Genomic DNA, 72,089 nt, shown 5'->3' on the forward strand with positions numbered 1-72,089 from the left:
AGTAACACAATGACCAGCAAGTTCCAGTAATAGATACTTGATTGCTCAAGACTTAAATGAGTTTCCTTTTCCAATTTTGCTCTTGTGGAGCAGAAACAAGTATCTCTGTTTTTTGTATGCAGAGAAACTAATGTTCTGAAATGCAGCTACTGTAATCTTCTAACTCACAAAAAGGGGGATGAATTATTATCAGGAATGTCTTTAAAATACTTCCAGTTTTTAAAATAATACGGCTTCTAAATAATGTCTTAAACCATTTCTATTTGATAAACATATTTGACCTATAGTGTAGTAATTTCTTCTATCAATAACATTTTGCCTTCAATAAGCATTAGAGTTATAATTTCAAACACTTCTACATATAAAGCATCTTTAAGTAAGTTTCTTCACTTATTTACTCCTTCCTTACTGAACTGAGATTTTTTTTTTCCCTTATGTGCCTGTGAAGGGTAATCTGAACATACACATACATATGTGTGCATATATTGTTTTTACGTAAGTAACTTTCACTATTAGAGTAAAACTAGAGGGACAGCGCTGTGAGGACAACTCAATCTTCTTCAGAAGTCCTCCTCTAGGTTGAGGAAGGCAGGTACAGTTCACTGAAGGATGTGATGAGGCTGTAATAAGTCTTCTCATCATCTGTTAATCCTGCATTGCCCGGTCTCACCACCACAGCTACATGCACATCTGCTTCCTCAGCAGCACTGGCCTCTGTGAACATCAAAATATATTGTGAGAAATATCAAAATATGATGTCTGAGGATTTACTGCAAAGCATGGGGGAGGGGTGTTATGGGAATGTAAGAAACAAGCTTTTCTCTCTGATTTGGTAATTGTTCAAGCTAAAATGTACTGATTTTTCATATCTAAAAATTCTTCCCTACTAACAGGAACAAAGCCATGTTTGTACACTTTTCATCTTACAGAGAACTAAACTATTTCCCAAAGGGCAGGTTGTCTATAATAATCTCAATGAAGCAGCTATGGGACAAAAAGCATCCTAAGATCTAATCAGGCCAAAATACCTGCTCCTCACATCCAGAGTCCAAACTTATCACACTCCATATATAATAAATATGGGTTAGACTGCATATCTTTATTGCCTGTCAGCTCAAATAGCTTATCTTCTAGAACCACAATTATCTGCATCAGAGAATCCCATGTCCTCCTTTAACATTCTATATTTAGGACTATCACAACAATATGATTTGACATGTTATTACCTGTTGCCTCTCTCTTCTTTGGACTGTAAGTGCATAAAGATCAGTGACTATGTGGTGGGTAGAATAAAAATAGTACTCATCAGATGAAACGACATAGCTAGGTTTTACAAGGGGTATCTCCTCCAATATGCCTCAGATTATACTGCTCTCTCCAATTTCTTTCATTTCAGCACCTACTATGTTGTGCTAGATGCTACTCTAAGACCACAGATAGGTAAACGAAACCAAGCTCCTGCTTTCATGGAGCTGTGATTCTCACTTAAATATTCACAATAACTCTGAGACAGTGTTTCTATTCCCATTCTAAAGGTGTGGAAACTGAGATCTAGCAAGTGGTAGAGCTAAAATTTGAAGTGTCAGTCTGACTTTATGGTCTGTGCTCAAGAAAAAAGGTCAGCAAACTACAACCCACTGCTTCTTCAAACTAACGTTTTAACTGAACCCAGCCATGCCCATTCATTTGTGTACTTTCCGTGGCTGCTCTCGCACTATAAGGACAGAGTTGAATAGTTGTGACAGACTATTGGGTATGCAAAGTCTAAAATATTTATTATCTGGCCCGTTTCAGAACACATTTGCCAACTCCTGCTCTAAGACATTACTATTGGACCATGGACCAGTACTGTGGGGATCACCTGGAAACATGCTAAAAATGCAGAAATCTCAGGTCCCTGATGTGGAACTACTAAATTATTATCCAGGGCCTCCCCGGTGGCGCAGCGGTTGAGCGCTGGGTTGCGAAGCTGCCCGCAGCGTCTGCAGCACCGGTTCGATCCCCAGCTGCTCCCCGGCCACCGAGGAGGGTCCCACATGGCGCGCAGACCTCTTCTGCCGCCCGCTGCTCCCCTCAGCAGTGTACTTCGGTCCTTCTGCCTGCTCTGCTCCCTGCTCTGGCTCTGGTGAATTCTCTCACCCTCCCGCGCTTCTGACTGTACCCAGTGCTTGTATAAATAAATAAATAAATCTTTAAAAAAAAATAAAAATGACTTAAAAAAAATAAATAAATTATTATACACAATTAAACAAATGATTCTTCTGCACCAAGGGTGATCAGAAGTTTCAACTTCTGGCCATTTCCTTTTCTGGTTCGTAAGCATGATGACTGGGTGTTCATGCCGTTGTAAGATATGCCTCCCTCATACCTTGTTACGATGCCAGCACATTACCCTTCTGACATGAAAAGGAAAAAAAAAGAAACTTCTTGCCAGAAAACTGGCAAGAGATAATAAGTATGTATATACTGGAAGAATGTAGGAAGTCTTTGTAGGAGACTTGACACAGGTCTGTAGTCAGAGAGATGGTCTGTACTTGGACAGACAGAACAGGAAGAATTTGAAGTAAATGCTATGGAATTTAGATTTAGTGTAATAAGAAACCTCAGTAGTTTATCAGCCTTTGGAAAACAGTTGCAGTATCTGAATGGATTAATTACAGGACAGTAGTACTGAGAGACATAAGAAGCTCCCAGAGAGAATAAAAGCAACAGAGATATCTTTTCACCTACCTACCTCAAGTGTCTGTCTTCTGCTGTCCTGTGAAGGGCTGTTGCCTTCTCAGAGTAAAGTACTAAGGGATCCCCTCAGGTATTCTGCTTAATGGCCCTCACTGCAGCAGAAGAGGCAAACTATCTTGAACTTACCCCTAGTTCCCAGTCTGACTCCTCAAGCGAAGCTTTCCTCCTGATTAGGAACCCAACACTCTTGACCAAGTTGAGCCATCACACCCACTTGAGACTGGACACTAGCAAGTGGCTATTCCACATTCAGCCTCCTGGGGCAAGTTTTGTCCCGAATCATCCATCAACTTGCTCTGTTGGCATAGATTTAGTCTACTAGCAAAAGTCTTTTAGGTCTCTCTTTCATACCTAGTTATTATTTGGGTTATCAACTTAGTCCTCCACTCTGCCTTAGATGGCAGTCTGGGCAAGGGGTACCAAAACACAGTTTCAGAGAGAACAGAAAAGAGCAAGGCAGGCAGCCAGTTGTCTGGATCCACCCCAGCTACAGTCCTGCTGCCTAAGTGGGCATGGGGTTGGCAAAAGACAAAAGACAGGAACAAAACCCCCTTGTGGAAGACGTGGAATGAGCCAATTTCATCTTGAGGTCAATCTGGGGGTTATCTCTAAATTTAGGAATAATTTCTCTAGGGATTGCAACTTAAGGAAGTGGTTTAAGTGAAAAGCAAAATATCTGAAATACAGATATACTATAATGAGAACTAGAAAAAAGGTGTGGCTAAAAATGTGACTAAAGAGTATGAAGAAACTATAAGTGGTCTTAGGGCAAGGGTTATAATTATTAACAGAGAATTAAAAGCAGGAGACAGGACAAGGGTCTGGGAATCCCAAGTTAGAACATACATTAAACCCCAGAATGCTTAGGACAGGCTGAATTTGTGAAGAGCTTCAACTACAGATCAGGTCTCAATTCTCAGCCTGCAGAAATTCACCATCAGAGTGCTAGGGAAATTAGAGGCAAACCATGGGATTTGTTTCCAGTCACCCTTTGATGTGAATGATTTAAAAAAAAAACAAAACACAACAATTTGGAATATCAAATTTGTAGAAGCCCTTGCACTTTGAAAATGAGCCAAGCCCACAGGACAGGAACTGATTGCCACCAAACCTGCTGAGCTTTCAAAACTAAGATAACAAAGGCTGTGATTTGGTGCCATCTACTGAGATCAAAAAATACAGTCTAGATTTACCAAGGACTCAGATTTCTAACTAAGATATTAACAGTTATTGAAGGGTCTAGTCTGTATGAAGCCTATTCTACCTCTTTTTCTGGAAAACATACCTTCTTGACAGCATCAGATTATCTTTGATGGTTAAGATTTTTTTTAAGCCACTCAGCAAATGAAAGCTATTATATTAGCTTATATACCTATAACTCTTGCCTAACACAATAGACCAACACCTCAAGGGTCGGCGGCAGAGAAAGAATAAAGCGCATACACACTACCACAGATAAGATACATTTGCCAGCAGCCCAGATTTGCCTTTGGGCCCCATCTTGGCAAGCCCTAGTGACTGGGTGTGGGGGGATTACTCTAGTCCTGTGACAACAGACAGAATGGCAAGAGAGAGGAATATCAACAGACTGCTGAAGCTGCCTCCAAGGGGCCTGGCATCATGTGGAACCAAACAGCAGAAGAGCACCCCTGCCTCCCCTCTTCCCTAAAGCCCTTCCAAGGTTGCTGGCACAGAGACAGAGTGGTAAGGGCAGCTGCACAGTACAAAAGTCCTATTCTGTGGGTAAATGGAAGGTGTGATCTCAGCCCCAGAGAAATGTACATTCCTAGGTGAGTGGAAGAAACACAAATATGTCAAACTGCCATCAAATACAAGTGCAATTATAAACACACCGAAAGCTGGTCCTTTGGGAGATGCACAAACTCTAAGGAAAATGACCACACAGTCACGAGCTGGAGGCCAGGTGGGGGAATTTGGAATGGTCTCATGAAGCAGGAGCTTCCAGGAAAGAACTGCAGACACTGCCTTCTCCCAGGCACCCTCTGTTCTCCACTTGCTGCCACGTTTCCTCATTCACTGCCATTTGTTCTATAATTCACAACACAACTCATATTCTTACACAGATGCTGGAATGTATATTTTACATTTAGTCAAAACTACTCCTGAAATCACTTTGATTGACATTCAAGCACAGCTGTTTTGTGCATTTTAATTTTTTTTGCATTTAATTCTTAGAGTAATAGCTTATATGTTAAATTGCCACATCTAATAAAGAAAGCCATGTTGGGTAAAGGATGTCTATCTTTTAACAAGTGAATAATGTGTTCATCGCACAGGGTACATGGGGGACTGAGACCATCTGAGAGAGGTGGAGATAAGCTTCCTACTCACCCTGGAGCAGTGCTTGTGAACTGAAATGATAATGAAGCAAAATCAGTCACACTCTTTACAGAATGTTCTCTGTTTTTTTCCCTACTGTGGAGAGCTGATCTCAGTGCTGTTATTTTGATGCAGGTTCAATATGACTTTATTGTTCTTAACTAGCCAAGCACCTATCCTCATACTCTTATTTGTACGCTCCTTCCCACCTTTAAGTTTTCTTTTGTTATTTTACCATTACATCAGTGTGCGTATGTGTGTATGCACACACAAGAGTGTGCAGATGAATGGGTTTGAAACCATGGATAGAGTTAAAATGAGAAGAATCTTTCTAATGTTATTTCCCCACACACAACCCTGAAGGATGGGTAAATGGAGAGGGAGGTGGGTCAACTGGTAAACATTTCAAGAGTTCCCACCTAAACTGTGTTTAGACAGGCAACATGTTTGTAGTGTCAGGCTCAGCTCCCATCCTGGAACACACAATATAGAGGTCAGATTACTCACCAAGAGTAACGTCTGTCAAAAATAAGATGTTGTTGGTTGAGCATCCAATGCTGTGTGCAATCTTTCGATAACTTTCACTCTCCACTTTATGTCCGATTTTGGTGTCAAAGTGACCGTCAACAAGCTGGACAAAGAAAAGAGAACTGACTGACTAGAGATATATTTGTCCAGCCTGGCAATTAGGAACATTTGTTCCTAATCTCTTTATCTCTGAAATACACGGCAATCAGGTGAGTTCACCCATTTAATAAATATTTACTAAAAATCTACTTAACAGAGAACTTTAAGGAGGTAACAAAAGGTGAAGAAAAATTTTTTAACAAACGTTTGGAAGAAGAAAAATACCAGTGCAATGTATCTAAGATCATTTTATAACCTGTTTGGTTTGTTTTCATTAGCATTAATTTTATACCTATAATTTTTTTTTGCCTGCTTCTCCTTTTATTTCTTTAACATTGTTTTTTTATATTCCCTATACAATTGCACCCCCCTTATTTTGTACCCAATCCCTCCTCTCCCCCCGCCCACCATAGTGTGTCTCTGGTTTATAGTTGCTTGTTGATTTTTATTTTTTCTTATAGTTATTCTTTTTCCTGGGTATACCTATAATTTTATAAGATATGCTTGCCCTATATCCTTAAAAAACATTATTTGCACTCAAACTATTTATTGGACTGGGCTTTACTCCTGATGAAGGGTTTTGAACACTAGCCTTTGATGCCAGAATAAATAGATTTTTCCATCTGCCTTGTTAATAAGCAACCTGCCTTGTTAATAAGCCTTTGATGCCAGAATAAACAGATTTTTCCAACCTGCCTTGTTAATAAGCTATTAATTTACTTTCTAAAAACTTTCATTTTCTAATTAAAATATTTAGAAATTCTACCCAAGAACTAGTAATATCCTTGCCATCTTAGGAATAACTGAGGTCAAACACATAACTTGCTAATTTAACCCATAGTAATTAAAATAAGTTCACTACTAGGATCAGTTATTATGTTTTTTTAAAAAAAGATTTACTGATTTACGCATACAAGAGCTGGAGTATAGGCCAGAGGTGCAGGGGATAAGAGGATTCACCAGAGACAAAGTGGGGAACAGAACAGGCAGATTGATTGAAATACACTGCTGAGGGGAGCAGCAGGCGAGTCAGGAGAGGTCTGCTGTGCCATGAGGTTTGCTCCCTGGCCTGCCAGGGATCAAACTCCTGCTGCAGAGGCTGCGGACTACTTCTTAGTGCTATGCTTAACCCCTTTTGCCATCAGGGAGGCCCCTATAATACGTTATTTTGAATGTTTTTAGAACTTTTCACAAACTAAAAACAAATTTTTTTTTTACTTTTAAGAATATTGGTTTTATGGGCCTCCCCTGGTGGCGCAGCGGTTGAGCGCTGGGCTGCGAGGCTGCCTGCAGCCTCTGTAGCACCAGTTTGTTCCCCGGCCGCCGGCGAGGGTCCCACAAAAAAAAAAAAAAAAAAAAAAAAAAAAAAAGAACATTGGCTTTATGGATTTTCTTTTTCCCTCCAGTCTGCCTTACTTTATGCTGGAGAATCAAGTTTTTATTGTAGAAAATGAGTGAGTAATTATCTTATCCTGTCTATTGCCATCCTATTGTCTGTTCCACACTGAAAGAAGTTTACATCTGTATTCGGAGAATGGTTACCAATAATCAGACTTAATATTTGAATTAGAACTAAGATGAAAATGAGAATCTCCAAAGCCAATGTGTTCTCTGCACATAACAGAGATTCAATAAATACTTCTTTTAAAAAACAGCTGAGTGACCTATTATTGTATGTTGCCACAGTCAGCCTACAATCAGTCAGCATTCTTTTTAAAGTCCTAAAGGTATTCTTTCCCTTCATCCAATGACCACCCTGTCCTCCAGGGGGTGAGGGAGGGGAGGATGGAGGAGCGAGGAGGAATCTTTTTGCATATAAGAAATGTAAATGTAACTATATTAATGTTCAATAATAACATGCCCTGTTCTTTTACATAATAATGTTTCTGCTAAAATAAAATCTGTATTTCTCCAAAGTGCCAGAAACAAATGAATCTACCTTGTAGTTTCCTGCATTCAAGAAGTCTGCCATTAGTTTTCTTTGGATTGATGATATTTCTAATATTGGCAAGTCATCTGGTATATAACTGGCTAATAGCTTAAATGTACATAAAGTGATGGGTTCTAATAGAACCCATCATCATGATGGGTTCTAATAGAACCATCATCAGAATCACTTAGGCTAGATGTTTAAAGAAGTGGATTCCTAACCCCCACCCCAGACCTGCCAATTCAGATTTGTTAGTAAGTATGGTCCAGGAGTCTGCATTAACAAACTCCTCAGGTGATCCTTTCATACAATAAAATTTAAGAACCTCTGGGGGCCTCCCAGGTGACGCAAGGGATTACGTCTCAGCACTATAAGCTATCGTCAGCTACTGCAGCAAGAGTTTGATCCCTGGCCAGGGAGCTACCCATATGGTACAGCAGACCTCTCCTGCCTCACCTGATGCTCTCCTCAGCTGTATATTTCAGTAGATGTGCCTGTTCTGCTCTGTCTCTGGTGAATCCTCTCACCCCCTGTACCTCTGACCTACATCCCACTTCTTGTATGCATAAATAAATAAATCTTTTTAAAAAATTAAAAATTTAAGAACCTCTGATACAAAGATGAATACCACAGAAACATCACCCTTCCCAATAATGGATTCTCATTTTCCCACTTCTCTTTACAACCTGCTTAGCATATATAAAAGCAATAATCTGAATGCTAACTTAGCTTACACCTGTAGCATATTCCTTTCACATTCATTATTTCATGCTTTGATAGCATCAGAAAACAAAGTAACCAGGTAACATACCTCAAGAATATCTCCCTCTGTAGAATGCCCAAATAACAGTTTCTGTGCCTCTACACTCCCTGAGGAATAGATATACACTTTCATTCCAGCCTCTCTCCATTTCCTGACTGCTGGAACTACATCTTCAAAGAACCTAGAAAGAAGACCACCAAGTTAAAATACAAGAACATGTTTATCTAGTCAGATAAAATATAGTCAAATAGTGGCAACAAGTTTATTTGTACATAAATGTTTACCATGAAAAGCAAGGCCATAAGACTGTCAACTCTTATAGCTCTAACAGAGTTTTGAGATCACAGATTACAATCAACAATTCAGATGTAAATGAAGTTTCTGACAGAGAGCTATATTAATGACAATTCCTTTACTATAACACAGTATTACCATACAGTAAAGGAATAAAATAAGAAAGTGATTTTGTTAATTCCCAAGGAATTCATAAAGGCAAACAATAAAACTGTATTATTGTGTAATCTTTGACATAAGTATATCCAATGAGCTTTCAGAAAGCAAGGAAATGCTTTCAGAAACACTGTACCTAATTAAAAAGAGAAAACTATAGGCCAATATCTCTAATGAACTTCGATGCAAAAACCCTCAATAAAATCTTAGCCAACAAAATCCAAAAATGCATCAAAGAGATACTTCACCATGACCAAGTAGGATTTATTCCAGGGGCACAAGGACGGTTCAACATCCGAAAATCAATTAATGTACTCCAACACATCAACAAAAAGAAAAATAAAAACCATATGATCATATCAATAGATGCTAAGAAAGCATTCAACAAAGTTCAACATCTGTTTATAATGAAGGCCCTCGAAATTCTTGAGATAAAAGAAACATACCTGAACATAATAAAGGCCATATATGACAAACCCATAGCCAATATCGTTTTCAATGGCGAAAAGCTAAAAGCCTTTCCTTTAAGATATGGAACAAGACAAGGATGTCCACTCTCACCACTGCTTATCAATAATACTGGAAGTCCTAGCCAGAGCAGTAAGACAACAGAAAGATATATAAGGAATCCAAATAGAGAAAGAAGTAAAAGTATTTGCAGACAATATGATAATACACATAGATAACCGTAAAAGTCCCACAGAAAAATCAATCAAAATGATCAACCAGTTTAATAAAGTAGCAGGCTACAAAATCAACACACAAAAATCAGTAGCTTTCCTAGATACAATCAATCTGGAGAAGAAATCAAGAAAACCATCCTTTTTATAATTGAAACCAAAAAATCAAATACTTAGGAATAAACCTAACAAAAGAGATGAAGGACCTATATAAAGAAAATTACAAACTTTGTTAAAAGAAATAGAAGGCACAAAGAAATAGAAAGACATCCCCTGCTCATGGATTGGAAGAATTAACATTATCAAAATGGCCATCCTACCAAAAGCAATTTACAGATTCAACACTATTCCAATAAAAATTTCAATGACATTCCTCAAAGAACTAGACTACTGATGAAATTCATATGGAACCACAAAAAAACCTCAAATAGCCAAAACTCTCCTGACTAAAAAGGAGGATAACAGAGGTATCACACTCCCAGACTTCAAACGATACTACAAAGCCATAATAATTAAAACTGTATGGGGAACAAAAACAGACACACAGTCCAATTGAATCGAATAGAAAACCCAGAAATAAACCCACATATTTATGGACAACTACTCTTTGACAAAGGAGCAAAGAATATGCAATGGAACAAAGATCGTCTGTTCAATAAATGGTACTGGGGAAACTGGGCTGCTATATGCAAAAGAATGAAGCTAGACTACTGCTTCATACCATGCACAAAAACCACACCATGGATAAAAGAATTGGACATAAGACATGAAACCATAAAATGAATAGAAGAAAATATAGGCAAAACACTACAAAATGGGGCCTCCCTAGTGGCACAAGGGGTTAAGATGCAGCACTATGAAGCTATCTGCAGCCACTACAACACAAGTTCAATCCCCAGCCAGGGAGGTGACCCACATGGCACAGCATGCCTCTCCTGACTCGCCCTCTGCTCCCCTCAGCAGTGTATTTCAATCTGCCTGTCTGTTCCCCACTCTGTCTCTAGTGAATCCTCTCACTCCCCCCACACCACTGACCTATACCCCAGTTCTTGTAGGCACTAATAAATAAATCTTTAAATGATATACAACTCAGTAACATCACTAAAAACACATCCCCCTAAGTAAAGAAAGTGAAGGAAAAGATAAACAGCTGCGACTACAGGAAACTAAAAAGCTTCTATAGAGCAAAAGAGACATTAACCAAAACAAAGAGACACCCCACTGATTAGGAGAAAAAATTTGCACCCAAAATTACCATTAAGGGACTGATCACAAAGATCTACAAAGAGCTGATGCAATTCAATAAAGACAAAGTAAACAATGCTGTCAAAAAATGTGTGGAAGAGCTAAAAAGACACTTCTCCAAAGAGGAAATGCAAATGGCCAACAGGCACATGAAAAGATGTTCAACATCACTAGTAATCAGGGAAATGCAAATCAAAACCGCAATGAGATACCATCTTACACCAGTGAGAATGGCAAATACTAAAAAACAGGAAAACAAGTGTTGGCGAGGATGTGGAGAAAATGGAACCCTCCTACACAGCTGGTGGGATGCAAACTGGTCCATTCACTATGGAAAGCTGTCTGGAGGTCCCTCAAACTAGTAAAAATGGAGCTTCCATAGGACCCAGCAATTCCATTCCTAGGAATCTACCCAAAGGACACAAAAACATTTATTCCAAAGAATAACTGCACCCCTGTGTTTACTGCAGCACTCTTTATAATAGGTAAGATATGGAAACAAACCAAATGCCCAAAAATGAATGATTGGATCAAGAAGATGTGGTACATATACACAATGGAATATTACTCAGCAATACAAAAAAAAAAAAAAAAAAAAGATAAACTCATGCAATTCGCAGCAATATGGGTGACTCTGGAAGAGACTATGCTCAGTGAAACAAGCCAGAAAGCAAAAGAAAAATATTGGATGATTTCACTTATAGGAGTTAGGAGGAATGTAGGGGAAACAAGGGATCAGGGAAAAAAAAATAATTACAGTAAATTAACAGGCAACTATAAATCAGAGCCATTCTGCAGGGGAGGGAGAGGGATTGAAAATGGGGGAGGGAATAGCACAAGGGACTATGGTGATGATACACGGGTGAACTGGTGGTGGGAACTCTACAGAGACTACACCTGAGAGCAGAAAGTATATATTGTACAAAAAGGAAAAATTATGTAAAATATATATAAATTAAAAAATAAATAAAAAATAAAGTAGGATCAAGTCTTTCACCACTCCACAAAGCCAAGCATGCAGGTCTGGGGAATTTACTGGGAGAAATGTTTGGAAAAAAACAAAACAAAACGTAACAAAAACTTGTTAAAGTAAAAAGAATGTCGATTTTCTCTGTCTCACTAATCATGCAACTAATACTGGAGAGAGAAGACTAATGAAAAACACATTCATTTTAAGATTGTGAAGCAATCATTTGAGTAGTTACATACTCTGCTTTCATTCGCCCAGCTGCAAAGGCCGCCCTCCACATGTGGCCCTGCAGCTGTTTCAGTGCTGTGGTCTTTCGGTCCAGAGACATCTGCCAGCAAACATTATCCACCACGGCCTGGATCATCTGATGCAAGTCACCATCCGCTCCATTCCCATACCCTGCTGGGATCGGAACAGCCCCATCCAGGTGGGAGTCCTCTTCAGCCTTCAAGTTATAAATAACATCAAGTTTGTGTCCAACTTTCTTTTAAAAGATCACTTCAAATAGGACTGGGAAATTAAGTAGACCAACATTCTCCAACTACCATTAACACCCAAAAGAATTCAAATTAAATTCTACAGTTGGGGGCCTTCCCCAGTGGTACAAGTGGTTAAGTCTCAGCATGATGAAGCTAGCGGTAGCCACTGCAGCATGAGTTCAATCCCTGGCCAGGGAACTAACCCACTTGGCACAGCAGACCTCCTTGTCTCACCCGCTGGTCCCCTCAGCAGTGTATTTCATTAGCTCTGTCTGTTCTGCTCCCCACTCTGTCTCTGGTGATTCTTCTTACCCCCTGACACCTCTGGCCTACACCCCAGCTCCTGTATGCATAAATAAATAAATCTTTAAAGAAAAAATAAAGTATTCTACACTTGGAATGATACAAAAGATTCCTAAAAGAAACTACAAATGAACAACTTCAAGGGATGGGTTAGAGTGCTGACCCCTGATCCACATATAAGTTTCACTCTCCCAAAACTTAATAATAGTCTGCTGCTGATGACAAGCCTGACATAGTCAATTAACACATATTTTGTATATGTATTATATACTGAATTATTACAATTAAAAGTTATAGAAAAATGTTAAGAAAATCATAAGGAGGTCAAAATACTGTACTATCATGTACTATCAATAACTATAGATGCCATAAGTTTATCTAGTCAGTTTATAAGAAAATCTGCCTAGAAGTGGACGCACACAGTTCAACCTGTGTTATAAAAGGGTCAACTGTAGATTATAATTAATAAATTTACATTACTTTCCCAATGTTGCCAAAGCTGAAATTTAAACAAAAAGGCATGTTGTATATGAGGAGAGCACACGTGATATAATGATAAAATAAGACTCTGGTTTGTTGATTCACTTACTAGGACCAACAAACCAGGAGTACAGTTAAATCTGATCATCTTCTCTACACTATAACTAAGGAAAGAAACAAAGAAAATCTCAATAAAATTAAATTTTTTATGCCTGGGATTCAAAGAAATGAAACTAGTAATATCTATGACTGGTTCACATTCAGTCCTCTATAATCTCTCATATTTTGCAAAATCTTAATAGCTATTTAGAACAAGAATTCTGTGACAATGCATATATCTAATAACCAAAGACTTAGTGATTTAGATATACTAAAGTGAGGGAATAAGTAACGTAAGGGATAACTCAGACTAATCCTGAGTTATCTAGAAAATTCTGCAAATATAAATACTCCATGCCCCAAAGAGTCTGACTATATTTCTAAATCTAACTTCTAACATTAAATTCGTAGAGCATTCCACAAAATCCAATGAAATAAACTAAGTAGAAAGTACTACCAGAAATAAATGTGAAAACTAGCTCCGCACAGCATGCAAGATCTTTGCCACTGAAGCAATTAAAATAAGAAAAACAACAGAACAAGAGTTCTGTAGCACACATTGTGGAAGGAGGAAATAGACTGAAAACCAGGAGAGAACAGAGGCACAGAGCACCTGAGACTAAGGTGGGTAGGAAGGCCAACCATGTGAGCTGGGTAAGGGCTGGAAGGAGGAAGAGTGGGCATGAAGGCCCAGGAGCATGTTGGGAGGGTCAGCAGGGCCTCATGCCAGGTAGTAGAGTTGATAAGGTGGTATCACTGGAGACATTAATGAAAAATGTGATGATACAGTACAGAACCTTTTACATTCCGCCCAGAAAGGATTTAGTTTTATAAATATATGACATCTCTAAGCAGCTAAAACAGCTCCAAAAGGAGGCAATTCTAGCAATAATAAACTGCCCCAATCTGTCTGTTTAATTACAGGCTGTGAATTCCTAAGCAGGCAAGTCATGGCAACTTCCAGAGCACTTGTTTTACAATATGTTCAGAATTTATTCTAAGATTTCAGGCATCCTCAATTCTAAGACACTAGGGAATGTGGAAGCAATGAAATAGAAATGCCCAACCTGTTTCCTCAAAAGATTGACATCCTGCTGGCACTCCTCTTCTTCCCAATGTGTCTGCAGATACTCCTTAACATTTTCTTTGATGTAAGGAAATAAAATGTCCTGGGTAAAAGAGTAAAAGAAAATGTAAGCATTAGCTTGAGTTATTTGCATGAGATCAGGTTCTTCAACAATCTCACCTTAGCTAATTTGAGCAAATAAGCCACTAAAAGTTCCTTTGAAAATATGAAAACTGTTGCTTGGGACAAATAAGTGAGACAAAGACCAAGCAAGAAATAAATTAACTAGTTCACTAGTCAATTTATAATGATTTAGATCTGGTCTACTTCCTACATTTGTAAATAAAATTTTGTTGAAACACAGCCACACTCACTTATGTCTACTTTTGGACCACAATGGCAGAATTGGGTTTATAGTCTTATATTTAAGATTATATAAACACAAAGAGTGAATTTACTGGGCCTCCCCGGTGGCGCAGCGGTTGAGCGCTGGGTTGCGAAGCTGCCTGCAGCCTCTGCAGCCGGTTCGATCCCCGGCTGCTCCCCGGCCACCGGAGGAGGGTCCCACATGGCGAGCAGACCTCTCCTGCCTCCCGCTGCTCCCCTCAGCAGTGTACTTCGGTCCTTCTGCCTGCTCTGCTCCCCGCTCTGGCTCTGGTGAATTCTCTCACCCTCCCACGCTTCTGACTGTACCCAGTGCATGTATAAACCAAACAAACAAACAAACAAATAATAAATAAATAAATAAATAAATAAGACATGCCTCTAGAAAAAAATTAAAAAAAAAAAAAGAGTGAATTTACTATTCAATGCTTTACCTAAAAAATCTGCCCTCCTTGATGGCAGGAGCAGAATATATGTTACAGCTTTGTCCCCAGTACACTTCACAGTAAGTGAAAGATATACATAACTCAAATAAATATCTGCTGCAAGTATAATACCCACATGTGGCAAATGTTTAAAATAAAACAAACTGATCACCATGATTCTTGGCAATCAGAATGCCAACAGAATACCCTATAAGAAATTGATGTATAAAGGCAATTCAAAAATAAAATAACCTGTCAGTAGTCCATGTCTTGGGAATTTTTACATCCAAGGTCATTTTTACATTTACTTGAGATTATAACATATTTATATTTACTTGAAACTGTAGCATATGTATCAAATGTGGCACATTCAATAATGTTTTTAGTGTCTTCTATATGCCAAGATATGCTAGTCCTAAATGGGGTATGGAGAAAGGAACTGAAAAGTGACATCACAGTTCCTATTCTCAATTAGTTTAAGAACCGCCACCAAAACACAAACACCACTTTTCAAGGTTGTACAGAAAATATTGAAATGTACATGGAACCACATAAGGCTTGAATTGTCAAAGCCACTAAGAAAAAAAGGAAAAAATGCAGGTATCACATTACCTAATTTCCAATTGCACTATAAAGCAACAGAATTAAAAACAATACAGTATAAACACAAAAATAGATACACAGACCAGAATTGAAAGCCCAGAAATAAAGTCACATACGTATCAGTACCTAGTCTATGACAGAGCGGTGATGACTATATTATGGGGAAAGGACAGTCTAAGAACAAAAAGTCTCAGAACCACCAATGGTAAATAGGATTAACCTGCTGTTCCCCCAGAATGGCATCAAGCATGAAAGGCTATCAAATAGAGAATCTGATCTATTGAACATGAGAGTTGAGAGACAGAGGAAGTTTTCATATGTTTCCATACCAACTCAGGGTGTGCAAAAGGCTCTGAAGATAAGCAATCCTATTCCCTGCAAAGGCAGCTCACTAAAGAAGAATATATGCCAATTCATGAGGCACCAGCATGTGCTGGCACAGCAATAGAATACCCACCTCTTCAGAGCAGCACTAACCAGAACCAGCTCACTACCCAACTTTGTGGAATGCAGGGAAGAGAGGAAAACAACTGATGCATGCCTTCTTGCTCTTCCCTTTCAGCCTCTTCCTTATTACAAGCTTATGGACATTCAATTTTTCTCACATACTATATTACTAGAAAGCGAACAGTTCCCCTTTTTCAGGGGAACTGAAAAAGGAAAGAAAGAAACCAGAAAAGGAGCCTCCCTGGTGGCGCAAGGGGTTAAGTCTCAGCATTATGAAGCTATCACCAGCCACTGCAGCACAAATTCGATCCCTGGCCAGGGAGCTGACCCACATGGCTCAGTAGACCTCCCCTGTCTCACCTGCTGCTCCCCTCAGCAGTGTATTTCAGTGAATCCGCCTGTTCTACTCCCCACTCTGTCTCTGGTGAATCCTCTCACAGCCCCAAACCCTGCACCTCTGGCCTGTACCCCAGCTCTTATCTGCATAAATAAATTAAATCTTTTTTTTTTTTTAAAAGAAAGAAACCAGAAGAATTTTTATCTTATTTCTCACTAACAGTCTAGCGGGATGGCATGATTAGGACATAACAGATCAACAAGAATAAAAGGATTTTTGTTTAGTGTACACAGCATTTCCCTGACTAGAACAAGGGCTTGGCAACATAGAATTCTTCCATATTTCAGAAGTCCCAAGGCTTAAGTTCAACTCCCAAATTGAAGTACGTAATACAAGAAGGTTATTGTTTTCTTTAAAGTGTTTACCTCTCTTCAAGATACCTTATTCAAATTTCACCTGCCTTAGTAAAGATAAAATCACTCAATTATTCTTGTCCTCAGGTGGAATTCCAGTAAGTAATAGATGATCCAGCAGATTCAGAAACAGCCAAAACAGTGTGATCAGGCAAATTTTTCAGCATACTTGACCAAAAAAAGCCTTGTGGAACTCAATAAAAACTCACTTTTTATCCAAAAGAAGGAAAATGAAGCACTAAGACTGACAGCTTTCTCCTTCTGCAAAAGGTTCTATTTACTCTCCTGATATATTTCTGATTTTTTTCAAATGCTAAGTTTTTTATCATGCCCTATATACATCATGCACATTCTTATTCCTTCCTTCCCCCTACTTAGTATCTTTTTCCTGCTTGTACACTGCGGTAGCACTGTAAACTGGTCCATTTGAGCATGCCATCAGAGATGTTTTAAGACATACATGCACTCCTCTCCTAGACATACACAGAGGAACTCCAACATACTGCCCAAAGAAGAACGTTTTTTAAGATGTTTATTGCAGGAGATCTCCTGGTGGCGCAGCCGTTAAGTCTCAACACTATGAAGGAATCCGCAGCCACTACAGTTTGATCCCTAGCTAGGGAGCTTACCCATATGGGGCAGCAGACCTCTCCTATCTTACCCTCTGCTCCCCTCAGTGGTGTTTTTCAATAGATCTGCCTGTTGTGCTCTACACTTTGTCTCTCACCATTTCCTCCCACCCCCCACCCTCTGGCCTACACCCCAGCTCTTGAATGCATAAATAGATAAATCTTTAAAAAAAAAGTTTAGGGGTCTCCCTTGTGGCGCAAGGGGTTAAGCACAGCACAATGAAGATATCGCAGCCTTTGCAGCATGAGTTCAATCCCCAGCCAGCCAGGGAAGTACCCACATGGCACAGCAGACCTCTCCTGGCTTACCTGCTGCTCCCCTCAGCAGTATTTTCAGCCAATATGTCTGTTCTGCTCCCCACTCTGTCTCTGGTGAGTCCTCTCACCCTCCACACCTCTGGCTTGTACCCTGGTTCTTGTAAGCATAAATAAATAAATCTTTAAAAAAAAAAAAAAGTTTACTGCAGCACTGAGTCAAATAGAAAATAATCAGAAATCTAAATCTTTATCAGGTAGAGAACTGCAGTATAGCAGATTCTAAAGCATTATATAGCAGTTAAAGATGAATTTACTAAAATTATAATTACCAATATAAACATAAAACACTAATCCAAAATGGGATTCCCCTCAGAGTTTCAGTTATAACTGCAATGTTTTAAAATCTGAAACAATGTCAAGATTTAGTTAGGGGGCCTCCCTGATGGCCAAGGGGTTAAGCACTGCACTATGAAGCAATCCGAAGCCTCTGCAGCATGAGTTCAATGCGGGAGCAACCCACATGGCACAGCAGATCTCTCCTGTCTCGCCCACTGCTCCCCTCAGCAGTGTATTTTGGTCAGTCTGCCTGTTCTGTTCCCCGCTCCATCCGTCTCGAAAAAAAAAAAAGATTTAGTTAGCTTGTGGTGGGTGCAAGCTCACTGCATTAATGTTTATGCTCACTTATTTAAAATGCCTCACAATTAAAAAAAAAAAAAAACAGGCCCAACTTTGATACCTTATCCTTCGCCTTACCCATCTTCACTTGGTCATCCTTCTCCAATGTCCTACCTTTTATTATTTCTCAACTCCCAAGCAAATGAAAAAATTCTCGAGGGAATGCTGTTGGTTAGATCCAGGGCCTCCCACTCTTTAACTAAGAGTTGAAGAACCAAAAGTTATAAAAATTCATATGGTATACTGTACTATTTTGGCCCTACAAAGTCTAACTTTCCATATCCAGCTTTACGGGTACCAAGAACAATTCAAGAAGAGCCTATGAATTCTGAGGGCCAGTTACTTAACTTCCCAGGAAGAGGAGATAAAATGTACCACCTACAAGCGGCAAGCCAAGCCAGGTCCTTTTACAGCTATGCTCAAGTAACAACCAATCTGAGTGCCCATTTTCTCATCTGCTATATGGAATAACAATGGACACAGTCACTGCACAAGAGAGAGTCAGACAGACAGAAGAGCCCGAAATCTCATCACTTACTGTATTTCCCAGTGCAGACCAACATTTAAACTAGATAAGGATAAGTTCCGAGCAGATAAATCGCAAGCACAACCAACTACCTCATTCACCATGTACTGTTCCCCAGGACTCACTGAGTATCAGATACTTCTGATAGTATGTTATGAACCACAGCCCCTTCCTCACAGAAAGGAATAAGAGGTGCAAGAACTCAAATAATTTTCAACTTTTACGAAAAGCTTTAACGTCAATAATTTCTTTAGAATTCCTGATCAATTTACCCCTTTTCTGTATACATAAAATGTCCCTCTGTACTAAGTAAACACACAAAGCTGGACAATGAAGCTAGAACTTTGAACAACATTATTACCTGGGTTTGGCATATTATCAGAAGGCAAAAGTATTATTGTATAACATTGAAATTCATGAGGAAAATAACTGTGAAGATTTTATTCATTCTTTCAACATACTTATTGGGCATCTACTACGTAATATAGTCCTCAAATTACCTTTATTTAAAGTTAGTAATTATATCATAGCTCGACATGTGCTACCATATATAAGAATGCACTAGGGCCTCCCCGGTGGCGCAGCAGTTGAGCGCTGGGTTGTGAAGCTGCCCGCAGCCTCTGCAGCGCCCATTCGATCCCAGGCTGCTCCCCGGCCACCGGAGGAGGATCCCGCATGGCGCGCAGACCTCTCCTGCCGCCCGCTGCTCCCCTCAGCAGTGTACTTCGGTCCTTCTGCCTGCTCTGCTCCCCGCTCTGGCTCTGGTGAATTCTCTCACCCTCCCGCGCTTCTGACTGTACCCAGTGCATGTATAAATAAATAAGCAAATGAATAAATCTTTAAAAAAAAAAAAAAGTAATTTCAGAAATAACTATGATGATAAATGTTTTGACTTCAGTTATATAATTCATTTATAGAAATTTTCAGAATACTACAGCAAGGGTCCTACAATATTTAAGTATTTTTAGTGCACCAGGCATCTAAGGGGTTGTGACAGTTTAGTGGTACATATAACAAAGGCTAAAGAAGTAAATGAGGGCCTCGCCGGTGGCGCAGCGGTTGAGTGCTGTGTTGCAAAGCTGTCCGCAGCTTCTGCAACGCCAGTTCGATCCCAGGCCCCCGGCCCCCGGGTGAGGGTCCCACATGAGCGCAGACCTCTCCTGTCCCACCCGCTGCTCCCCTCAGCAGTGTACTTCGTCAGTCTGCCTGTTCTGCTCTGCTCTCCGCTCTGACTCTGGTGAACTCTCTCAACCTCCCGCTCTTCTGACTGTACCCAGTGCTTGTATAAATAAATAAGTAAATCTTTAAAAAAAAAAAAAAAAAAAGAAGTAAATGAGAGCATTTGTCTTTCAAGGGACTATGATTAAATTCCGCTAAATATTGAAAGGGATACTATGCAAGCAGCAATTTATTATTCCACACAACTCAATAGTAGGAACTCCATTAAGGGTCACAAAATTTCTAAGATTTAATTAAAGAAGTTGCCTCATAAATGTCCCAATATGGATTTGTATTATGGTGAAATGGTTGTTTTAATGAAAAGGTCAAAGAATCAATAAAAATAAAATTGTTGCTGTAATATTTACTCGTTTCCTTAGAAGAAAATGGGTAATAAAAAGGTAATGGTTAATACTTAGAGTACAGCTATTTAAAGAAACTATTTTAAAAGCCTTTTAAGGGAACCACACACAGTGCCAATGATTTATAACATTTTTTTCAGTCAGAAAATGAACACAAAGACACAATAGAAGGGGTACTATTTTTCTATTTTAATCTTAGAGGACAAAAAGCAAAGGAAAATTATGTTACTTGATGGGCCTTAAAAACAAATCACATTCTTTAAATAAAAATTAAAACAGGCTACAAACAGTATGTAGAGAAAAATGCACAGAACAAAATCTAGAACATGGACCTAAATGTTTACAGGGGGTTCTCTTTGGGGCTGAAATTGCAATGGAAATAATTTACTCTATGTATGTAAAATACATGTAGATTTTCTATGGTATATGTATACAATCTTAATAAAGCCAAAAAAGCCAAACTTAATTTTAGTAAGGAATCATATTTTTGCTTATAATGTTTTAGTCACCCCCTACAAAAACCAGTAAATAAGAAGTTGCTACTCTCGAGAATAAAAATTAGGAGAAATTAAAATCAAGGGACAAGAATAGTTGAGGGTCTCCCTGGTGGCACAGGCAGTTGAGCACTGCACTGTGAAGCTGTCCGCACCCTTTGCAGTGCGAGTTTGATCCCGGCTGACCGGCGAGAATCCCAAATGGTGCAGCAGACCTCTCCTGTCTCTCCCACTGCTCCCCTCAGCAGTGTATTTCATCAGTCTGCCTGTTCTGTTCCCCACTTTGTCTCTGGTGAATCCTCTCACCCTCCCAAGCATCTGGCCTGTACCCCGGTTTTTGTATGAATAAATAAATCTTAAAAAAAAAAGAATAGTTGAGTTATCTATGGCAGTATGGCTGAAGAGTTTGGTAAATCCCAAATTCCAATAGGAATGACCCCACTGTGGCCTCAAGAATGGAGAGCTGTTCAGGCAGTGAATCAGCAGTACAAAAGCTATCTGAAGAAAAACAGTGATCGTACTGAGCCAGCATGGTGGATAGCAAATTGTAGTAAGAAAGATAGCATTGTTTCTCCACTGAGTGTAAATGACTTTCTCTGATTAAGGAAGCTTTCCCATTGGGAGTTTATGGAGTCAGATGACCATGCAATATTAGAGGAAATTAATAAACCATATTATTTATTTACCTATATCAATGAATGGCTAATGTTAAAACAGTCTTCTGCAGCCAACAAGCCAACCTGTTTCTACAAGTCCTGCCCTGCCCCGGTGAGCCTCCCTACCAGGAAAAGCAGGGCAGCTGAGTAGCCCTATCTCTACTGTGCTCTGTGACCTGAACAGTCTCACATACCTGAACTCACTGGAAACTATTAAGAGACACTGACTACTTTTAAGTGAGGACAGAATCTTTCTTTGCAGGAGTGAAAAAGTAGTATTTCCTTGTTTAGGGACAAATCATTCCGAATCAATAAGTTCAAAAAAAAAAAGTAGGAGGGCTTATCTGACTTATTTCTACTCTGTTGATCAACAGAAAGGGAAAGATTAAGTTAGTAGTAAAACCTATGATTTTAAATCATCCTACTAAAACAGTATATTTATTTTCTCAATAAAAGGTTTCCTAATATTACTGTTACTTGAAAAAACATCATTCACTTTACTCAAGGAAAGCATACTTAATAAGATATAAAAGCTACTTATCTGAATATAAAGCAATTTAAATGTTTTGAATAAGGTTATCTTAATAAAGCTGAGTAAGAATAGTCATATATGACAACTACATATGTAAGATGCTCCCTACACCAAAAATACAAAAACCAATTTTTTCATATAGTAATTCTTGCATTGCCTTTTCAAAAACAGTAATTCAAGTGGGTCTCTGAACTTCAGTTTTCTTACTTGCAATATTCACTTTGCAGAGAGCTTACAGGGTTATCACTTTGCAGATAACTTACATCATTGTAAACATGCAGCTTCTTCAGAGCTGTCAGATCTGCAAAGTTTGACCTCTTCCTCAGAAATATGACCACCTACTACTAAAAAACACAGGCTTCAGGCATGGTCCAATCAAGGCAGAGGAGCAGACCTATCACCTGGTTATACAGGTATTTTCCAAATGGAGTCTGGCTTAAAGGCCAGCAGCTACTTCTGTTATTAATCTTTACTTCTATTAGTATTACATTTATGATTAGAGCCTCTCTTAAAATGGCTGGGACCTCCCTGGTAGCGCAGGGGTTAAGGTCTCAGCACTATCACGCTATTGCCAGCCACTGCAGCACAAGCTTTGATCCCTGGCCAGGCAGCTAACTCACATGGCGCAGCAGACCTCTCCTGTCTTGCCCACTGCTCCCCTCAGCAGTGTATTTCAGTAGATCTGCCTGTTTGCTCCTCACTGTCTCTGGTGAATCCTCTCCCCGCCACCGCCCTACACCCCAGTTCTTGTATGCATAAATAAATAAATGTTTTTTAAAAAATTGTTTTCCAAGCTTTTTTGAACATTTTTTAATGCAGCTAATTGGCACATAACATTAGTTTCAGGTGTATAACATAATGACTTGACATTTGTATATTTTGCAAAATGATCACCTTGTTAACATCCATCTCCACACAGTTACAATTTTTTTCTTGTGATGAAAACTTTTAAGATCTATTCTCTTAGCAACTTTCAAATATACTTGATATTCTTCACTATAAGTACCATTCTGTACATTACATCCTTAGGGCTTTTTTTCTTATGAATGGAAGGAAGTTTGCATGTGCTCAACCACTTCTTTTTTTTTTTAAGATTTGTTTATTTTTATACAAGAATTGGGGTATAGGCCAGAGGCACAGAAGGGTGAGAGGATTCACCAGAAACAGAGTGGGGAGCAGAACAGGCAGATGGACAAAATACATTGCTGAGGGGAACAGCGGGCGAGACAGGAGAGGTCTGCTGCACCATGTGGGTTCTGCCCTGGCCAGCCAGGAATCAAACTCATACTGCAGAGGCTGTGGACAGCTTCACAGTGCTGCGCTCAACCCCCTGCACCACCAGAGAGGCCCCTCAACCACTTCTAATGATGAGTACTGACTACTTCTTGCAGTGATTCATGCCATCTGTCAGATAGCTTCGGCAGTTGTGCTATTATACTCATCCTTCCTGAAGACCATATTAGGAACTACCAAGAGGTTTCAGTACTCTGGCTGCTACTTGGGGCCACAGAGGCTCAGAAAATTAAATTTTGCTGTCCCTATCTTAATGGAGTAAGCAGAGATGTACCCATGCCCCTTTGAAAACTGAATCCTGAGCCTCCCTGGTGGCGCAAGGGGTTAAGACACAACCTATGGGGCCTCCCCGGTGGCGCAGCGGTTGAGCGCTGGGTTGCGAAACTGCGCGCGGCCTCTGCGGTGCCGGTTCGATCCCCGGCTGCTCCCCAGCCACCGGAGGAGGGTCCCACATGGCGCGCAGACTTCTCCTGCCGCCCGCTGCTCCCCTCAGCAGTGTACTTCTGTCCTTCTGCCTGCTCTGCTCCCCACTCTGGCTCTGGTGAATTCTCTCACCCTCCCTCCCGCACTTCTGACTGTACCCAGTGCATGTATAAACAAAACAAACAAACAAACCAGCAAACAAATAAATAAAGCATGCCTCTATTAAAAAAAAAAAAAAGACACAACCTATGAAGCTATCCACAGCCACTGCAGCACAAGCTCAATATCCAGCCAGGGAGCTACCCACATGACGCAACAGACCTTTCCTTACTTGCCTGCTGCTCCCCTCAGCAGTGTACTTCAGTCAATCCGCCTGTTCTGGTCCCCTCTCTCTCTCTGGTGAATCTTCTCACTCCCCACACCTCTGGCCTGTACCTCAGTTCTTGTATGCATAAATAAAAAAATAATTTAAAAAAAAAGAAGAAAACTGAATCCTTTAGGAATGAAGCCTTTAGATTTCATTATCTGCATTCAAAATGAATTAATGTGTTGCAGATAAAAGTATCTTTTATATCCCATTAAGGAAATTAAACTATAGTTATAAAGATAAACCATCAGCTAACTGCAATGAATCATAATGCACAAAGGAAGTTTATTATTATAAGAGGCTAGAGGTTAGGATAAGGTCTTTAAAAGAAGCACAAGAGAGACATAGCATCAGTATCTCCTGAGTTTCAGTGAGGGAAATCTGACTGGTCCACACTCCTAGTTCCTAACAGTGGAGGAGAAGTAAAAGGAATTCATATTTATATCCTTGAATCCATCTACCATCCCTCCAAAGGGATACTTTGAACAGATAAAGCTGAGGTTCCAAACATTTCACTGCTGATATAAGATAAAGTCAAGACTTAGACCCAGGATATGGTATGGGACATTCCTCATTCCTTTGGCCCAGACAGCTTTGGTGAGCCTGGTATCAAGGCACACATCTAGAGTGCCCATTTCCTGCATTACAAGCTTCTGATCTCTCTTAGTGGTTGAGGGGCACACTTCCTGAAGCCCACACCAGGAATGCACTTGTGAATGTTGATGGTGTGTTCTCCACCAACCTTGTTGATAGCAGAATGGCACTTCTCCCCGCCCTTTCTTGCAGAAGGGGAGGGGGGGTTCTCCCTGGCACTTCTTTTTCTACAGTCAATCCTTAGTAATCTCATCTAACCCCATGAATTTAATTACCACCTATTGCTGATGATCCTTTAGCTTTATCCTGGGCCTCTTCCGTGAACTTGAATGATTTTTTTTTCTAACTTCCTACCCCAAATGTCCACTTGGATATATAACATATATCTCAATTAAAGATATCTGAACCAAACTCTTGAATCTAGTCCTAACTGGACATCCTCCCAATCCTCCCCATCTCAGCGACAGCTCCATCCTTCCAGATGCTTGGGCCAAAAAACTTCCAGTTATCTTGACTCTCCTCTCATCTGTACATCCAATTAACCCATCAGCAACTCTGGTCAGCCCTACCTTCAAAATTAATCCAGACTCTAATCACTTCTCACCACTGCCACCAGGCACTTAACATTTACTCAGTGAACTGGTTAATAAATGGCCTGCATGATTCATTTCAACCCTCATAACAACCCTGTGAAATAGGTGCTATTATTTTCTTCATTTTACAGGGGCACATAAAGGATAAGTAGAAAGTAATAAACTGGGATTATAGTTTATTGATCAGGTTTTGTTTTTTCAGTTTTAAGAATCAGGCCCCAGGCCTCCCCGGTGGCGCAGCGGTTAAGCGCTGGGTTGCGGTGCTGCCCGTGGCCTCTGCAGCGCCAGTTCGAATCCCAGCTGCTCCCCGGCCACCTGAGGAGGGTCCCACATGGCGTGCAGACCTCTCCTGCCGCCCGCTGCTCCCCTCAGCAGTGTACTTCGGTCCTTCTGCCTGCTCTGCTCCCCGCTCTGGCTCTGGTGAGTTCTCTCGCTCTCCTGCGCTTCTGACTGTACCCAGTGCTTGTATAAATAAATAAATAAATAAATATTTAAAAAAAAAAATACAAACAGCCAATTATAAAAAAAAAAAAAAAAAAAAAGAATCAGGCCCCCAGAACCTAGTCATCCCCATTGAAGAGATCCAATTAGCTTGCTGAATTGATAATGATTTGGATGCAAACAAGGCCCAGGCTCGGAGTCAAGCAGTCTCGCAGCGTATACCAACTTAACTGCCCAACACTGCTGCTCAGAGCTCCCCTCTGAAGTCCTACCAAGTTCCCACAGCTGGGATTACCACTAACTTCTAAGCCACATGCCTTATTCTCTCTATTCAGTAAAAGATGTCAGCTTCCCACTGTTTAGACTTAAGACAAAGAACTTGTGAGGTCACATAATGAATCACTGAAAAGAAAATCAAGTTAAGAAATGAACTCCTCATGTACATACTGCGGAGACAAAGAATCCCTGTCTTAAAGACCTGTCTTTGAAAAGAAATCCACATTTCTGAAAAGGAATGCCCTGGGAAGGGTCCAGAGAGGCTCCAGGAGGGCCTCTGGGGACAAAGCTACAGACTTTCTACAAAATTCTTTGGAGAGGTGATGGGAGAAGCAGGTGTAATAGGATCAGGGTAGATTGGGTCCAACCTTTTGTCTGACTCCTACCACCACCAAAATCAGTTTTAAAATAAAATGAGTTAATAAATGTAAAGAGCAAATACTTTACCCAATAAATAGGTTTTTACTGAAAGAAGGACACTTGGTTTTCTTTAGTGAAGGGGTGACATGGGGTGAACTGTAAGGATGGAAATTTTTAAGAAACATCAGACAAGTAAGGACTTTAGAGCTAAACACATGATAAAAAGTTTACCTGAGGGCCTCGCTGGTGGCGCAAGGGGTTAAGACGCAGCACTGTGAAGCAATCAGCAGCCACTGCAGCAGGAGAGTCAGGGGGGTGACCCACATGGCGCAACAGACCTCTCCTTACTTGCCCACTGCTCCCCTCAGCAGTGTATTTCTGTCAATCTGCCTGTTCTGTTCCCCACTCTGTCTCTGGTGACTCTTCTCACCCATCAAACCTCTGGCCTGTACCCCAGTTCTTGTATGCATAAATTAATAAATCTTTAAAAAAAAAAAAGTTTACCTGAGATAAACCTTTAAATACATAAAGGCCAGACCATATACTTTAAAAGAAGGGTTACATCTTAAAACTGGTACCTTTTGCTGGGGAGGGGAGGGTTCAATCTGACTACTTTTAAGGATCTAAATGACTGTGCATAGGGGGAAAAAATCAGAATATTTATCACTCTCAACAGTCACCTCTACAATAGCCTTATATAATATCTTCAACTTATCTTTGAAAGGGGAGAAAGTGTGAATTAATCGTTTAAGTAAATTTGGGGAAAAAACACTTTCATTTATATTTACAAGCTTGAATCAGTTTTTAACTTAGTTTTGTCAATAAAATTCCTGTCTTTTGTGGTTAATTCCATAGTTTGCTGATTTCTTCCTACAAACCTGTAGGCTTTAGAAATGTTGGGTCAATGAAAATTTTATTGCCAATCTGGAAACACTTCAGTTAAATTTCAGGCTATTCAAGTAAGAAAGGACCACCTTGAGGAAATTTGAAATAGCAAGACTAGCAGAGGCTGGGAGAAACCTAATCCCAGTCCCTGCCATGCCCATTCTGGAAAGTACCACACCACTAGCATCAACCATGTACTGAATGCCTTCCTGCAAGCACATGAGTTATGGTCTCTGCCCTTGAAAAACTCTCAAGGTTGCTGGACAGAATACGTATACAACACCCCAAGGCAGCAACTGCAAGAGAGAGAAATATACCGTCCTGCAGAGGATGGGGAGAGAGGACTTTGGAATTCCTGCTTAAAAAAAAGTCCTTTGAGAACAGAAGCAGGTCTTCTGTCTGCATTCCAACAGCCTAGCACAGTAAATAGTTTTAAGTTAATGTTTGTATGGTACCACACTGCACTTGGAGTGGAAAAGGACTGACATGAAAAGGCTGACATGAAAAGCCATGCATGACCCTAATGGCTATGGTTAGCTATAAAAATTACAAGGAACAGAGGGACATAAAGTTGGAAAATCCAATTCATTGATGATCCAAAGATGAAATTTCATGTCTCAGACAACAGGAAAACACAGAGGATTCTGATATTACAAAGATACCCTATTTATGTACCTGTCTCCTTACTAGGTTCTTTAAGGGTGGAGGCTGGGTCTTAAGGATTTTGGAACCCTAGCCAAGTTTGGCACCTGGTAATATTACAACAAATGTCAAACAAAAAAAAAAAAAGGACTGATTAAGTTGGAAATAGTAAGCTACTGGCAGGATACTGAAGGTTGTAGATGAGGAAGAGACCATAAATTCAGGCCAGATGTGCTTTCTAGCCACCTCTTGATATACTCAGACACAAGACAGTGATTCTCCAAAGGTTCCTCCCATTTCAAGACAGGTCAACAAAAATCTCACATAATACCATGGATATAGCTCCTTTTGGGGCACACTACCTTAAGGTTTGTGGAATTATTTTTTTTTTAAAGATTTATTTATTTAGGGGCCTCCCCGGTGGCGCAGTGGTTGAGCGCTGGGTTGCGAAGCTGCCGCCGACCACTGCGGCGCCGGTTCGATCCCCGGCTGCTCCCCGGCCACCTGAGGAGGGTCCCACATGGCGCGCAGACCTCTCCTGCCGCCCGCTGCTCCCCTCAGCAGTGTACTTCAGTCCTTCTGCCTGCTCTGCTCCCCGCTCTGGCTCTGGTGAATTCTCTCACCCTCCCGCACTTCTGACTGTACCCAGTGCTTGTATAAACAAAACAAACAAACAAATAAATAAAACATGCCTCTATTTTAAAAAAATTAAAAAAAAAGATTTATTTATTTATACAAGCACTGGGTACAGTCAGAAGCACAGGAGGGTGAGAGAATTCACCATAGCCAGAGCGAGGAACAGAACAGGCAGATTGACGAAATACACTGCTGAGGGGAGCAGCGGGCGTGGCAGGAGAGGTCTGTGGCGCCCTGTGGGACCCTCGCCAGCGACCGGGGATAGAACCGGTACTGCAGAGACAGCGGGCAGCTTCACAGCCCAGCGCTCAACTGCTGGGTTTGTGGAATTATTAACCAACCCACCATCAACTACTTATCACTACAAAAGACCCTGAATAGCCAAAGCAATCCTAACAAAAAGAACAGAGGTATCACACTCCCAGACTTAATATTATACCACAAAGTTATAGTAATCAATTCAGTATAGTATCAGAATAAAAACAGACACAATGACTGATACAAAAGAATTGAGAACCTAGAAATAAATCCACACTTGTATGGGCAGCTAATTTATGACAAAGGTATCAAGAGCATAAAACAGAGAAAGGAAAGGTCTCTTCAACAAGTGGTGCTGGGAAAACTGGACAGTCATATGTAAAAGAATAAAACTAGACCTCTATCTAACTACATAATTAACTCAAGGGGGGCCTCCCCGGTGGCGCAGCGGTTGAGCGCTGGGTTGCGAAGCTGCCCGCAGCCTCTGCAGCACCGGTTCGATCCCCGGCTGCTCCCCGGCCACCAGAGGAGGGGGGTCCCACATGGCGCGCAGACCTCTCCTGCCACCCGCTGCTCCCCTTCGGTCCTTCTGCCTGCTGTGCTCCCCGCTCTGGCTCTGGTGAATTCTCTCACCCTCCTGCGCTTCTGACTGTACCCAGTGCTTGCATAAATAAATAAAAATAAATCTTTAAAAAAAAAAAAGAATTAACTCAAAATAGATCAAAGACCATAAAATACAGAGAAGGAAACACTCTGCTTGGGGATGGCTTTAGGGATGTGACTCCAACAGCAGAGGAAAAAAGCAAAATTAAACAGGGACTGTTGTCAAATAAAAGAAACTCGTAAGAATGAAAACACACTGAATGGGAGAAAATATCTGTACATCTTACATCCAGAAAGTTGCTCAGGGCCTTGCTGGTAGCGCAAGGAGTTAAGTGTCAGCACTATAAAGGTAGCTACAGCCACTACAGCACAAGTTCAATCCCTGGCCAGGGAGGTGACCCACATGGCACAGCAGACCTCTCCTGGCTCGCCCGCTGCTCCACTCGGCAGTGTATTTCAGTCAATCTGCCTGTTCTGTTCCCCACTCTGGTGAATCCTTCCACCCCTGCACCTCTGGCCTACACCCCAGCTCTTGTACGGGGCGGGAGCGCATATCCAAGCTCTGTAAAGCTTTGTAAACAACAAGAAAACAAATAACCCAATTAAAAAATGGACAGAAGAGCTAATCGACACTTTTCTACAGAAGACATAGAGATGGCGAACAGGCACATGAAAAAATACTCATCACCTGTCATGAAGAAAGTACAAATGCAAACCACTATGAGGTACTATCACACTCCTGTGAGGATGCCCATATCAAAAAGACCACAAAGGGCCTCCCCCGTGGTGCAGCAGTTGAGCGCTGGGTTGCGAAGCTGCCCACAGCCTCTGCAGCACCGGTTCGATCCCCGGCTGCTCCCCGGCCACTGGAGGGGGGTCCCACATGGCGCACAGACCTCTCCTGCCGCCCGCTGCTCCCCTCAGCAGTGTACTTCGGTCCTTCTGCCTGCTCTGCTCCCCGCTCTGGCTCTGGTGAATTCTCTCACCCTCCCGCGCTTCTGACTGTACCCAGTGCATGTATAAACAAAATAAACAAACAAACAAATAAATAAATAAAACATGCTTCTATTTAAAAAAAAAAAACAAAAAGACCACAAATAAGAAGCTTTGGAAAGGGTGTGGAGAAAAGAAACCCTTGCACGCTGTTATTTAGTGGCTCCCCAAATTATAAATGGCAAGTTAGTAAATGATTCAGTATTTGCTAACTCAGTGTTCACAGGGACTTTACAGAACCTCATTACAACATATTTCATGTACTGAGTAGACGAGTAACAGGAAAGTCACCAAATTTGAGAACATTTTCAGGGACAACAGAGCATTTTCCCTCAAACTCAGAAATAATAGTTGAAGATTCCTGACAGAATAACTACAGCGAATGGTGGTGTTATTTCAAAAGCTTCAGACCAGATGCATTAGGATAATACAATTTACAAAGTAAGGAAATGAGTCTGACATCACCATGATCAAAGATCAAGTAGTGGATCCATGAGGTGCACATACCCCAGGGGCATGCAAGATGATTCAATGGGGTAAAGGAAAGAAATATAACAACCTTCATTTGTATTTATTATTTTAACCTCATCTTTAAATTCTGATTTATTTTATAACTTAATAATGACACAAAATGTGCATCAATTTATAAATTATATTGGTATAGTTTTTACTCCAATTCCACTGATGGTGGACATGACCAAGGTGGAGATCACCACTATAGAAGGTCAGAGCCAATGGCTCCAGTCATGTGTCCTGTGTCAAGGGACAGGGCAAAGTATCTGAAGATTCAGATACACTGGGAATATCTCAGGAAAACTGGATTCTACTGCTGCTCTGCCTCTAACAAGTAGTGATGACCTTCACATAGGCTCTTCTTCCAGGCATCAATTGACTCTTATTTTTTTTTTTTAAGATTTATTTATCTATACAAGCACCGGGTACAGAGGCAAGGGAGGGTGAGAGAATTCACCAGAGCCGGAGCGGGGAGCAGAACAGGCAGACTGACGAAATACACTGCTAAGGGGAGCAGAGGGCAGCAGGAGAGGTCTGCGTGCCATGTGGGACCCTCACCCGGTGGCCGGGGATGAACCAGTGCTGCAGAGGCTGCGGGCAGCTTCGCAACCCAGCACTCAACCGCTGCATCACCGGGAAGGCCCTCAATTGACTCTTAAGAGAAATTAATAAGCTGGCTGCAATTCACTAGATGATCCTGGCTAGGAGCCCTTCCTGACAACTCTATGACTCAGAGAAAATAAGACATAATAAATAGCTGGTAAGTAAGATCACACCTTGTTGTTGCCTGAAGGCGATGGGGACATGCCCTGATAGAAAGCAACCCATATGCATGTCCATAGAAGTGAACACCCAGACTGAAAAGATTCAATGGAGTCCTGTAAGATATATATGGGACTCGGTGTCATGAAATATAGTCAGTTGCTTCATATGCATATTCCACGAGTTAAGTAGCAGAGAGAGAGAAGAGAGGAAACAACCAAGTTAGTGCTGGCAATGTCTGCTTTTCCCCTCTAGTGAGGGTGTTCTGTTTCATGCGACAGTCTCAGTTCCTAGTGTCTCTAGCAGTATGAGTGGCTAAATGAGGCTAATGTTTGACATAATATATTTTTCATTTACATCGCCTAATCCCAAACCAACTACTTCCTCGGCGCTCAAGGGAAAATACCAGATATATTTCAACACTAAAGGAAAAATGGCTGCATATGACTAACTGAGAAAAGAAACTCAGTCTCTTGAGAGAACTGACTTCTCATGGGTGTTCAAGGGCAATGTTTGACAACAGTCAGTTTTCACAATATACACATACAGTACAGCCAAACTCCCAAAGAAAGACTCAACTGTAGTTATTTTGGTCCAATGGATTCACTACTAATTCTATCACCAAGAGATAGTGTAAACTGAAATTCATTACCGTGTACTTTCATTAACTTCATCAAATGATTCAAGGTGCTCTCATATCAACTTTGTTATTTTGTCATTTAACATGCAGAGCAGCCAAGCAAAGATGATGATCAAGTACTATGGTTTCCATTTCAGAAGAATCCAGTTTTGAGTCAAACAATAGGGGTTCAAAACTTAGACACATTCAATTTTTCAGAGCTTTAGTTTTCTTTAGTGAAATGCAGATAAATCACACACATCACAGTTTTGAGGATGAGTCGAGTAAACAAGTTGCACGTATACTGTATTCAAGGTTTGTATTCTCTCATCACTCCACAAGAAGCAAGGCTGTAAGTTCACATATGTAATGTTATTATTAAAGCCCAAAGTAGAATAAACACCTACCAATTCCCAACTCTGTGCTCAGGGGTTCAAGAAGGATATAATTTAGCATATCTTTAAAAGGTGTCCTAAAGATTAGTCCCTGGTATATACATTTTTAAGGTTTTATTTATTTCTGAGTAGAACTGGGGAACAGGGGTAGAGGATTCACCAGAGACAGAGAGGAGAGCAGAATAGGCAGATCTAATGAAATACACTACTAAGGTGGGGCAGTGGGCAAAACAGGACAGGTGAGCTGTGCCATATGGGTTGTTCCCTGGCTGGCCGGTTGCAGATTGCTTCATAGTGCAGTGCTTAACCCCTTGCACCACCAGGGAGGCCCAAAACATTCTTGATAAAAGCATTTTGGTAAGTAAACCAGTGAAATACCAAGCAGAGATATATGCAAGCGTATAATTTATATATAGGCCCTGAAAAGTTGTGCAATAAAGACACCTGGTTGAACAGAGAGAACCCAGTACTTCCCAAAAGTGCAGTTGATAGGGCCTCCCCTGCTGGCACAGGCTGTGAAGCTGTCCGCAGCCTCTACAGCACTGGTTCGATCCCGGCTGGCCAGCGAGAATCCCACATGGCGCGGCAGACCTCTCCTGATGCACCCGCTACTCTCCTCAGCAGTGTATTTTGTCAGTCTGCCTGTTCTGTTCCCTGCTCTGAGTCTGGTGAATCCTCTCACCCTCCTGCGCATCTCACCTGTACAGTTGATAATGGACATTGAATAATTACAATAATGTACAGAGACCTAAAATTCTTCAGAACATACTTTTAGAAACTTTGGCCTTGGTAAATTAATGTGTAACAAATTAATAACAGATTAGATTGTAATAGATTAACCATGACTATGAATGAAAAATAATAGATATAGCAGGGAATAAGAAACTATCTTTTAAACAAGATTCCCAGGTTATTTTTTTGCAGTCTGTCTTGAATTTCCCTAATGACTCTCAGAAAGACGTATAAATTAATATGCTATAAACAAAGATTCCAAGAAGTAGCTTGTGATGTTCTCTGACAGAAAATACATGAGGTGGGAGAGCAGTGGTTTCTTTTGTTTCATTTTTTATCAAAACTGATATGCAGGAAATACTTTATTCCCTAAAATAACTTTCCAAGAATGGCAAATAGTTTATACCACATCAATATCCCTTCTGTCATTCCTGGTCTCTTGAAGACAAATACAGAAGCCAGAATGGGGGCCTCCCTGGTTGATGCAGGGTTTAAAGTCTCAGCACTATTAAGCTATTGCCAGCCACTGCTGCATGAGTTCAAGCCCAGGGAGCTGACCCACATAGCACAGCAGACCCCACCACACACACACCCCTGTGCATTTCAGTAGATCTGCCTGTTCTGCTCCCACTGTCCCAGGTGAATCCTCTCATCCCCCCCCACTTCTGTCCTACACCCCAGTTCTTGTATGCATAAACAAAAAGAATTTTTAAAATGCTACAATGGAAATAACTATAATCTAAACCACAAAAAAGAATTTTTTCTCTGAAGTAGTTACTCTGTCATAATCAACAAGGAAAAAAGTCCATTCAATCAGTATTTGTGCAATCCTGAATACTTCTTCTGAGCCCTCTGCTGTGATTAGAAACTTGGAAAAAATGCCAAACAAGATCGCTTAAGAACCTTTGCTACCGGGACCCCCTTGGTGGCGCAGAGGTGGAGCGCCGGGCAGCCTCTAAAGCGCGGGTTGTTCGATCCACAGCTGCGGGGCGAGGGTCCCACGACGCGACATACCTCGCATGTCTTGCCCGCTGCTCCCCTCAGCAGTGTATTTCATCAGTCTGACTGTTCTGTTCCCTGCTCTAGCTCTGGTGAATTCTCTCACCCTCCCGGACTTCTGACTGTAACCAGTGCTTGCATAAATAAATAAATAAAGCTTAAAAAAAAAAAAAAAAAACCTTTGCTACCATATCAAGATATTTGAGGTACTTCCAAAAAAAAACTGTAAGTGGTTGTTACACTGTAGTCCTACAAAATATATTATAACCTACACCAAGAAAATCTACATTCTTCACAGGTAATTTTTAAAGACATTTCAATTCAGATTCCTTAGCTTGTGGAAGAATGAAGTTCCCTTTCTTTGTGAACGTATCTTAACTACTGCTGCATGCAAGTCCTTTTATTTTTTTTAAAGATTTATTTATTCATACATACAAGAACTGGGGTACAAGCCAGAGGTGTAGGGGGTGAGAGGATTCACCAGAGATGGAGCGGGGAGTAGAACAGGCAGATTGAAATACACTGCTGAGGGGAGCAGCGGGCGAGACAGGAGAGGTCTGTTGTGCCATGTGGGTAGCTCCCAGGCCGGGGATTGAACCCGCACCACAATGGCTGCGGCGAGCTTCATAGGTTGCATCTTAACCAGGGAGGCCTGCAAATCCTTTTAATTAGGTGTTTCATCTTAAACCTCTAGACGTCGAAAACTAGGCCTGAGAAATTCTCTTAAAAATTATACTATTTTACCATAATGCAAACTTTGTAAATTTGGGAATTAGGTGTGGGAAAGCATTGCTTAACAATGACATCCTAGGAGCAAGGCTTTGGGTAAAAGCGTCACCCTTCCATAATTTCCGCAAGAAAATGATCGGTATCTAGACCTATTTGTTCTATAGTTGAATAAACCAGCGCTGGGTTCCACCGCTGCCAGCCCAGTAACACTCCCAGCCCAGTAACAAACGTTGTGCAGGCCGGCCACCAACAGCACAAGTGGGAAGGGGCGAAGAGCAACCTTTACCAAGACAAGACATCAGAGCTACCTCCGAGGTCATCTTGACTCCTCAGCCTTTCCATTTTGCAGGACTAAGCCTCAAGGACCATTAAATCGCGGCCGCCCTCCAGCCAGACTCGATCCTGCACGAACCCGGCGCTCCCATGCCGGGCGACGAGGTGCACACATGTCCGGTTGGGGGCGCCCACATCGCCTCACCCGGTCAGGGCAAACCTGGCCCTCCCGGCCTATTCTCCCCACCACCTTCCATCCCTTCCCACCCAACAGCATCTAACCAAGAGCAAGGGATGGGAAGGGCGCAGCTGGAGCAGTGGGGAGAAAGCACCCCCGCCACACACCGCACGCGTCTACTTCCTCCCATCCCACAGCGGGTGCAAAGCCACACCAAAGCCTCTCCAGAGCCTCGTGTCTCCAGTGCAAGGTCTGCAACACTAAAAAAAATAAAATAAAATAAAAATTTCCCAGTGTATTTAAGTAGAAGCAACTTCCCCGCTCCCTTCCGCCCCTCACCTTCACGAAAGCAATCGGGGTTGTGGTACCTTCGATATCTAACAGGATCACAGTGACTTCGGCGGGCACGGAGAGCACGACCATTTCCCTACCGGATGCTACCACGGGCCTCGGCCTACTGGTGGGGAGGGCGGCGGGCGGCGCCGGCTGCGCGCCCAGCACTGTCCTGACTGCCCACAGCCCCGCGGTAATCTCGGGGCGGACACCGCGCGCAGCCGGGGCGCGAGAGGGGGAGCTACCGCGGCCCTGCCCGCGGAGAAGTTGCCGCCCAGGGACCCTACAGCCGCGAACTGCCCGGGGCGGGAGGCCGAGACCACGTGGGCCGAGCAAGGGGGCGGCCCCAGCCGGGTTCCGAGGGGGCGGGGCGGAAGGGCCGGGCGCCGCCGCCGATTGGTCGCCAGCGGGTCTCGAGCCCGATCCGTCAAAATGGGCCTCGCGTGGGCGGGAACAAAGAAGCGAACGCGGGAGCCGGGTGCGCGGGCGCGCGCTCTCCGCAGACTGGTTGAGCGAGCGGGAGAGGCCCGGGGCACGTGCAGACGGGAGCCCCGCGAGTGGCGCGCCGGGGATGTGAGTGCCCCTTGCCCTCTACGGCACCTACCCTCCCCCTCCCCGCCCACTGCCTCCGCTTTTGCATATTGACAGTAATCCGACCCGGCCCGCGCCCCTCCTCCCGCCCTCCTCCCGCTGAAGAGGCCGAGCCGGGGCCGGGCGTGCCTGCCTGCTTTGGCCCGGGTTCCGGCCGATCGGCCCGGGAGGCCCACCGCGCCCCCGGCCGTCGCGCAAGAGGCGCCCGCGCCGCGCCGCGCCGCGCCGCCACCCGGAGGGGCCGCCGCGCGCCCGCTTCCTGTTCGGCTGGTTCCAGCCAGCTCGAGGACAAAACACGCGTGCGCGCGGCGGGCGGGCGGGCGCGCTCCCCGCCTCAGCCGCCGGCGCCCGGCGCAGTCCGCCTTTTTCCGGAGCAGCCTGGCCGCGGTGCTAATCGCTCCCGGCAGCCGCCGTAGCAGCTCCGCTCGGGGGAACCGAGGGCGGAAAAAGGCGGGGTGGACGGCTCTTTGCTGGGAGTGGGCTGGACCGGACGCCAGAGACGCGGGCTCGCAAGGCAAGAGGGACTGTGGCCCTGCGACGACGCCGCTCGGGATTTTTGAGCCCAGGACTCTCCTCCCCTTCGTCTTTCTCTGCTGACGCTGCGCTCCTCCCGAGCCCGCGTCCCCGAGCCCGCGACGCGCTCCTCGCCGGGAGGGCCGAGATGGAGGTCCCGCCCCGGCTTTCCCATGTGCCGCCGCCATTGTTTCCCTCCGCTCCCGCTACTTTAGCCTCCCGCAGCCTCTCCCATTGGCGGCCGCGGGCGCCGCGGCAGCTGGCCCCGCTCCTCCCTTCGCTCGCTCCCAGCTCCGCCCGGCAGGGGGCGCGCCGTGCCCAGCGCCACGTCACCGCCCAGCAGCCCTCCCGATTGGCGGGCGGGGCGGCTATAAAGGGAGGGCGCAGGCGGCGCCCGGATCTCTTCCGCCGCCATTTTAAATCCAGCTCCATACAACGCTCCGCCGCCGCTGCTGCCGCGACACGGACTGCGCGCCAGCACCCCCCGGCCGACAACTCCGCCACCATGGAGGACATGAACGAGTACAGCAACATAGAGGAATTCGCAGAGGGATCCAAGATCAACGCGAGCAAGAATCAGCAGGATGACGGGTACCGCACGCTTCTCCCTTCTCCCCCAGCGCGCCGCACGCGCCTTTCGTCTCTCGGGAGCCGCGCGCTGCCCCCATTCTTGGCTCCGACTATCCCGCGTGCCCGCTGGGCCCCACTGCTTAGAAGAGAGGAGGAAAGTAGGAGACGGAGGGGTGACTCGTGAGGCCCGCGGAAGGTGGGGGAAGGGCGGAGGAGTTGGAGGAGGAGGGCGGCGGCGTCCGTCCGATTGCGCAGGCGCCGCGTGGGGCCCGAGGGGGAGGGGCCGGCCTCGCTGCGCCACATGCTGCAGCTGCCGCCGCCTCTTCATTGTGTCTCTGTTGGTGTTCCGCGCCGTTTTCCTTGGGAGTTTAGGCCACTCTTGCTTTGGGAAACTGTAGAACACTGGTACCCCGTCCCCAGAACGCGTTCTGATGCGCTCTCTTGGTGGAACGTTGGCTTGACAAGTGAGGGAGAGTGGTGGGGAAGGACTTCAATGGCCGGGCATGAGTTAGGTTGGCTTTTCTACCTAAAGCGACCTTAGACACTTCGTTAATCTCTCTTAAACTTTGCGCTATGCAACGTGCAGGGCAAACTGTCCACTGTCAGATTTAGTGAGTCCGATGGAAATTGGGGGATTTTGTGTCTATTGTTCGTTCCTTTGCATATATAAACATGGATTAAATTACTTGCACATGGAGGCTAGTTACCCCATACTTGATTCACAGCTAAATCTAATTAACCCCAGAACTGAAGTAATTGTTTGCGCTGCTGCTAACATTTAAAAAGAAATAACTTTTATTTCTAGTAAAATGTTTATTGGAGGCTTGAGCTGGGACACAAGCAAGAAAGATCTGACTGAATATTTGTCTCGATTTGGGGAAGTTGTAGACTGCACAATTAAAACAGATCCAGTCACTGGAAGATCAAGAGGATTTGGATTTGTGCTTTTCAAAGATGCTGCTAGTGTTGATAAGGTAGGGTCGTGTTTTGTGCTGCCTCTCTGGGCTTTCATTTTTTGGCAAGTTCTGAGATTTGGTTTTACATTGCTGTCAGATTAAATAAATCTGTCTTCTAGGTTTTGGAACTGAAAGAACACAAACTGGATGGCAAATTGATAGACCCTAAAAGGGCCAAAGCTTTGAAAGGGAAGGAGCCCCCCAAGAAGGTTTTTGTGGGTGGATTAAGCCCAGATACTTCTGAAGAACAAATTAAAGAATACTTTGGAGCCTTTGGAGAGGTGCGCTGTGTGATTGTTATATTTATATGTTCATCCTAGGTCTGTTTCTTTGTAGTAAGTAGTTCAGATGACTGGCGAGAGGGGGATTAATAAACTTCAAAGGTCTCTTCCAGTGACTGTACCTTAATCACTTTTTTTTAATTGGTACTTTAATTAAACAGCAATATCTAGTTCCTATATTTTGGCCAAAACCTGGATCTTTGGTGTGATCAGTGTTTGGATTTATTAACCAGTGCATGTGCTGGGCACAAAAATCATACTAAAGTTTTTGCATTCTTTTCTAATAAGTGCTTTATACATAACACAAATCATTCTATCAATAGCTTGACATTGATAATAAAGCAGAACTTACCTGATGAGAATAACATGTTTATTTGGTAGCGTGTAAAGGACCTGTAGCAATATGAAACTCTGAATGTTCATCTTGTTTTCAGATTGAAAATATTGAACTTCCCATGGATACTAAAACAAATGAAAGAAGAGGATTTTGTTTTATCACATACACAGACGAAGAGCCAGTGAAGAAATTACTAGAAAGCAGATATCATCAAATTGGTTCTGGGAAGGTAAAGCTGATTCTATAATTAAAGGATTTGAGACTTTCACTGTTTAGTGGGATAATTTCTCAATCTGGTTTGAGAGGAGTTTGTCAGAACTTTAGTAACAATTTTATTTGTTTGCTTTATAGTGTGAAATCAAAGTTGCACAACCCAAAGAGGTATATAGGCAGCAACAGCAACAACAGAAAGGAGGAAGAGGTGCTGCAGCTGGTGGACGAGGTGGTACTAGGGGTCGTGGCCGAGGTAAGACTTTAATTCATGGGAAATGACTTGATGATTATAGCTATAAATTAAATATGGGTAAGCCCATGAGAGAGTAAATCCAGATTTCAAATTCTTCCAGTGTGAAAAGTTGATTACCTTGGTGGGTGGATTTTGTTCTTGGTGAGTTTACTGATTTCTCCTCTTGAGGAATGGCTACTCCTGACATTGTTGCCACTCAGTCATGGGAAAATACAATGTTGTTATATGTAGTTAGGATTATATGACACACCATGCATGATAAGTTTCTTTTTGCAGTAGTCCTTGTATTAAAGCCAAACATTCTACCCATCTTAACCTTTGTCCTGATTTTGCATTATCTGTGGGAAGCATGGTATTGGCACAATTGAACTTTCTGCCCCCCTAATGACAACTGGAAAAATACTCTTTCAAGCACATGTCAATATAGATGTTTATTTTGCCTTTTTAAGATCTGCAGAGTGACAGGAGCACATCGTTTTATGTTAGGGACTGGGGGTCAGAAGTTGTTTCCTAACAATAATTGTGCATTGTTTCAGGTCAGGGCCAAAACTGGAACCAAGGATTTAATAACTATTATGATCAAGGATATGGAAATTACAATAGTGCCTATGGTGGTGATCAAAACTATAGTGGCTATGGCGGATATGATTATACTGGGTATAACTATGGGAACTATGGATATGGACAGGGATATGCAGACTACAGTGGTAAGAATATTTAACTTAACTTTATATGCCAATGGTATTATAATTTAGTGTTAAAAGTAGAATCCCGTTTTGAAATTGTGTGTATTTGTGTTTTACCATTAATAAAAATGTTTGCAGTTACATTTTTGAGGGTTTAAAGTCCTAGGGAGGTTTTTGGTGTCAATCGTTCTGGAATATGTGATAAACGTATGGCTGTATTATCATAACTTAAAATGTATGAAATTTTAATATTTACTTGGCATGTTAAGTTTTGTGTGATTGTTTTTAAGATAGCAAAGTCCTTTTACAGACACCTGTCTTAATGTAATGTCTTTGTCTTTTCAAAATAGGCCAACAGAGCACTTACGGCAAGGCATCTCGAGGGGGTGGCAATCATCAAAACAATTACCAGCCGTACTAAAGGAGGACATTGGAAAAAACAGGTGTGTACAAGAGTCCAAGAAACCAATGGAAGTGTCTAATTTAATTTAAAGATCAATAGACAAATGAAAAATAAGTAAAAACAAAATATTATGTAGCCTGTTTTTACTAAATTGTTAATTTTTTAATTGCTTTATAAGCCTGTTTTGCCTAAAGTGTCTATAGATCTTTAACTTTAAAGTCTTATCTCACTTTCTTTAGTATTACAGAAAAACTTAAGAGTTTTTCTGTTTGCTTTGTGTACCAGGTGGTCTAGAGGAATAATTAAACTTTTTTAGAACTATTAACAGGTAAAGTACTGAAATGGGTACAACTTAAGGAAAACAAGAATGTTGTCTTCTAACTCTGACATTATACCTTGTTTGTACCCGCCAGCGGGAACTTCATTGCAGGCCGTGTGTCACCCTGACCACGTCTATCTCTGGGGGTCGCACGTTGCGGGCAGAGCGCAAGGCATACACCAGAAAACGCTGTCCTGTGGTATGGTCTCTTCCAACTTCATGTACCAGCGTAAAGATTAAAGTGGAAAACTTCAGACTTTGGCTTCTTTTTTAATCTTTTTGAAGATTAAGTGTCTAAACTTAACTTAAATGGTTTTTTACAGGAGTTAAAGTACATAAAATGCCTTTTTACAGCTTAATCATTTTTGGTCTTCTGTTTAGTGTTGTATTTCAATTGTGGAGCCTCATTTTAAGTGTTCATTCTTTAAGATTTAATGCTTGCTTTTTCTTTTTATAGCTAATAGTGAAATCTACAAACCAAAACAAGAACTTTTAAATCTGGGATATAAATTAAAGATCATATGCACAGAGCAATTTGTTTCCTTGCAATACAAAAAGCCTATTAGAAATTTGTGATTGTACTTTGTTTGGCTTACTAGAGATTCTTCTAGTAGACCTTGATCTACCACAGTTCAGCCTGTGACTGGTGGGAAGATTGCATTCCCAATTTCTTTTCTGAATAGATTTAAATTTAATACCATTTGGGAAAATCTGGGTGAATTTATGAATTACCCAAACTGCATTTTGCCAGTAAACATGCATGTGATCTTTAATTGTTGACGAAAAGAATAAAGTGAGGACTTAAAACAATTCATGAAAGTGGACCTTTGAAAGCTTGTCAGAATTGCACATATCTAATTGTTGTTTTGTTTTTGTTCGTAGGAGGAGATGCTAAGGTATACCCATCTTGCAGGACGACATCGAAGATCGATCTTCTGTTGATCTAAGATGATAATTTTGTAAAAGACTTTCTAGTGTACAAGACACAACTGTGTCCAACTGTATATAGCCGCCAATTAGTTTTCTTTGTTTTTACTTTGTCATTTGCTATCTGTGTAATGACTCAATGTGGATTTGTGTTTATACAAATTTTATTTGTATGATTTCCTGTTAAACCTCAAATAAATGCTTCCTTATGTGATTGTTTTTCTGCGTCAGGTACTAACTAGCTCTGTAAAAGTGTAATTTTAAATAAGCAATAATTAAGGCACAGTTTATTTTGTAGGAAGTATTGATCCATAGGGAGAAACTGTGGACCTTTATGAATAGCCAGCTACAGTGTTGACCTGTTACCCATTTTTGTTAGATGTATTTTACACTCTGAGGGTTCATTTCCCTGTTAAGCTGGGGACTTTGTCATTTTAAGTCTCCATGACATAGTCTGTAGTGTTAAAAATAAGCAGAAGCTTTTTAGTAGACAATGAGTCTTAAGGATTATATTTTAAAGGAAAAGTTTTAACTGCGTAAAGCATGTTAGCTCCTTTTATGAATAGAAAAGATTTTGTTTCTGTTTGGAAAGCCATTTGTTAATGATTTGGTAAATACTTCCAACTTAATGGTCTGCTACAGGAAATGAGCTGATCTTGTACCGCAACCTAATTGTTCTCAGTAAATACAAGGAAAAGGCAACTTTTAAGCTGATAGGAGCTGTGGTTTGAGTGTCAAGTAGTTATAACAATGATTTTGGCGGCTAGGTATGAGGTTAAGGCTTCAAAAAAAGTTGAAGATATTTGAAGTAGTGGTACAGTAAATTTACTTGTTTTGGTATTACACCACAATAAGCACCAAACTGAACAAAATATTTTCTATTGGGGGATCCTTAGGAAGCTGTATTGGGTGTTAACTTCTGTGGTGTGAGTTCTTAAAGTCAGTAAGTTTCATCATTGATGCAGTTAGTGCATGAGCTAGTTAAGCGTATACATATTTAGACATAGGAATGGTGAGAAAAAGTATACATAAAATCTTAAGTGAATGCAGACGTATGACCAAGTTAATAGATACTCTCTGATGCATTGAAAGTTAGGCAGCTACAGCTCTAGGTTTTGGGTTTTTACTGGGTAAATCCAGGCTTTGAATTCAGTGTAGTAATCATTTAAGGTTGTTTTCTTTGGTTCCATGTTTGCCACTAGGATTAGCATACATGTTCACATTTAGAGTAGTTGGCCTCACTTTCAACCAAATGTAAGTTTTTTATGCTGATGAACCTTTATTTGGTGCCTGCAACTAACTTTGTTCCAATGATGTTTGTACTTGCTAGGCTATCAAATTACAGTGCTCTTGGCCTTGTTTTGTTTTTAATATTTTACTACACATAGGCCAAGTACCAGTGTTGGCTATTACAAGGGGTTCTGTTTCTTAACATGCAATTTAGGGACCAGAAGGGAGATTTTCAATTTCAAATTGTCAAAGTGAGTAGGTGAGTGTCTTTAGGACAATGAATCCTGTAAATTAAAATTTATGATTAGGTGACAACATTGTCCTTTCCCTGATCAAAAATGAATAAAAGCTTTTTAAACAAAATTCAAACTTCAATCAAGTCTTGATATATATGACTAAAGAAATAAACTACATCTAGACATTGTCGTCTGAGATCTTTTACAAAGAACTGAATGGGGAGTGAGAATGCACTTTTTCTCTAAGGGGCTTTGGATAAGAGTTTTAATTCAGATTAAACCCTATTAATTCCCCTTGATGTAAATTTGACAATGCCAAGGCTAAGTGCTCTGATCACTTGATTGAGTAGTAAAGTTAGTATCAAAATGTCATTCTGAACTAATCAGAAGTAAGCTAAAGAATATGGAGGTGTGAGGGTAGAAATCGGCTCACTAGCAATTTCATTGATAAATGTTATTTGGTAATCATGGCTATGTTGGAGTGCTAATATTGATGATTAGCTTTTATTCCATTATCTGATGCATCTTTATTTTCAAATTGTAACAGGCACAGACCCTTTGCTAATTTTCATAAATTTTAATACAAAACATCTGGAAAAAGGCATTACTGGTTACCAAGATTTGATTGGATGTCAAAACAGGATGCTAAGTTTCACTGATTAAAAAGGTAACTTGGACACCACAGGTATAGAACCCAATTTTTATTTGTATTTATACCATTTGAATTGTTCTAGAATTAAACAGAATTGGGAATGTCTATAAACTTGCCAGCCTAATAGAATGGTCATCTACCATGGGGTTGACTTTAAGCAAAAAGCAAGGCAACTTAGATCTTTCATATAAAGACATGTTAAAATGTTGCCATAAAAAACAGACTTTTTAAGATTGGGCTTTTTTAATAATTGTTCTGAGATAGTCAAATTGGATGTTTTAAGTTTTGCTTTGCAAAGAAAAAAAATCAACTTCTTGACCACTACTTTTTTTAACAAATCAGGAAATAATAATAGTGGTGGCCTGGAAATTACAGGGTAATGCTGTTTGAAGACTTAATTTGTACTACTTTAACAGCTAAATTTGGATTTAATCTAGAGATACACCCCACCTTTAAAAAAGTGGTGGGATTGAGGTGTAGTTTTAAAAAGCATATTCACTGTCATATCACTTGTTACTTAAAATGTAGAATATCAAATAACAAAATCTTCAAGATTTTGGTTTATCAAAGATGAGCACAAATTAGAAATATGTGAGAAACTCCTGTGGACAAGTTTTCTCATGTTAGTAATGAGTACTTCCTTTTGAGAATATGACAAAATAATCTAGCAACAACAGCAGAAAAAATAAACATGCCTACATATTTTAAATCTAATTATGGGAAAATTACAGACATTTTTGAAAGACGTAGGGTCTAAGACTTGAAGTTATTTACTTTTATGGGAGCAAACTGATGAAAATTAAATTTACTACATTGATAAGGTTACACAAAGTGAGTTTCTTTATAGATAGATTCTACTTCGGTATGGGAGGGCTGATGAGTAATTTACAGGGTAGTGATAGTTTTATGGATGAGAGGCAGCAATGGCCAAGCCCTTAAAAGATCCTATTCAAGGGCCTCCCCTGGTAGCACAGCAGTTGAGCGCTGGGCCGTGAGGCTGCCCGCAGCCTCTGCAGCGCCAGTTCGTTCCCCAGCTGCCGGTGAGGGTCCCACATAAAAAAATCCTCTTCAAACCTTGATTAATCTGATTGCTTTAAGTTGTGGAAATTAGCTATCTAAAAACAGAGACCTGTCCTACAGAATTGACAGTAATTATTTAAGGTTCTTGAATCCTGCGACAACTGGAACGTGGTTTTCATAGATGATGCAAGCAGAGGGATGAAAGGAGGAGAGTGTGATACTGGGAGCTATGGTATTTTAGGGTAGTTCTGAATTTTTTCAATACCAGGAAACAGTTTAAATATTTCATGCCCTTGCATTATATATTTTGAATGCCTTTATTTGTCAAATATATTGATTGCTGTCATTATGTAGTGACGCTTCTATTAATCAAAGGCAAATAGCTGTCAAAGAGAACTTCTACATGTGTTAATCAGCATCGGACCAATATACCAGCCACAATCAAAGAAACAATATTTTCATTAGCTTGTGCAATTTTTTTTTAAATAAGTGGCTTCTGTCAGACTTAAAAAGACTGGAAATAGGGGCATTCCTCGTGGCCTAAAGGGTTAAGTCTCAGTGCTATCACCACTACAGCCTGAGTTAGATCCCTGGCCAGAGAGCTAACCCACTTAGGTCGCAGAGACCTCTCTTGTCTCAGACCTCTCTTGTCTCACCCGCTGCTCCCCTCAGCAGTGTATTTCAGTCAGTCTGCCTGTTCTGTTCCCTACTCTGTCTCTGGTGAATCCTCTCACCCCTATACCTCTAGCCTACACCCCAGGTCTTTTATAAATAAATATTAAAAACCTGGAAAGTTCAAGGCTACTAATTCTAGGACATTAGAACTACTTTCACATCACTGAAGAAAAGGAAAAAGGCATTTTTGAGACTACATTAATGCAGCAGGGAAAAATGATAACTTGAAATACTTGTGGTATGGATTTAATTAAAATTTCTTTAAAGTGCATTTGAGTGATTTAATCAAATAACCAAGTCACCTTTTGACATCATTAAATTATATATGTATGTATATGTATTAGCTATTTTTTTCATATATTCTTTAGTTGTAATCCTGTAAAAACAGGACTCGAAAACTCTAAGCATAACTCCACACTTAACTTTCTCTTATATTTTATTTGAATTTGAATTTAGTGTTTTTAGAATACCAAATTAGAGACAAAAGGGTTTTTACCTATATTGCCTGTCCTAAGACGACGACATATTTAGACATATGTAACACTTGAAATTCACTGGTGAAAATGGAAGGCTTTTTTGTTTTTATTGTCTTGAACCCCAAGAGAAGATAATTGGGTGTTAATGGCAAGAACAGAAATTGGCCATAGACCCACCCACACTCAAGATCCACAATACAAACTAGGCTGGTGTTTTTGCTTTTGCTTTTTTAATGTATTTAATTCTCCCGGGCATAAATATTTCCCCGTTGATGAAATAAAATCATACTTCTCTTACTTCATTAATAATACCAAGGCGGGGATCTTCTTCAGCCATTAATAGAAACAATCAGATCTCTTAGCCAGGAAATATACTGACACTAATTACTGTTCTCTTGACAATTCTACTGGCAAAGGAATGCATATATTTAGTACAACATGTAACGGTCACAATTTACTAGCTCCATTTGTTGCTATGAGGTGGGAAAAAACAACATTCAACGTTTCTTTAAATTATTCCATAAATTTTAAGATCATCCTGTTTTTTAAATTGTTATCAAATATATTCACATATCTATGCATTAACATATTCCTCATAGCCTGTAAGTGTATACTCAGTGTACACGTATACCTACATAAAGGAAAAGGTATATAATTTTTTAAAAAGTTCTATTTTCAGCAACTATGAACTAAGTAATTCAAATCAGTCGTCCTCCTGAAGACAAGTAGGATGAAATATTTTCTAACTCTTAAAAGAACTGACAAATTATTATAAATTTTCCTGGTTAAAATCTAAGAGAAGGTCGAAACCTAAAGAAATAAGTATTGCATTCACAGTTGGTCTCGATGGCCCTACAGGAGAAAGAAGGCAAAAAGCAAAAGCCTATGTACAGTCCATGTGAAAGCTCTGATACCCAATTACTCAAATTGGTTTCCAAAGGGCTACCCTTTCAAGACAAGAAATAACCCAAGTTCCTCACTAGGTGGAATGGTTAAGGGAACTCCAATCTCATATAGTCCTAGAAAGGTAAAAGAATCTTAAGTGCATGGAGAAAAAAATGAATTATTTCTACAAATATTTTTCAAGCGTAATGACCAAGAATGCAAATCAGTGCAATGACCAAATTCAAGAGTTTTCAGACCTCCCACCGTGCTTATAATGTTGAAATAAAGTATAAGCTTGAAAATATCTCTAGAGAAGTGGAAACTATAAAAGCATCGTAGCAGATCTGAGAATCAAACAGATTTTTGTTTTTTTTAAAGATTTATTTATGCATACAAGAGCTGGGGTATAGGCCAGAGATGTGGGGAGTGGTAAGAGGATTCACCAGAGACAGTGTGGGGAACAGAACAGGCAGGATGACTGAAATACACTGCTGAGGCAGTGGGTGAGACAGAAGAGGTCTGCTGAGCCATGTGGGTTGCTCCCTGGCCAGCCCGGGATCGAACTTGTGCTGCAGAGGTAGCGGATTGCTTCACAGTGCAGTACCTAACCCCTTGTGTCACCAAGGAGGCCCAAAGATTTATTTATGCATATGAGAACTGGGGTGTAGGCCAGAGGAGCAAGGAGGTGAGAGGATTCACCAGAGACAGAGTGGGGAGCAGAACAGGTGGATCCACTAAATACACTGCTGAGGAGACAGGAGAGGTCTGCTGCGCCATGTGGGATGCTCCCTGGCTGGGGAGCAGTGGCTGCAGATAGCTTCAAAGGTTGCGCCTTAACCCCTTGCGCCACCAGGGAAGCCCTAATTAGAAATTTTTAAATCACTTTTAGGCACTTATACAGCCAGAGCATAGGTATGTGACCACAGTTCTCAAAATTCTACATTAGACATTACAGGAGATAGTTAATCAAATTGATTTAGTAGAATGAATGCTAGAACAAGTGGCAGCAATGTTTCCAAATGAAGAAGTGATACTAACAGCAATATCTAGCATCTAGCATCGATGGTGTCAGTGTTGGAAGCAGCTGCATCCATGTGTTGCAGGAATATCAAAAGTAGAAACAGGTGTCTTTGGAACCAGTTTCCTAGTGTAATTTTGGAAATAGTTCCGGGATTGATGTTCCCAAATTGTGGCCCTTTGAACTCTAGATTGCTGAGGTGCTATAATAGTCATTCCTGAATTCATTTTCAGCTTAAAAAAAAAGTAAGGAATGGATAGTAAACAGACATCTTAATCAGACGCACTTATAGGAGCGTGAGGACATCCAAAATTTGACTTCCTAAAAGTAATGAGAACATGGCAAATTTGTCAAAATCAATTTTTTTTTTAAGATTTATTTATTTATACAAGCACTGGGTACAGTCAGAAGTGCGGGAGGGTGAGATAATTCACCAGAGCCAGAGTGGAGAACAAAATAGGCAGACTGAAGAAGTACCCTGCTTAGGGGAGCAGCGGGCATGGCAGGAGAGATCTGCGTGCCATGTGGGACCCTCGTTGGTGGCCAGGGATCAAACCGGCGCTGCAGAGGCTGCGGGCAGCTTCGCAGCCCAGTGCTCAACCGCTGCGCCACCAGGGGAGGCCCTGTCAAAATCAATTTTTTCAGAACTCTGAAAGTAGTCTTTGAGCAATCCAAGGAACATTTATTTAAAAGGAAAATAGAATAGTGAATTTTATGGCATTGTAATTTCTGTTCCTCTCTACCTCTCCCCCTTTTTTTGGTAAAGATTTACTTATTTTCGCATAGAAGAACTGGAGTATAGGCCAGAGGTGTAGGTATGTGAGAGAGGTCTGCTGGGCCATGTGGTTTAGCTCCCTGGCTACAGCTGTAAAAGTGCTGAGACTTAACCCCTGCACCACCAGAGAGGCCCCTCTCCCCAGTTTCTTGGTTGCCTTGAAAACCAAAGAATTGCAACTACATTAGGAATGAAAACTGGATGCTTACCAGCAACTAGAAGGAAAGAAGCTCGAAACCCCATCTGTAAATAACCAACTGTTTTACGCACAGGGCAAAGTGATAAAAGCTCCACCCTCACCTTACTCAGCTCTCACTTGATGCAAAAAGCCATATTCCTAGAACATTTCTTATTGTTAAACATTTCCAATTGTTTAACATCTGTCTGAAGTGACAATACAAGTTGAGGCTAACTAAAATCTGAACACCACCACAAAAAAAAAAAAAAAAAAGATTGAGGACTAAATGAGCCACTGAGGGCTTTAAAAAGTTCTGACATGGGGCCTTCTCGGTGGTGCAGTGGGTTGAACACAGCGCTGTGAAGCTGTCCGCAGCCTCTGCAGCACAGTCTTGATTCCTGGCCAGCCAGGGAGATGCCCATATCGTGTGGCAGACCTCCTGTCTTGCCCGCTGCGCCCCTCAGCAGTGTTTAAAGTCATTCTGTCTGTTCTGTTCCCCACTCTCTCTGGTGAATTCTCTTACCATCCCATGCCTCTGGCCTGTACCCCAGTTCTTATATAAATAAATAAATCTTTAAAAAGAAAAAAAAAGTTCCCACATGTTCTTGGAAATCTATGTGTCTGCACACATGAGCAGAGCTATGTACATGCCTAGGAAATAACTTAGAGGTTCCAATAGTTCATCTCTGGTTGACATTGAGTTTATACACAAGTAAGACATGAAAGCAAAGGCAGAGTTATAAACAGCCTGCTGGATTATCAAAGTGTGTCCTAACAGAGCCAATACAACAAATTTTTGGAGACATGCTTGGAGATTTCAGTATATCTGCCTGTTCTGCTCCCCACTCTGTCTGTGAATCCTCTCATGGACCTGCCCCTCTGGCCGAGACGCCAGTTCTTATATGCATAAATAAATAAGTCTTTACAAAAAAGCATTTAAAGAAGACTTGCTCTGTCTCATTATTAGCTGACCATTAAGCTAACCAAGTTCAAAATTAAGTGTCCATTCATGACAAAACATACAAAGTTAATTTAGGAAAGTCAGTAAATAAGCAGCAGCAATAAAGAATGCTGACGAAGAGAGGGAATCTGATTTTCAAAATTGCCAATTAGGGGCCTCCCTGGTGCTGCAGCGGTTGAGCGCTGAGTTGCAAAGCTGCCCGCAACCTCTGCAGTGCCATTTCGATCCCCAGCCACCAGGCAAGGGTCCCACATGGCGCACAGACCTCTCCTGCCGCCTGCTGCTTCCCTCAGCAGTGTATTTCATCCGTCTGCCTGTTGTGTTCCCTGCTCTGGCTCTGGTGAATTCTCTCACCCTCCTGCGCTTCTGACTGTACTCAGTGCTTGTATAAATAAATTTAAAAAAAAATTTTTTTTTCAAAAAATTGCCAATTAGGGCCTCCCTGGTGGCTCAAGGGGTTAAAGACACAACCTGTGACGTTATCCGCAGCCACTGCAGCACAAGTTCGATCCCCAGCCAGGGAGATGCCCACATGGCACAGCAGACCTCTCCTGACTCGCTTGCTGCTCCCCGCAGCAGTGTATTTCAGTAGATCTGCCTGTTTTGCTCCCCACTGTCTCTGGTGAATCTTCACCTCCACCCCCTGCACATCTGGCCTACACCCCACCACTTCTATGCATAAATAAATCTTTAAAAAAATGCCAATTATATGGCATGAAAAATGACATTTTTCAAATGTCAATTATCAACAACAAAAATATGAGACTTGATGTAAAGGAATGTGTGGCCCATGACTGAAAAAGTAGAAACTGATAAAAATAGTTCCTAAGAAATCGGAAATATTGGACTTATTAGACAAAGATTATAAATTAAGTATTAAAAATGTTCAAAAAACTAAAGGAAACAAAGTTAAACAAAGAAACCTGCATATATGAGCATGAAGTCTCCCTAGTAGAAGATAACAATAAAATAAAAATTACTCGAACTAAGAAATTCCTGAACTGTAAAGTACTAAAAAAATTCACTAGAGGGACTATTATCAGATTTGACCTAGCAAAACAAATGAATCAGCAAATTGGTAGTAACGTGAGTGAGTGAGCTGATGTCCCAAGCCCTCCCATCCTTCACTGCTAGCCCCAGGTGTGCTAGACCTCCACATTCCTCACTGCCTACACCCTAGTAGCCACCAATCCTTTCCCCCTCAACATGCACAATAACAAAAGACTTTGGATTAGTGATAATGAATATTCCAATGTGTTCACTGGTTTTGGAAAAACCATCAGATCCTGGGCTAGGAATCTGGTCTTGATATTTTGGAACCTTATCCAGTGTACAGAGCATAACTCACATTGTGAATATGAAGAGCGCAGTTAGAAAGACATAAAAGACTAGGTAAAAGAGGAAGATCTAACCCCAGATTTTGGCAGTGCCAGACTTCCACAGAATAAGAGGTAGTGATTATCTTTTTAAAAAAAGAGAGAGAAATAGTTATTTAAAAAAAAAGTGCTTTAAGTCAGGGCCTCCCTGGTGGTACAGGGGTTAAGCACCGCTTTATGAAACAATCCACGGCCTCTGCAGCATGAGTTTGATCTCCAGTGGCCAGGGAGCAACCCACATGGCAAGGCAGACCTCCCCTGTCTTGCCCACTGCTCCCCTCAGCAGTGTATTTCAGTCGGTCTGCCTTTTCTGTTCCCCACTCTGCCTCTGGTGAATTCTCTCATCCCCGCATCTCTGGCCTGTACCCCAGCTCATGTATGCATAAATAAATAAATCTTTTTAAAAAAAAAGTGCTTTAAGTCATAAAGAAAATTATAACACATTCCCAAAGACAGAAATCAGGTCATATTTACTGACTGCAATGCAATAAAATTTTAAATTGAAATGGAAATAATAATCATAAAGAGATCCAAACATGTTTAAATTAAGGAATACCATGTAAATGTATATGTGTGTATATATGTATATACAGAATTCAAGCTGTATCCTAACTCACAAAATGTTAGAAAATAAAGAAAAGATAACTTTGAAAAAGACAGCATAGCATATATCTCTGGTTTGTTTGTTTTTTTAAAGAATTATTTGTGCATACCAGAGTTGGGGTGTAGGGCAGAAGTGCCGCAGCAGTGGTGGGGTGGGGGGAGGGAGGGAGAGGATTCACCAGAGACAGAGTGGGGAGCAGAACAGGCAGATTGAAATACACTGCTGAGGGGAGCAGCAGGTGAGACAGGAGAGGTTTGCTGTGCCATTTGGGTCAGCTCCCTGGCCGGAGATCAACTTGTGCTGCTGTAGCTGCTGATAGCTTGATAGCACTGTGTCTTTAACCTCTGTGCCAGCAGGGAGGTCCTTATCTCTGGTGTTTAAAGACCATCTTTTAGATCACTGATTTGAAGGTCTCCCTGATCTGCCAGCTACAATGATTTCTTCCCTTATATGCTAGGACTATGAATGTCAATGCCAAGAACCCCTCTTCCAGACATTTATTTAAATTTTGAATGTCTGGGTAGCTTACTATTCAGGGTACAGGAAAAAAATATGTTTACCTGTTAACCTATATAATTCTCATAACAGCCCTAATGAGGAAAAGTCTGTTTAGAGAATGTGGATTAACTTGTTTAGCGAAGACAAATAATTCATGCAATGCCATGCCATGTTTTTATAGCCAAGGTTCAAACTTAACAGGCTATAAATAGAAAGCCTTTGCCCTTTTATGTATACAGTATGGCAGTTTTGTGTTCAGAGATATTTTCCCTTATTTGGCTTTCCGTGGAAAAGTTTATCAAGACCATCCATGTACCAGTTTATAGCCTATTTAACTATACTAGCAATAAGAATTGATTTACAAAATCACAGTGCTATTTTTTCTTTTCTGTCCTGAATGGTGTTCAGAGTACAATCTCACCATTTCTGCATTCTTTTTTTTAAGATTTATTTATTTATTTATACAAGAACCAGGGTACAGGCCAGATGCGTGGGAGGGTGAGAGGATTCACCAGAGACAGAGCGGGGAACAGAACAGGCAGACTGACAAAATACACTGCTGAGGGGAGCAGCGGGCGAGACAGGAGAGGTCTGCCGCTCCATGAGGGACCTTCGCCCGCCGGTATCGAACCAGCGCTGCAGAGGCTGTGGACAGCTTCACAGCGCTGTGCTCGTCAGCCTGCACCACCAGGAGAGGCCCATTTCTGCATTCTTTAAACTGAGAAAGTAAAAATTAGTCAGGAAAGTAAAAATATCCCCTGCTACAATCATTCTGAGGGAATACAAATACAGATAAAATCAAATGCAAATTTAACTAGAAATAATGTTCCCAGCCCCCAAAGACATACTGCACCTGTAATGCATAAAAACAAATCCATTCCTTGAGAAGTTACTGTTTTTTGACTTGCTAAAATACTTGTTTCTTTTCATTTAGATTAGAAATTGCTGTTTGAGCTGATATCAGGGAGAACAAAATATCCCACTCTTTCCTGGAGAATCTAAGGCACAAAGAAGCAATCCTGATTTCCAATACTGACGTAGAGTTTCAGTATTGGATTTCTGAAAACAACATTTCCTTTTTATCTTAACTTTATAGTATACTAGTGAAACAGCCTATTCGATTTTGTAGTTCAGATCAGATATTGCTGCTCTTTTATATATAGCCCTGCTTTGCTTTGGTCCTATCAAAACGTTAGATTTAAACTTCACTAGATATGCCCTTCCCCCAAATCCTATAACTCTTACCCTTTTCCCTTCTTGAGCAGGACATGCCCAGCACCAGAGTGCCTGCAGCATGCGTTCTGTCTTATAATAAGTGAATAAACTTCACTTTGTTTTACTAAAGGTTTGTCTCTGATTCTTTGAATGGATTAGAAGAATTCCCATCAAGGTATGAACAAGGCAATCTCTGTAATGAACCGGGAACTCTACTCAGTAGTAATATGCCCATCAGAAACCCCTTGAGTTTTCCCTTCTTGAGGCCTCTCTGTCCTTGACTATGTGAGTTTTGTGCTGAATTAGAACTTTGTCTTTCTGACCCTTCAAAATCATGCTGATTCCTTAAGTAGGCAGGCAGGGGAACTTATCCTTAGGGGTAAGGATCAAAAACTCTTATACATGATATTTTTATTTTTGACCAACTCTGGGCCAACTTTTCATGGATCGCCTACTAAGTTTGCAGTGCTTTATTTTTTTTTAAAGATTTATTTTTTATTTATACCAGAACCGGGACACAGGCCAGATGTGCGGGAGGGTGAGAAGATTCACCAGAGACAGAGCAGGGAACAGAATAGGCAGACTGACGAAATACACTGCTGAGGGGAGCAGCGGGCGAGACAGGAGAGGTCTGCTCTCCATGTGGGTTGCTCCGAGGATGTCGAGGATCGAACTGGCACTGCAGAGGCTACAGACAGCTTCACAGCACTGTGCTCAACCACCTGCGCCACCGGGGAGGCCCAGTTTACAATGCTTTTTGACATAACTTCACAGAGTATGTTTTAAAATTGTATGGCTACCCTGAATAACTTTCACATAAATAAGATTGTTCATTTTAAAGATGCCTTAGAATAAAAAGGGGGGAAAAACCCACTTCTGTAAGGAAATTGTATCTTATCTGTTTAAAATAGAGATCTATACTTTAATGAAAGACTTCCTCCCTCCCCAAACATACTGTTACCACTCATGGGAGATTTGTAAGTACTGGCTATTTTATTCTTTGATTAATTGCAAAAAGACTGTTACTGGGTTTTTTTAGTGTGTTTTTTTTCAAGATTTATTTATTTATGCATACAAAAACTGGGGTGTAAGCGAGAGGTGCGGGGGGTGACAAGGTTCACCAGAGAGAGGGGGGAGCAGAACAGGCAGATTTACTGAAATACACTGCTGAGGGGAGCAGTGGGCAAGGCAGGAGAGGTCTGCTGCTCCATGTGGGTTGCCAGCCAGGGATCAAACTCTTGCAGCTGTGGCTGGGGATAGCTTGATAGCACTGTCTTTAACCTCTGTGCCACCAGTGAGGTCCTGAGTTACTGTTTCAGCCATTTATAACGACTTCTCTGTGTGAGGTGTATATTTCTAAATCTAAACAATTTCCCTCTTACAACAGAAAGTTCATTCTAGAATGACCCCTAATATTTCTCTAAAACTGGTCCCCACTTCTTTTTCCCTCTGTCTTCTTCCCTCACTTGAAAAATATTAGAGGTAGGGCCTCCCTGGTGGGGCAGACGGTTGAGCACAATGCTGTGAAGCTCTCCGCAGCCTCTGCAGTGTGAATTCGATCCTGGCTGGCCGGGGAGCTACCCACATGGTGCAGCAGACCTCTCCTTACTCACCTGCTGCTCCCCTCAGTAGTGTACTTCAGTCAATCTGCCTGTTCTGCTCCCCACTCTGTCTCTGGTGAATCCTCTCACGTCCCCCTGCAATACCTCTGGCCTGTACCCCAGTTCTTGTATGCATAAATAAATAAATATTTTTTTAAAACCCTCCAAACAACTTGTCCTTTTTTTATAATTGTGGCACACTTGTGATTTTAGTTGCAAACTCATTTCCCAGAGGCCTTTTATTAATAGCAAGTCTGCTGGGAAGTGGAGTACATTTGGTTGATGAACTTTGATTGCCATTTTGGAACCAAATCTGTACTCCTGAGCTCAGTATATGCTATCTCAGGTCCTCCTCTCATTCTCAAACTTAGTCCAAATAAAGCTGTTTTTCATGGGGAAAAAAAGTCAGTTACATTCCTATATGCAAATAAAGAACTCGACGATAATTCATGAGAAAATAATAACCATTTACAATTACATCAAAAATAATTAAATACATAGCAGTAAATCTGACACAGGATGTAAAAAACCTATACAATAAAAATATTAAAACATTTCTTAAAGAAATAGCAAAAGAGACAGGAAATGGAAAAATATTCCCTGATTATGGATGGAAAGAATTAGCATTGCTAAAATGGCCATCTTATACAAAGCATTCTACCATGATGATGTGATTATTGTAATAACACATCTAAAGAGGTGTGACTGTATACTTCCAAATCATATACACTGTTATAAACCAACGTTATTTTTAAAAAGTTACCAAAATAAATTCAATTAATTTAGTCACAAAAAAGAAATGCAAGCAAATTAGAGTTCAAGAGTCACCTATGAACGGTTAAAAAAAAAGCAAGTTTAAGGCATTCATTGAAAAAGTGTAAAGTCTTGCCTACAAATTATTATATGGATGATATTCTGGGGGGGGGGAAGCATCAAATTAAAATTTGCATTTTTTTTACAAAATTTATTTATGCATATAAGAACTGGGGTACAAGACAGAGGTATGAGGGGGTGAGAGGATTCACCAGAGACAGATTGGGGAACAGAACAGGCAGATTGACTGAAATACACTGCTGAAGGGAGCAGTGGGCAAGTCAGGAGAAATCTGCTGAACCATGTGGGTAGCTCCCTAGCCGGGGATCGAACTCATGCTGCAGTGGGTGCGGGTAGCTTAATAGCTTGTGTCTTAACCACTTGCACCACCAGGGAGCCCCTGAATTTCTTTTTGGAAAAAGATCAACACAGTTTGCACTCAAACTACACAGGGTTTGTTTTTTTTTTTTTAATCACCAAAATTTTCTAGTTTCTCTGCACTTCTGGAATACTGTTGAAAAACCATGACCAAAAATCTACCAATCTTAAGTTCCAACTAATCTTGATTCTTATTGTTATGGTTTTATTTGTTTTTGAAAGATTTATTTATGTATGCATACAAGAGCTGGGGTACAAGCCAGAGGTGTGGGGGGGAGGGAGTGAGAGAGAGAGAGTGGAGAAGAGAACAGGTGGATTAACTGAAGTACACTGCTTAGGGGAGCAGCAGGTGAGCCAGGAGAGGTCTGCTGCACCATGTGGCTAGCTGCCTGTCTGGATATCAAACTCGTGCTGCAGTGGCTGCGGCTAGCTTTATAGGTTGCACCTTAACCCCTTGTGCCACCAGGGAGGCCCTACTATGGTTTTAGTTCTTACGTTCTCAGTATGAACCGAGATGGAATCCACTTATTGCACTGGTTTTAAAATATGTTTAATAACTACGTCTTGGATTTGAAACAATTACTTCATGTCTTGTCTCCTCTGACAATTCTTCTCGAATTTGTCTTTATCACATTAGGCCATATTCAAGATAGTACAAAAGTTGATATGTTTTGTGCTTAAGATATAATTGGGATTGGGCCTCCCTGGTGGCAGAAGGGGTTAAGACGCAGCACTAAGAAGCTATCTGCAGCCAGTGCAACACAAGTTCGATCCCTGCCAGGGAGCTGACCCACATGGTGCAGCAGACCTCTCCTGTCTCGCCCACTGCTCCCCTCAGCAATATATTTCAGTCAATCTGCCTGTTCTCCTCCCCACTCTGTCTCTGATGCATCCTCTCACTGCCCTCCTCCCACACCTCTGACCCCACTCCTATCCCAGTTCTTGTATGCATAAATAAATATTTTTTTAAAAATTTTAAAAAGATGTATTTGGGGGCCTCCCCTGGTGGCGCAGGCAGTTGAGTGCTGCGCTGTGAAGCTGTCTGCAGACTCTGCAGCGCCAGTTGGATTCCACCCGGAGAGGGTCCCACATGGCACAGCAGACCTCTCCTGTCTCGCCCACTGCTCCCCTCAGCAGTGTATTTCGTCAGTCTGCCTGTTCTGTTCCCTGCTCTGTCTCTGGTGAATCCTCTCACCCCTCCTGTGCATCTGACCTCTACCCTGGTTCTTGTGTAAATGAATGAATAAATCTTAAAAAAAAAAAAAAAGATGTATTTGGGATTACTGAAATGACAATCAAGTAGCACAAAGATGTGTTTCTTCACCTTATAAAAGGAAGGAATTATTGGAAATAATTGTATCTTGTGCATTCTTCAAATTTTACTCAATCTATGATAACATTTTTAACCCAAGAGTAAATAATGAAAAAGGGAAAAAAAAACATATTTTTTCAATTTTCTATAATAAATGCACAGATTATACTACTTACAACTAATGAGTATTCCACTTATCTACTTATCTGTCATGGTATTTAGGTTGTTTCCATAACTTGGCTATTGTAATAGTGCTGCAATGAACTTAGGAGTGCATATATCCTTACAAATTAGTGTTTTTGTGTCCTTAGCATGGATACCTAGGAATGGGATTGCTGGGTCATAAGGCATATCTCTTTTTAACATTTTGAGAAACCTCCTGACACATTAGTTATGTTTTAAAAAATAAATAATTGAAGGGCTGCCTTGTAGCACAGGGGCTAAGTTTCAGCACTATCAAGCTATTGCCAGCTACTGTGGCATGAATTCCATTCCCAGCCAGGGAACTAATTCATATGGTGAAGCAGACCTCCCCTTGCTCGCCCCTGCTCCCCTCAGCAGTGTATTTCATTAATCCACCTGTTCTGCTCCCCACTGTCTCTGGTGAATCCTCTCACCCCCGAACATCTGGCCTATACCCCAGTTCTTGTATGCATAAATAAAATAAATCTTTTTAAAAAATAAGTAATTGAATAATAGGTATTGCTTTTTCAATTTAAAGTTAAGATTATCGGGCCTCCCCAGTGGCTCAGCGGTTGAGCGCTGGATTGCGAAGCTGCCTGCGGCCTCTGCAGTGCCGGTTCAATCCCCGGCTGCTCCCCGGCCACTGGGCGAGGGTCCCACATGGCGCGCAGACCTCTCCTGCCGCCCGCTGCTCCCCTCAGCAGTGTACTTCGGTCCTTCTGCCTGCTCTGCTCTCCGCTCTGGCTCTGGTGAATTCTCTCACCCCCCGTGCTTCTGACTGTACCCAGTGCATGTATAAACAAAAACAAGAACAAACAAACAAACAAATAAATAAATAAAACATGCCTCTATTTAAAAAAATAAATAAAGTTAAGATTATCAATCTCAGTCAAGCACATATTTAATGTTAATTACTTTGAATGGCTCTTGTCAAGCCAACAGTTGGGAGACACACAATACAAAAATGAGAAACATTTTATAGGGATAATTTTTGGACTGTGGAAAAATGGTTGTGGCAAGGAGGGACTGCAGTAATTATACAGAGAATTCTGGGTTGTGGAAAGTGGGCGAACTTTAGAAAAGTGAAAAATGGGAAATTTCCTTTTTTAAATGATTCAGAAAAAAACTACTCTGGATGTAATATAGCACAGAGCAAGTGACCAATATGGGATGAACAGGAAGAAAAGAATGTGTGAAAGCTGGTATATAGAGTGACTTAGTCGTTTTTCTATATAGGTGTTCTCACCAAGGATAACTGGGTCTTTCTTTATGAAGTGAAGAACCCTGAGAATTCTGAGCTGGAATTGTCAATAGATATTTTACCAACACAGAACTCAAATTTCCACTTTTATTTTGAGTTTATAAGTGTGATGTGCTTAAGATCACTAGAAGTCTCTCAGGGGCCTCCCTAGTGGCACAAGGGGTTAAGCACAGCACTGTGAAGCTGTCCACAGCCTCTGCAGCATGAGTTTGATCCCCAGCCGGCCAGGGAGCTACCCACATGGCTCAGCAGACCTCTCCTGTCTTGCCTGCTGCTCTCCTCAGCAGTGTATTTCAAGCAGTCTGCCTGTTCTTCTCCCCACTCTGTCTCTGGGGAATCCTCTCACCCCCTGCACCTCTGGCTGGTACCCCAGTTATTGTATGCATAAAGAAATAAATCTTTTTTAAAAAAATCTCTCAGGACTTTTTAGTGTACAATGTTTTATGCAATCAGATAGTAGTATACTATAGAGAAAAAGAGATAGAAGCATCAACACCAATAGCTCAAATCTATATGTGCATTTTTCTTGCTTGTTTTTAAAAAGATTTTATTTATGCATACAAGAGCTGGGGTACAAGCCAGAGATGTGGGGGGTGAGAGGGTTCACCCAGAGGTAGAGTGGGGAACAGAGCAGGCAGATTGACTGAAATACACTGCTGTGGGGAACTGCAGGCAAGTCAGGAGAGGTCTGCTGTGCCATGTGGGTAGCTCCCTGGCCAGGGATCTAACTCGTGCTTCAGTGGCTGTGGATAGCTTCATAGGTTGCGTCTTAACCCCTTGCGCCATCAGGGAGGCCTTATATGTGCATTTTTCATCTGCTGTAACTCCTGTTAATTATCAACTGAACACATATTCCTTAACATAAACAGCTGATTCAATAATTGGAAATATAAAGTTTATACAAATTATGCAATTAACTAAGGAATTCTATAACTTCAGATAAAAAGTATGATACCTCAGGTAATTATAATCTTCTTTGGAATTTTATTCTTTCTACTCACAAATATTTTTGTATTTATATTCCTAAAAGCAAAACAAAAACACTTAAGAACATACTAAAATGAGCAACTGATTCTATCCTTTCTGAATTAATTTTGTTGAGATATAATTCATATACCATACCATTCACACATTAAAGGGTATAATTCAATGTATTTTTAGTATATTTCACAAAGTTGTGCATTATCACAATCAATTTTTTTTTAATTTTTTTTTAAGATTTATTTATTTTTTTTTTTTTATATAAGCACTGGATATAGTCAGAAGCGCGGGAGGGTGAGAGAATTCACCAGAGCCAGAGCGGGGAGCAGAGCAGGCAGAAGGACCAAAGTACACTGCAGAGGGGAGCAGTGGGTGGCAGGAGAGGTCTGTGCGCCATGTGGGACCCTCCTCCGGCAGCCGGGGAGCAGCCAGGGATTGAACCTGCGCTGCAGAGACTGCGGGCAGCTTCACAACCCAGTGCTCAACCGCTGCGCCACTGCACAATCAATTTTAAAATATTTCATCTCATACTCACCATTCACCTTTTCCCTTCAACCTCCCATTCCTAAGCAATCATTACTCTCTGTCTTTGTAGACTTGTCTATTTTGAATATTTCATATACACGAAATCATGCAATGTGCGGTCTTTTGTTGCTGGGTTCCTTTATTTTGCATAATGTTTTCCAGATTTCTCCATATTGTGTCACATCAGTACTTCATTCTCTTTTATTGATGAATAATAATCCATCATATGTTGTGCATAAGAGTTAACATGGAAGTCTGAGGCTGACATCCTTAGAAAGTCCTGCTTGTAAGGCTAACCTTTAGGGGGCATGTGGGAACTTGGATTTGGGGACATTTTCACCATTCCCTAACTGATAAGTATGTTTTTCTTCGCCTTAACTGTTTATATAAAGTGGTTTATGCTGATCACCTGCTGCTTTCCTTCTGGGACTCTAGGAGCTTGGTATACGCATGAAAGCATGTCACCAGGTCCTGTAAAAAAATGTGACCAGGTCCCAGTAAAAACTGAGTTTCTACTAAGCTTCCCTAACAATGTAACAGAAGATACATTTCACACATTTTCTACAATTCCCTGCTGGAGTGTTTAGACTTATCCTGTGTGTCTCCACTGGGAGAAGACTTGAAAACTTGCATGTGGTTTCCTCTGGACTTTGCCTCACACATCTATTCTTTTGCAGATTTGGTCTGTCTTTTGCTATAATGCATTTTAACCATTAGTACAATTGTATGCTGAGTCCTGTGAATTTTCCTAGTGATAGGGGCTGGAGATCAAGCTCATTTGCAGGGCCAGTTAATCAATGTAACTACATTATGAACCCCATCCCCAAAAAAATAAAACCTCTGAAATCTGAGCCTGAGGGGAGCTTCCTGGTTTGTGAACACATCAATGTGTCAACAGGTGACACACCATAGGAGGGCACAGAAGCTCTTAACTTGACACCCTCCTAGAACGCATCTTACACTTATCTTGATTTGGTTGGTTCTAATTTGTATTCAGTATATTAAAACTGTAATCATAAGTAGAGTGCTTTGCTGAATTCTGGAAGTCATTCTAGTGAATTACAAAACCTGAGGGCAATATGAGAATCCCTGATTTTGATTCAGTAAGTCAAAAATGCAGGTGGCCTGGGCCTCCCCTGTTGGTGCAGCGGTTGAGTGCTGGGCTGCGAAGCTGCCCGCAGCCTCTGCAGCGCCCGTTTCATCCCCAGCCACCGGGCAAGGGTCCCACATGGCGCGCAGACCTCTCCTGCCGCACGCTGCTCCCCTCAGCTGTGTACATCGGTGCTTCTGCGTGTTCTTCTCCTTGCTCTGGCTCCGGTGAATTCTCTCACCCTCCCCCGCTTCTGACTGTGCCCAGCGCTTAAATAAATAAAAAAATAAATAAAATTTTTTTTTAAAAATGCAGGTGGCCTGAGGACTTCTGAACCTCCATCTGATGTCAGAAGTAAAGGCGTCTTATTGGGGCCTGGGCGGTTAATCTCTGGATTCAACTACTAACCCTGTGTAGTGAGACTTAGAATTGTGGTATGATGCATGAGGTATCTACCAAGTGAAATTGCTTGGTCTCATGATTTCTAGGCACTTTGTATGTGTTTACTCTAACCAGAAATATTTTGATATGATAAATCAAATTGAAAAATCAAGTTTCGGTAGATATTTCAAATATTATTTTCCTCTTGAAAGACTCCAGAAATTAGCTATTCCAACACTCCCTTTTCAGAGGGGAGGAAAGAAATAAAACCCTGAAAGTTTTTAAAAATAAAAGCAAAGTGTGCTTTTGTCGGGCAGTTTAGAACCACTTGCATGGTATTTTATTACTATTTGTCAAGCAATCAATATTCAAACTGTAAATAAATCATAAATATGCATGTTAAAAAAATTTGGCCAGGTATTCCAGCTCTTTCATTTGACAGATGAACAAAACATGGCATAGAGGAGTAAAATTCTTTTGTTCTCAGTTTCAGAAATAGATTCAGAGCAATAAAGGTAAATGTGTGTCTTTTGTATTCATTTCAAACGCTTGCACCCACACCTTGTATGTCAATGAGGTGATTTTTGGAAATCACCTAGATAACCACATGGTAAGGAGCCCGTTGCAAGGCAAACCACCTGTGTAATTAGAGGGTTGAAACTTTCAACTCCACCTCCAGACCTCCAAGAAGGCAAAAGGGGCTCTAAATTGAATCAATCATCAATGATTTAATCAATCACACTGCCATATGAAGACCTGCATAAAACTCAAAGGGATAAAATTTGGGGGACTTCCTGGTTGGGAAAGGTCCTGGGAGGGTGCACACCACAGAGGGCGTGAAAGCTCTGTGTCCCTGTCCCCTTATCTTACCTTCTGCATCTCTTCCCTCTCACTGTTTCTGAGTTTTATGTCTTTAGAGAATAATGGCAACCTTGTGAGTAAATTGTTTTCTGAATTCTGTGAACTGCTTTGGCAAATTAATCAAAATCAAGGAGAGAATAGTAAGAACCTCTAATCTATAACCAGTCACTCAGAACTACAGGTGACAAGCTGCACTTGCAATTGATGTGTGTGTGTGTGTGTGTGTGTGTGTGTGTGTGCTCGTGCGCACGCGCGCTGCTTGTACTGAACCCTGTACTGAATCCTTTACCTGCGGGATCTGACGTTATTTCCAGGTAGACAGGGAAAGATTTGAGTTACATTGTAGGAAACCCAGTTGGTGTCAGGAGATTTTGGGTGAATTTTTTAGTGCTGGGGGAACCTCACTCCCAACTTCTGGTCACAGAAGTGCTGTGAATATGAGTCAAGGAGAAAACAGTTTTTTCCTTTAGAGTTGGTGTCAGAGGTGTTGTGGAGTGTTCTATGTATGAGCATTCGAAGTAGTAATGCAGTAGAGGAGAAACACAAGGAGAAAGTCTCCTCTTCAAATTGTATAGACATTTCTCTAAAGGAGATATAAAGAAAACAAACAAAGGGCCTCCTTGGTGGTGCAAGAGGTTAAAATGCAACCTATTAGGCTATCTGCAGCTATTGCAGCACAAGTTCCATCCCTGATCAGGCACAGCATGGCACAGCAGACCTCTCCCAACTTGCCCATTGCTCCCCTCAGCAGTGTATTTCAGTCAGTCTGCCTGTTCTGTTCCCCACTGTGTCTCTGGTGAATCCTCTCACCCACCACACCTCTGGCCTGTACCCCAGTTCTTGTATGCATAAATAAATAAATCTTTTTTAAAAATTTAGAAATGGATATCACCTTCATTGTTCAGGAATTAGGAATGTGAGGTGGGTATTTATAAAAGGACAATAAAAAGGTCCTGTAACTGTTTAGTATGTTGACTGTATTTTTTTAAAGACTTGTTTATGCATATAAGAATTGGGGTACAGGCCAGCAGTATGGGGGGGTAAGAGGATTCACCAGAGATAGAGTGGGGAGCAGAACAGTCATATCTACTGAAATACACTGCTGAGAGGAGCAGTGGGCCAGTCAGGAGAGATCTGCTATGCTATATGTGTCACCTCCTTGGCTGGGGATCAAACTTGTGCTGCAGTGGCTGCAAATAGCTTCATAGGCTATGTCTTAACTCCTTGTGTTATCAGGGAGACCCTATCTTGACCGCATTAAGCACAAAATTTGGAGGCTTTGTACACAAAACTATACATTGATAGGACTGTATCAAATATGCAAATTAAAACTGGGGAAATGTGAATAACATCTATGGATTGTATTACTATCAATTTCCTGGTTGCAATTGAAACTTTAATTTTGTATAATGTTACTATCGGGGGAAAGTGGGTAAAATGTACATGGGATTCTATGTTATTATTATTTTTTTTTAAAGAGGCACGTATTGTATTTATTTATTTGTTTGTTTGTTTATACATGCACTGGTACAGTCAGAAGCACGGAGGGTGAGAGAATTCACCAGAGCCAGAGTGGGGAGCAGAGCAGGCAGAAGGACCGAAGCACACTGCTGAGGGGAGCAGCAGGCGGCAGGAGAGGTCTGCGTGCCATGTGGGACCCTCCTCCGGTGGCCGGGGAGCAGCTGGGGATTGAACCAGCGCCGTGGAGGTCGCGGGGAGCTTCGCAACCCAGCGCTCAACCGCTGCGCCACCGGGGAGGCCCTCTATGTTATTTCTTACAACTGCATGTGAATCTACTATGATCTCAAAAAGTGTTCAAGTAAAGAAAAATCTTTGGTGGAATTGCTATCACAAATTTCATGGGGCATAGCTTACTGAAAAAAGCCTAACCTCCCCCTCCCCCCAAAAATCTGCTACTCTATGTAGCAAATAAATTCCATTATACAATCAACTTTTCTGTCTCTCAAAGAGATAAAGAAGTCACTGAAGAGGGCCTCCCCTGGTGGCACAGCGGTTGAGTGCTGGGTTGCGAGGCTGCCTGTGGCGTGCAGTTCGATCCCCAGCCACTGGCGAGGGTCCCACAAGAAAAAAAAAAAAAAAGAAGTCACTGAAGAAACTTTCCCAGTACATGTGAAGCAGAATGAAGACTGAAAATGGGTAAGGATGTGAATGATTTTCAAAAATTAAAACCAGTATTTTTTTATTGATCAACTTAGAGGTTTGCTTTTAGAGACTAATATCCTGGGTAAGCCACTGTGAAATTGCAGTCACACTGTACTAAGTGGTTATAAAAGCACCTTGGTTAAAAAAGTTATCAAAATTATCTGTAGATGAGTCCTCTTAGAAAGGGATTTGTAGGGCCTCCATGGTGGCCCAAGGGGTTAAGCGTCAGCAGTATGAAGCTATCCACAGTCTCGGTAGCACAAGTTCAATCCCTGACGAGGGAGGTGACCAACATGGCGCAGCAGACCTCTCCTGTCTTGCCCACTGCTTCCCTCAGCCATGTATTTCAGCCAGTCTGCCTGTTCTGTTCCCCACTCTGTCTCTGGTGAATCCTTTCACCCTCCTGCACATCTGGCCTGCACCCTGGTTCTTGTATGCATAAATAAATAAATGTTTAAAAATAAAAAAGTAAAAAATAAATGGATTTGTAGAAAGTAAAGTAAAGGACTAAGGGCAAAATATTGGGGAAAAAACCCAGAACTTTTTCTTTTATGCATGTAAGAACTGGGGTGTAGGCCAAATGTGTGTGTGTGTGTGTATTCACCAGAGATAAAATGGGAACAGAACAGGCAGGTCTACTGAAATACACTGCTGAGGGGAGCAGTGGTCAAGACAGGAGAGGTCTGCTGTGCCATGTGGGTTAGCTCCCTGGCCAGGGATTGAATTCATGCCCCAGTGGCTGGTGATAGCTTGATAGTGCTGAGACTTTAGCCTCCGTGCCACCAGAGAGGCCCAAGATCTGTTTTTATTCTATGTGGTTCTGTGTGTCTGAATTAAGACAGGAGAGGTCTGCTGTGCCATGTGGGTTAGCTCCCTGGCCAGGGATTGAATTCATGCCACAGTGGCTGGTAATAGCTTGATAATGCTGAGACTTTAGCTTCCGTGCCACCAGAAAGGCCCAAGATCTGTTTTATTCTATGTGGTTCTGTGTGTCTGAATTTTTAGAAAGAAACTGTATTCATATATTACTTTTGTACTTTAAAGTTATCTTGAAGATAAGAATAGCACAAATCAAATAATGAAATTTCACAAGTGGTAGACATAAGGACATTGGCTGGGTAGTCAAGAAAGAAGAGATGAATTATTAGAGTCTGTTCTATATCTCTCAGGCAGCTGCCACATAAAAGACCACGATGAATTATTTTTTAGCTAAGTGTGTTTGGCAGCTCCTGAGGAGCAATGAAGGACTCTTTTTCTGCTGTGGCCCAAGGAGTGGTATCTTGTTGGAAGTGGTAGTCTATAGCCTCATCAAACTTGACAGCCACTCTCTGCTTTTACCGATCCCTTGCTTTTTCCAACCCTTGCAAAGGAGACCTAGGATGCACATTAAGGGATCTGGGACCAAAAGATGAAGTACTTAGTTCTATAAATAGCACTTCAACAGTTTTCAATAGAAGATTGGCAACGGGAAGGAGGAAGAATGACATAGGGTGCAGATATTTAACTCTATAGAATTTGGTTTCCTGAATCACATCTTTGGATAATGAAAATTAGTATGTTGGTGAAGGACAGAATATATCCCTAAAGAACTAGGAGAAAATAGATTTTCCCAGAAATAGGTCAAAGTGATCAAGAGGGTTTTAAGTTAAATGCTGAAAGAGAGTGGTGAAAAATGCAGAGAATGCCAAAACTCTAAGGATGAAAGGCACCTGAAATGACATAAAATAAAATGAAGAGAAACTGAAGCCTTTAACTTATCAACATGAAATGAGATAAGATGGTATTTGAAACTTTTGAGTAGAGATGAGATCACTCTACTTCTTCTTGATTACTTCTTGCAAGTGACTCTGCAATTGCTTAGATTTTTGGTCTGCTTGTTTTTGTTTTTATTTTTTTAAGATTTATTTATTTATGCATACAAGAACTGGGATACAGGCCAGAGGTGTGGGGGTGGGGTGAGAGAATTCACCAGAGACAGAGTGGGGAACAGAACAGGCAAATTGACTGAACGACACTGCTGAGGGGAGCAGCAGGCAAGTCAGGGCGAGTCTGCTGCGCCATGTCGGTAACTCCCTGCCTGGGGATCTAACTCCTGCTGCAGTGGCTGCGGATAGCTTCATAGGTTGTGTCTTAACCCCTTATGCCACCAGGGAGGCCCCTGTTGTTGTTGTTTTTTTCATTTTTTTAAAAGATTTATTTATTTATACAAGAACGGGGTACAGGGCCTCCCCGGTGGCGCAGCGGTTGAGCGCTAGGTTGTGAAGCTGCCCGCGGCCTCTGCGGCGCTGGTTCAATCCCCGGCAGCTCCCCAGCCATAGGAGGAGGGTCCCACATGGCGCGCAGACCTCTCCTGCCGCCCGCTGCTCCCCTCTGCAGTGTACTTCGGTCCTTCTGCCTGCTCTGCTCCCTGTTCTGGCTCTGGTGAATTCTCTCACCCTCCCACGCTTCTGACTGTACCCAGTGCATGTATAAACAAAAAACAAACAAATAAAATAAATAAATAAATAAAATGCCTCTATTAAAAAAAAAAAAAAAAGAACGTGGTACAGGGCAAATTCGTGGGAGGGTGAGAGGATTCACCAGAGACAGAGTGGGGAGCAGAACAGGCAGACTGACGAAATACACTGCTGAGGGGAGCAGTGGGCGAGACAGGAGAGGTCTGCCAAGCCATGTGGGACCTTCGCCCGCCGGCATCAAACTGGCGCTGCAGAGGCTGCGGACAGCTTCACAGAGCTGTGCTCAACTGCCTGTGCCACAGGGGAAGCCCCTTGTTGTTGTTTTTTTTTTTAAGATTTATTTATGCATACAAGAATTAGGATGTATGTAGGCCAGAGGTGCGGGGGTGGGGGAGGGTGAGAAGATTCACCAGAGACAGAATGGGGAACAGAACAGGCAGACTGGCTGAAATATACTGCTGAGGGGAGCAGCCGCGAGAAAGGAGAGGTCTGCTGTGCAATGTGGGTAGCTGCCAGGGATTGAACTTGTGCAGCAGAGGCTGCAGAGAGCTTCACAGTGCTGTGCTTAACCCCTTGCACCACCAGGGAGGCCCCTGGTTTGCTTGTTTGTTTTATTGTTTCAGAATTGAGGTCATCCTTAATCTGTGAGGTCAAAGCTCAGAAGATTTAGATGGTAATTAAAGGGCCTTGCATGACTCTCAAAAAGGACACACAGGCAGGCAGCACTTTAGTGTGCACGCTACAGACCAAAGTCTGGTTCTCAGACTTCTAGGTACAGATTCTGTCACTGTGTAATCAAATATAAAAGTTGCCTCAGTAAGAACTCAGACACTAATTTATTAATGTACAATTTTAGGGACAAGGGAAAGTTTCCTTTTAAGTGACCTGGACATTTATGGCTGCCAGGAAGGATAATATCTCCCTTATATGAGGGTAACTAGGAGGCCAAGGTAATAACCAGACTGACCCAGATCCAAGGAAAAAAAGGTGAACATTAATCTTGAGGGATGCAGGAATCATAAGGTCTGATTAGCTGTATCCAACCCTGCAAAGGAGAACTTTTGTCTCATAATTTATAAATAACCATACTCACTAAGTGAGAAATTTCTTTTTGGAATTTTAACCTAGAGGGCACTAGATAATCACTACAGTGTTACTTTTTTTTTTTTAAAGGATTTATTTTATTTATGCATACAAGAACTGAGGTATAGGCCAGAGGTGTGGGGGGGGGGTGAGAGGACTCACCAGAGACAGAGTGGGGAACAGAACAGGCGGATTGACTGAAATACACTGCTGAGGGGAGCAGCGGGCGAGCCCGGAGAAGTCTGTTGCACCATGTGAGTAGCTCCTTGGGCGGGGATAAAACTCATGCTGCAGTGGCTGCAGATAGCTTCACAGGTTGTGTCTTAACCCTTTGCGCCACCAGGGAGGTCCACTTTTTTTTTTTTTAATTGAAAATTTTTATTATGACATGACTGTAGATTTACATGTAATTGTAAAAAAAAATAAATACAGAGCTACCCAATTTTCCCACTGCTAAGATCTTTCAAAACTCTCATGTAATATCACATTCAAGATCGATATTGTTCCAGTCAAGATGCAGAACATTCCATCCCCATAGGATCCCTTCTGCAGCCCTTTATAGTCACACACACCCAGTTCTTCCCTCGCAATCACTATCCTGTCCTCCATGCCTGTAGTTTGCCATTTCAAGCATGTTATATAAGTGGTATCATACAATATGACACCTTTTGGGACTGGCTTGTTTTACTCCACATAATTACCTAGAAATCTAGATTTTTTTCTTAATCTTTTTTTTTTAAAAAGATTTATTTATTGAACATGGCGGCGAGGAGACACTGCGAGTAAGATCTCCCATTAAAAAAAGTTAATAGGGAGGAAAAGCGGCAGGTCCCAGTGAGAACTGGGACACGGAAGATAAACGGGTGACGCCAGCAAACTGCCCGAAGAAGAAAGTGGCCATAAAAGAGGACCAGAAGGGAGGAAAGCGCAGAACCCTGCTCCCCTCCCCCGCCCACAAAGTCGGCACTCTCCAACCGGCAGAGAGGAGGGAAACAACAAACCAAAACGGCCAACAAGAAAAACGGACGCAGCAAGTGGGACTGTGAGTGGAAAGGAACTATTTCAGCCACCACACCCCGTGAACGGGAGCTGTGGAGAACCCTGCAGGATCCGCCGCGGAGGTGAGCTCCAGGCCCCATTAAAGAGAGCCCCGCCACCCAGGAGGAGACCAGCACCAGCACACAGCCCCGGCTGCCCGGTAAGCTTGCGCGGAAAGCAGCGCTGGAAACGCAGACGCGGATCCGGATCGGATCGCAGCTGCCCAGGTCCCCGCGCCTGCGACCTAGGCTTGCAGGGAGACCGTGGAGGCCCTCCCTGAGTGAGCAGGAACAAGGCGCCCAGGCAGGGAAGCGGGATTCAAAAGGTGCCATTCCCGCGCCACTGATCTGGGCTACAGCCCGCGTCCTGGAACTGAGGGCTTTGGAACTGAGACGCGGGGCACGAAATTAGGGGCGTGGGTTCCCCACGACGGTGGGGCACAAGGCAGACACAGCACCCCAAAGCCGTTGAGGTGTACCCTACCATCCCCGCTCTGCTCCCTGTCCCACGGGGTGGAAAATCAGCTCCCCAAGGGTTCTAGGAGAGATCTCTGGCGCCACCTAGCGACTTGAAGCCAGCAGAGGCTCCTGAAGGAGCTAGTGGCCAGCTGGGGAGTTAGCCCACACCGGGCCCCTTCCGAACAAGTAGTCTGAGCCCACAGGGAGAGCGAGCACCCACAGCCGAGGCAGACCAGGCACGCAGAAGAGTGTGCCTGAGACCAGACGCGCAGGGAGTGTGTCCCACATCACCATTTTAGAACAGGGACATTTCTTCAGTAAAGACTACCTGCAGAAGGCTTCCTCAGGAGCCAGAGGTGAGCGGGGGAAGTTCGCCCACGCCAGACCCCCTCTGGCCTGCAGTCCAAGCCCAGAGGGGAGCAGGAACCCACCGCCGGGGCAGACCAGGCGCACAGGGGAGTGTGTCCCCACATCGGCATTTTAGAACAGGGACCTTTCTCCAGTAAAGACTGCTTGAAACTGACAGATGACTCCTGGAGGAACCAGAGGGGAACAGAGAAGCCCACCCAAGATGCCGGCCAGTCCCAACAACACAGTGTCCCAACGCATACGGCAAATTAGAAAACAGACAGTAGGGAGGAGAAGAACCACACGCAACCTAGCAACTCTCCAGAGAAAAAGCACACCACAAAAAGAAAACCAGCCCCCAGATTGCAACGACAATAACTTGGAAGAATTTCTGAGCCTTCCAGAAAGAGAATTTAAAATTGCCGTGATTAAAAAACTGACAGAAGTCATAAAGGAAAACAATGATAAGGGAAAAATAATCAACGATCAGAAGAATGCAATTGAGTCCCTAGAGAGGGAAAACAATGGCCAGAAGAAAGAAATTGAGTCCCTAAAGAGGGAAGTAAAAGAAATGCAGGAGATCAAAGAATTAATGGAAGAACTAAAGAATTCTGGGAAAAGCAATGAAAGCAGAATAGATGAAATGGAAGAACGAATAAGTAATCTTGAAGACACAGAAATAAAAAGAACCAAAACAGAAAAGGAAAGAAGAAGTACGAAGGAAAAAGAACGAAGAAAGACTTCGGGAACTATCTGACTCCATGAGGAAAGGAAATATAAGAGTTATAGGAATACCAGAAGGAGAGGAGAGAGATGTAGGAACAGAGAAAATATTCAAAGAGATAATTGAAGAGAACTTCCCAAATGTGAAGAAGGAGCTGAAAATTGATATACAAGAAGCAAGAAGAACACCAAACTTCCACGACGAAAGGAAAAATACAGCAAGACACATAATAGTAAAGCTCCCAAGAATCCAGGACAAGGAAAAAATAATGAAGCTGGCAAGAGGGAAGAAACAGATAACATTCAAAGGAAAACCAATCAGGCTGACATCAGACTTCTCCGAAGAAACACTACGGGCAAGGAGAGAGTGGAGGGACATAGTCAACAGACTCCAAGAAAACAGATGCCAACCAAGAATACTCTATCCCGCAAAGCTCTCCTTCCTCTTTGAAGAAAGAATATGGACCTTCCCAGACAAACAGAAACTCTGGAATTTCATTACAACTAAACCCCCACTCCAAAAAATACTACAAGGAGTCCTAAAGCCAGAACCTCAGAG

At 41.9% G+C, this 72,089-nt stretch overlaps 2 protein-coding genes across 3 annotated transcripts; one reads left to right on the forward strand and one right to left on the reverse strand.

Moving 5' to 3' along the window:
- Positions 1-574: 574 nt before the first annotated feature.
- Positions 575-36,189, reverse strand: ENOPH1 (enolase-phosphatase 1; the record flags this gene model as incomplete). Its single annotated transcript, XM_084233827.1, has 6 exons — positions 36,034-36,189; positions 14,173-14,274; positions 11,984-12,189; positions 8,448-8,580; positions 5,587-5,710; positions 575-714 (listed from the first exon to the last, which is right to left on the reverse strand). The coding sequence occupies exons 1-6, from the start codon at positions 36,115-36,117 to the stop codon at positions 575-577; spliced, it is 789 nt and encodes a 262-aa protein (XP_084089953.1). The 5' UTR covers positions 36,118-36,189.
- Positions 36,190-37,279: 1,090 nt separating this feature from the next.
- On the forward strand, positions 37,280-40,848 carry HNRNPDL (heterogeneous nuclear ribonucleoprotein D like; the record flags this gene model as incomplete). Of its 2 annotated transcripts, XM_084234070.1 has the most annotated exons (7): positions 37,280-37,722; positions 38,507-38,675; positions 38,777-38,938; positions 39,373-39,504; positions 39,627-39,741; positions 40,278-40,448; positions 40,778-40,848. In XM_084234070.1, 7 exons carry the CDS (start codon positions 37,280-37,282, stop codon positions 40,846-40,848), a joined length of 1,263 nt encoding a protein of 420 aa, XP_084090196.1. The 2 variants fall into 2 exon arrangements, with proteins under 2 accessions (XP_084090196.1, XP_084090197.1); XM_084234071.1 differs by lacking the exon at positions 40,278-40,448.
- Positions 40,849-72,089: the final 31,241 nt, after the last annotated feature.

Source organism: Talpa europaea, assembly GCF_964194135.1.
Source record: "Talpa europaea genome assembly, chromosome: 5".
In the NCBI taxonomy this organism is placed as follows: Eukaryota; Metazoa; Chordata; class Mammalia; order Eulipotyphla; family Talpidae; genus Talpa; species Talpa europaea.